The 72,089-nt window shown below is 35.2% G+C and overlaps 2 protein-coding genes across 2 annotated transcripts; both read left to right on the top strand.

Moving 5' to 3' along the window:
- Nucleotides 1-2,078: 2,078 nt before the first annotated feature.
- LOC131037257 (probable phospholipase A2 homolog 2) lies at nt 2,079-2,408 on the top strand. Its single transcript, XM_057969326.1, has one exon. It carries the CDS (start codon nt 2,079-2,081, stop codon nt 2,406-2,408), a length of 330 nt encoding a protein of 109 aa, XP_057825309.1.
- Nucleotides 2,409-33,572: 31,164 nt separating this feature from the next.
- LOC131037275 (probable phospholipase A2 homolog 2) lies at nt 33,573-34,755 on the top strand. Its single transcript, XM_057969347.2, has 3 exons — nt 33,573-33,660; nt 33,753-33,810; nt 34,189-34,755. Exons 1-3 carry the CDS (start codon nt 33,577-33,579, stop codon nt 34,542-34,544), a joined length of 498 nt encoding a protein of 165 aa, XP_057825330.2. The 5' UTR covers nt 33,573-33,576; the 3' UTR covers nt 34,545-34,755.
- Nucleotides 34,756-72,089: the final 37,334 nt, after the last annotated feature.

Raw genomic sequence — 72,089 nt, 5'->3', positions numbered from 1 at the left:
ATGTATATGAGTATATTTATGACTAAGTATATGTATATTAGTATATATATGACTATGTATATTAGTATATATATGACTAAGTATATATATATATATATGACTACATATATATATGACTATATATGAGTATATATGAGTGTCAATTGGAAATATACATCAGGTTGACCTCAAGAATATTTCTTGAAAGTAACATTTCAATGGTCAAGATATAAGCTGCAACCACTGGATTAATGTATCAACTTCTAATGTCGGCCAAGCCCAAAATAAACAAGTCCTCAAAGTGCCAAAGCAACTTGCTAACAGAATGCCACAATCACTGGAGCACAAAGTAGAACATCCAGAGAGAAAAAAACCAAGATAGACCATAGTTAAGAACTGGAGGCACTAATCATGATCCAAGTCGATATTGCAAGATTCAAGACGTGATTGATTGACTAACAGATCATCAAACGAGTATCACTAGAAATCAAAAGAATTGAAGGGAGCCGGAGCACAAGAATTTGCTCATCATTGCATACTCAAACAAATATTTGGAGTAGAACATCTAGAGGATGACATCCAGAGCAAAGGGTCAAATGCTACGACCAAGACAACAACTCACACATCCTGATACACATATTCTCATACTGTCAACACATAATTCCAATGCAATAAAAGATTGCAACATCAATAGAAATAGGAGTTTGTCATCTATGACATACCTATCTTCCGCTATCTGCAACAAAACATACATATCTATCTTTTACATTCTGCAACACAACATAGATACCTATCTTCCACATCAATACATCATGCATACTATTCTTCACCATATTTGGAGCAATTCGGACCACTAGATTTGACATCAATGACAACTTAGATAAGCAATTCCAACATAAACAATACCGTCAAACACCTCATGGGTATTTCACTCTAATTTCTATTTTATTGGCATTGACAACAAGCGCATTCTTGAAACAAATCAATGTTTCACGAAGGTCAAATTTCATTGAAAGTTTTGATTTCAAAATTTTCACGATATAATCAAATGTCTATTAGAATGTTGAATAGACAATGCCTTTAACTACGTCTTAAATATTTCACTCTAATTGCTATTTTGTCAATATTGGTCGCTTTCTTAAAATAAATCAATGTTTTATTGAAAGTTTTTAGATTTCAAAGTTCCATCTAGAATGTTGAATAGACAATACCGTCAAACATATAGTGGGTATTTCACTCTAATTTCTATTTTTTTTGTTGACGTTGATGACAGTAGTGTTCTAGAAACAAATCAATGTTTCACGAAGGTCGAACACCATTGGAAGTTTTGATATCAAAGTTTTCACGATACGATCAAATACACCATCTAGAATGTTGAATAGACAATACCGTCAAATTCGTCGTGGCTATTTCACTCTAATTTCTATTTTGTCGGCGTTGATGACAGTCGTATTCTTGAAACAAATGAATATTTCACTAAGGTCGAACATCATTGGATGTTTTGATTTCAAAGTTTTCACGATAATCGCGACTTTTATTTTTCTATCCAATTTCATGGTCATGCCCAGAACGTAAAAGCTACGATTCCAACTTTGACATATAATTTGCTGTTACGATTATAAAAACAAACAACAAAATAATATAATCTGGTAGCTCAAGAAATTGATATTAATGGCGGCAGCACTCAGAGCACAGTTTTGGCCCATGCTATTGTTAATTGTGCTTGTGTCTCCATGTTGCGATGCCTTCACATGGGTTCTCTCTTCTTTCTCGCCCATTTATCATATTCTTTAATAAATATTAAAACTGGCGTGTTTCGATATAACCTGACACAGATGTGCTTGTTTGATTGGTGTGGATGTAGGGGAAATGCAGTACCACATGCAAATCCAAGTTCTGCAGAGGTGTTGATTCATATGTTTATTTGGTGTCACATTTTTGTGCAATCTTTTCTTTTTTATTTTTTTTAGTCATTTTGAATTCTTTAATATCTTCATGATGAATCATAAAATGTGATCCGAAACATTGATGCAAAAACACTTATACAATTAAAAACACGATTACATAAAACTCTCACTGATTTACTGCTTTTGTTTGTAATGACAGTAGCACCACTCTTGAGATATGGGAAATACTGTGGAATATTTTACACTGGATGTCCAGGGGAAGATCCATGTGATGGGCTTGACAAGTGCTGTATGACTCACGATCACTGTATCAGCAACTCAAACTACGTCAACGTGACATGCAATCAGGCTCTGCTGGACTGTGTTGAAGCTTACAAAAATTCTGGAGATGGGCAGTTCCCAGGCAATAGATGCGACATAGGAGATGTGGAGAAGACCATTCATATTGCCATTAAAGCTGGTGTTTGGATTGGAGATGGTATTGGAGATGGGCCTGCTGTTTCTCCCTCTGATCTTCCCTAGTCCTCCACTTCCACACCAAGTTATAAACCCTAATATAAAAGCTTTCCAACAGTAGTGGAACCACTAATTTATGATAAAGTTATTGAAGATTGTAGTAATGATAATGATTCTCAAAAGGTTGAAAGTAGAGGGTAAGTGCTTATTTACTATAGCTAGGTGGACATTAATTTCGATTCGAGATTGAATGACCCTTCTTGTTTTCTTTCTTCATGTGCCTAGAAAAGAAGCTTAAATCTAGTTAACTTGTGCACTATGAAGCAAAATCTTTTGGAGGAATGGGCTTTAAACCACCTAGTGACTTTGGGTGGGTTGTTTGAAAGATTTTTTGGCTTTTGCAAATCTTTTTCTTTTTTTCTCGTAGTTGTCCCTTTTATTTATGCAATTCTTATTGCTTATTCTCTCATTTTGTACAAGAGTCTAGGCCCTTTCAAAATCTTTTCTTACCTTATCAAAAACATATTCAATAGTTTGATATATACTATGTATGGATTTGTTTTCCAGACCTTCATCTATCTAATACACTTATCTTTTCACTTATAAAATGTTTATCCATTATGTTCATAACTATAAGTTTGTTGGACTAACATGGAACTACTTGTTGGCTTATTATAATATATTGTCTTTGTCATATGTGGACCTTAATGCATGATGAACACTTATCTTTCTTCCACCAAAGCATAATGGCTATTTAAATGGGGTGAACTTTTATATTAAAATTGAAATCAAATTTATATCACTGAGTGACTAAAAGCAACCAATGGGATTTAAAGGACTCATGGTATAAAAGGTACACCTAGTAATATATTGCCTAAAGCATCTCTATAAGATAAATAAGACCACAAAGCATTCTAGAGATAAAACAAATTGATAAATGTTGTGACAATATTGAAAAAACACCTTATATTATAGTGCACAATGTGGTATATTGCAATTATATAGATGATATTATTTGTTATTGAATTGCAAGAATATTTGTTCGTAGTACAAAATCAAATTCAAATTACTATCATCATTTTTGTCTGCAAATGTTCAAACAGAGAACTCAATGTACAATTTAGAAACTATTAACTTTGTTAGTCAATGTTTCATGGAGGAGAAGGATTATATGATGATTTTTTTTCGGAATATATCTTATTTAACTTTGTATTAATATTTAAAGAAAATTGTATAATATTTAAAAGAAAATGGAGGGTGGTAAAAACACACACCTATCTATGTCCTTAATCTTCATCTATGAAAATCATTACATTCAAACTTAGAAAATCCCTTATTTTTTTTAACTTGAATCTTCTTATCAAATCTAAGCTGAATGGTATAGGATAATTGAAAGGAAGGATTATATCATTTGAAGATTTACAACTAATAAAAATAAAAATCCTTTCTTTTTTCTACTCTTTTATTCACGAGGAATGCAAAACCTTAAAATGGGATTATTCTTTTATCAAGATGTTCATCCATTTCTTCTACCTCTATGAGATTCAATGAATAGATTTGTTCATGTGGGATAACTGATCAAGAAATTCTGGTCTTATATAAAATTTGCACTCTTCCTAATTGGATGAATAGAATTACAGAGGGTTCATACCGCAAAAAATATTTTCAAACCTTTCTTTGATTTCACAAAAGTATTCATCCTATGACTAGAAATAATTATTCTAGATTTATTTCATCCATTCCTTGGATTTTCTTTTCTTTTATTCTTTCTTATATTCTAACCTATATGTAGCCAAATTGAGTATATAGATTTTTACCATCTTATATTCATGTCTTAGATACATGTGTATTTTCCTTAAAATATATGACTCATATCTAATCAAGAATATAAAATGAAGAAATAAATTACTATCCATATCATAATATTCTATAGATTTAATATTATTTTTTCCATTAATATTTATGTGGAGATACTATGCATTTCTTCCCATTTTGAGTTGTTCTCCTATGATATTATATTGACCTCTTAGGAGCTGTAATCTTGCTTTCTAATATTTTTATATGATTTCCTTTGTTTGGTAAAATATTTGGGTGACATTTAATTAAAAAATGCATCAAATTCTAGTGGCTAATAATCTAGAAAATAAGTCTTATTCTATATATTCGCTATTATTAAAAAGATATATGGGTAAATCTTATTTTCCCTTCTTGTTCGGTCTCAAAAGAAGTATCATTTGTTGATGTCATCTTGTCTATTTTGAACAAAATATCATTAATCTCCCCCACTAAACAATTCCATGTTCATATTTGCTTCTAATGATCTTTGACAGTTCTCTTCACATTGGTTATATCTTCCATGATCTGATCTAAGTTTTTTAATTTTGTAATAATTTCGTCACATGTTTTTTCATCACCAAAATTTTCAATATACTTCTATTTGATTGCTTTTGAAGGATAAAAAATAAATGGTTGCATAATTATTGCAAATAAAACAAAGAGATACATTGATTTATTCAATTAGGATAGAAGTCACATTACAACCTATTGGCTTTTTAAAGCCTTTATTTTCAAGAAACCAATTTTGGTACCCCTAACTTTGTTAAAGATTGAAACAAGAAAATTTTGTTCTCTAACAAAGTCCTTAGTTTAAGTAAGGATTGACAAGACGACAATACCTTCGCTCAGTAGGCCATCTCTTTGTGCCTTTGGTGGTTGGTTGTTTTTTGTTGGATTTACTATGGTTTGTGTTGCTAGCTATGTCTTTGGTTTAGTTAGTTAGTGGTTTTTTGTTGGTTTTGGTTGGTTGGGTCTATATTTTTTAGCTAGGTGCACCTCTCTCATGTGCCCTAGGTGACACTTTTATGCAGTTATGTAAAACTTTGTAATGGTATGGGCCTATACTACTTTTTTTTTATTAATCGAAACTAATATATTAAATAGCTTCCCAAAATATAGTTGTTAAAATAATATAAGAGCTGAACACAACCCTTATGAAAACTTTGATGAAGCACCTTCACCAATCATCCTCTTACTTAGGAAACACAAGACTAACTCCATTAGTGGGTTTCCTAAATATAGAACTTGGAAAAAATTGCCAAAGTATTTCCAACCTCATTACACAATGAGAGACTTTTCTTTTAAAAATCCACATCCCCTTCGAGTGTGTCAAAGTCACTCTTCAGTGGTCCACATGAGAGAACAAATATCTTTTTAGAGTCCACATCTTCTTTGATTTTTTTAAATCCATCCTTAATTGTACAAATGAACACCAACCAAATGCCGCTCTGCTACACAAAAGATCATCAACCAAATGTAGATATATCAAGTGCACCCACAAGAAAATCAAAGTCCTCCCTTTTTTAAAGGACATAAATATTAAAGGTGCTTCTCATGCAATAAATCACTCTTGTGTGACAATATAGTTCAAGATTATAGATGTCCTCATACTTCCTTTCCTCCAACCTCCAAATGATAGCAATATACTGTATTTCTAGTGTATTATGAATAATTTTATCCTGTATACAGGAGATCAGCACTATTATGAACAAAACACTAGAAAGGAGAGAAAAAATTGAATAGTAGTTTCAAAAGAGATTTTATTTTTTTGTTGTTGATAAAAGTGGGTAAACCACTTATATATATATATATATATATATATATATATACATTACAAGGTGTCTAGTTCAAGGAGGATTGAAGGGAAAGAACCAGTAAGAAAACCTTTTAGTATTGCTCAAAGCACATAGGCCTACCTACGCATTACAAAGGCCCCTTGGGCACATTCCACCAAAACCCTCCCAAATTACATTAAAAAATCATTAGATATAAAGGAAGCTGCCATAAGAGGTATACAAGAGTAAATTGTCATTGTGAAACATCAGGAAGAAACAACATCCATCCAAAAAATAGAAGGATCAGCCAAAAATTCGACCACGAGCCACCCCTGCCTATAAAGCACATTTCTCCAATCCACTGATTAATATGAGGCCAAGAACAAGAAGAGAAATCACTACAAGAGAACTTGCCAAGACAAACATCATGAGAAAACACAAAATAATCCAAATAAGAAGCAGGAGGGGATGTTGTAGACCTAGAGGAACCAAAATGAGGCCAAACCAAAGAGTATCCCATAGAAGAAGCCAAGATAATAGCAGGAAGATGAGAAACCATCGTATATACCAAACCATCTGCAAGTTCCAAGACCTTGAAGATAACCACCAACTTCCAAGCCTTAACAAAGCCTTTCGAATGAAATAGAACATCTTATTTTATGAGAAGAGCTGCTAGAATATAGAGAGAAAAACATGAGAAGAGAACAAGCAGACCCCGTATATAAGCCAAACCAAATGAGATATCATCATGAATGCATCGAAGGCCACACACGATACCACACAGAACGTGCAGGAACCAACATACCAAAACATGATAAAACAAAACCACTTGCCAGAGGAGTGATCCAAGCACAACTGAATATCATTACACAATCATGAAAGTAGACGACAAGCTGGAATAATGAAAGCTACCAAACTATAATTAACTGAAACCATCCTACAGAAGCTCACCACCGAATGATTATCAAATCGAAACAATCGATCTACAGATCAAATGAGAAAAATATGTCAACTCATAGCAGTCATCATTGCACAATCATGCAAGTAGGCAACAAACTAGGATACTACCAAACAATGATTAACTGAAACCATCCTACACAATCTCACCACAGCATGATTACCAAATCAAAACAACCAATCTGCAGATCAAATGATAAAAATATGCCAACTCATAACAGAGAACGAGCAAGGAAACAAATATTGGCCAAATAGAGCCCGAGTATCCACACTATGATTAGCCAAAAAAGTTCAATCTTCCAGACAGAAATCATCACACAGATAAATTTCAGACACCCAGCACAATGATAAAGCAAATTACCAACCACCAAAATGTAGTGAGGATAAGGAAGCTTCACCCCAAGAAAACCAACTCAAAGACTCAACCTGTCGAGCAAGGGTTAACTGATAACAGGAGCTAATCCAACCCGACAGACAGGGTACAAACCAAACGGATGTAACACCAAAACCCTCTTGCTCAATGAGGAAATACTTACCGAGTATGCCACCAACAAAAATGTTGCCATAAGGCTAGACAACACTTTCCCTGATTTAATACACAAAAGAAACTCCACAACCAACAAGGAAAGCCATAGACCGCAATCAATCAATAAAGGATACAAATGCAAGAAGCAGGAATATCTTGAGGGGAGACTTCCAGATACTCAGCACATTCAACAGCAGCCCGGTTAGCCAGATAGTCTGCAATAATATTTATTTCCCTATAACAGTGAGATATAGTAAAGGTAGAAAAACACTTCAATTGTGCTGCAATTCGATCTAATAGGTACTGTAAGTTCTAGGAAACACATTTATTAGCAGAGACCGATTGAAAGACCAACATTGAATCCCCTTCAATAATAATATCCTTAATGCCCAAAGAGATGGCAAGATCAAGACCAAAAGATAATGCATGAAATTCAGCAGAATTGTTAGAGTTGACACCAATAAATTTACCCACAACTTTAACAATCATATAATTATGATCAAAGAGGATAGCCCCAATCCCCAACTTCCCCAGATTACCCTTAGCAGCCCCATCAAAATTTAATTTAAATAAGAATTGGGGTGGAGGACTCCATTTAGCTAGCCTACGTTTGGGAAGAGAGGATAAGCTGGATGCTATAGCCCCATGAGATGGAATGACTCGAAGTGACATCCATTTCCATGTTACCCAATTATCCCAATGAGAAAAGGAACACAAATGATCCAAGTATTTGTAAATGTAAGAAAGCACCACCTCAGAAATGGAGGATTGGATCCTGTCAAGCACATCCCCTAATGAAGCTGATTTATGCTTAAAAATCCTAGAATTCTTCTCTAACTAGATGTTACAAATGAAAATAGAAGGAGCCAAAACCGAGGGAGAGGAATAAAATGAAGATGAGTACAACAAAGGCCAAGACAAGAAGTGAGACAATAAATTAGAACCAATGACAGAATACCAGTAATCCTTAGCAAACGGGTAATGCAAAAACACATGATCCATGGATTCCATACAGTAGCCACAAAACACACAAGGAAAAACTGCAGTAATCCCAAGCCTATCTAATCTCATCCCAGTGAGAACTCTATTTTGCACCGCAAGCCAAGCAAAAGAACTAGCTTTAGGAAGACAAGCTGAGTGGAAAAAGAGTTGAGAAGGCCAAGGGGAGGAGGAAGAGGAATGAGACAAGGTCTTGTATCCCTCCTTTACCGAATAAGAACCTAAAGCACTCTTAGTCCAAACCAAAACATCATCTCGATCTCGAAACACAAGAAATCTTTTCTCAAGCTCTATTTCAAAAGCAACTCTGAGGTCTTTACTAATGGGCAGAAAATTAAAAGAATTCCATCGAGACACGGGGTAAGGACCCGAGGTATCAATGTCAACATAGTCAACAACAAACACTCCCCATAGACCAGAAAGGATATCAGACAAAGGAGACCAATCCTGAATGGAAAATAAGGCAACATGACCATTCCAAACTTCATCCTAAAACCGAGCCTTCTTCCCATTGTGGACTACCCAAGAGAGATGCGAGAGGATAACTGATCTACAACTAACAATAAAATTCCAAAAAGATGATCCTTTCGGGAGAAACATTTCTATATACCTTTTTGCCTCTTGTCCCACTTTCATTTCATCTTCATGTGAATCAAAATCACGTGCTTATAGACTACATGTTATCTGGAACGCCGACATCTCGAAAGCATGTCCTTGACCGCGGGGGAAGTAGCGAGTATGACGAGATACATACATAAAATAGGTGGAGACTCCCATTGTACAGACCGCAAGGGCTAAGGGCAAACACTTGGGCGCCTCCGTAATAAACACACCAGTGATGAATGATGAGGCTGTGAATATCCTTTCTCTAGGAGCCCCCCTCAAATACTTAGCAGACATAATGGAATCCTATTTACTAGAAGGATCCTTATATAGTTTCCAAACGAGTTTAGCCCCCAAGGCTTTATTATAGGAAACTAAATCTCTAATACCCCAACCGCCCAACTCTTTAGGAAGACAAATCTTAAACCAAGCTAAGAGAGGAAGCTTCTTTTTACTCCCCATGTTATCATTCCAAAGAAAGCATCTTAAAGATACCTTGAGATCCTGAACAACCTTGGGGGGAGTTTTCAAAATAGACATCAAATATGTAGGAATGGCATTAAGTACTGACCTAATCAAAAGAATCTTAACAACTAAAGTGAGCCATTTATGATTCCAGGAAGAGATTCTGGAAGGTATCGCATGGACCAATTTATCCCAAAATATAGCCTTATCCAAACCAACATAAAAAGGAATGCCTAAGTACTTACAAGGGAGGGAACCCACTTGAAAACCCCAAAATTGAGTCAGCCTTTTTCTTAACCAGAGGGGAAATATTTAGAAAGAACACCTTTGATCTCAGACTATTAACTTTCTGCCTAGAAAAGGAAGAGTAGTCATAAGTGATCTTTTTGATAACTCTAGCCTCTGCCAAAGAGGCTGAACCAAAAAGAAGAGTATCATCCACAAAAAGACAATTGGATTATGAAGAAGGATATCCATCAATTTTAATACCATTCCACAAACTTGAAGATCTAGCATCAGAAATGGCCCTTCTTAAAGCCTCAACTAGAAATATAAACAAAAAAGGGAAAAGAGGATCCCCTTGCCTAACCCCACGAGAGGAAGAAAAAAAACCAATAGGATAACCATTTATCAAAACTGAAAAATGAGCAAAAGAAATGCATGAAAAGACCCATTTAATGCAACTATGAGAAAAACCAAAGCGATTCAGAACAAAGACTAAAGAATGCCAATCAACCCAATCATATGCTTTAAGCATGTCAAGTTTAAGAATCATAGCCGAAATCTTCTGATGTGAAATGGAATGCAAAATCTCATGAGCTAAAATTGCACCCTCCAAAGTTTCCCTACCAGGAACAAAGCCACCATGATCAATAGATACAATCCTAGGAAGGAGCTTAGCCAACCTAACTGAAATAGCCTTAGTAATGATTTTATATAAAGTATTGCAAAGAGCAATAGGACGAAAATTAGAAAAGGGGCTAGGATTGTCCACCTTAGGAATAAGGGAAATAAGAGTAGTGTTTAGTTCTTTCAAAATAGTTCTATTCCACCTAAACTCTTCCAGGGCTAATAGAACATCAATCCCCACAAAGTCCCAACATTTCTGAAAAAAGAAAGTTGTAAACCCATCCAGACCTGGAGCCTTTTCCGGATGCATGGAAGAGACCACTTCTCTTAATTCATCAATAGTAAAAGGAGCCATAAGCATCATATTATCATCCTTATTAACAAGTGGAGGGACCAAATTAACAAAGTTATTGTCTAAAGAGATAGACTCAGTCGATAGTAGAGACTTAAAAAATTTCACAGCTTCAGAAGTAATTTCATCCTCATCTGACAGACACCTCCCATTAGAATCATGAATACAAGATATTCTATTGCGCTGCCTCCCAAGTTTAGTTGAAGAGTGGAAAAATTTGGTATTCCTATCACCCTCTGATAACCAAAGATCCCTCGATTTATGCCTACAATAAGATTCTTCCCGAGCCAAACCTTCCTCCAATTAGGCTTTCAAGAATTTAAGCCTATCAAAGAACAAGGGAGTCATACCCGAAACAAAAGTAACCTCGTTAATCTATTCAATTTCCTCCTGAATCCTAGCCTTTTCCCCAAAGATATTCTTAAAATGTAAAGAATTCCAGACTCTAATCTTACCTTTAAGAAAATCTAGTTTCTTAACTATCTGAAACATCCTCGATCCATTAACATATGGCGAAGACAACCACCACTGTTTCAACAGAGGCAAAATGGATTGGTCCCTAAACTACATCAGCTCGAATTTGAAAGGAATCTTCCTAGGAGCCCTATCCTCAAGAATAGAAAATAAGATAGGGAAATGATCTGAACTAGTAAAAGACAAGACTGAAGAAAAAAAATCTCGACCAGAATTATACCAATTTTCAGACACCAAAAACCGATCCAACCTTTCAGCAATTTGACAAAAATCCTTTCTTATATTAGTCCAAGTGAAAGAGCCATTTTGAGTTTTACAATCAACTAAATTCAAATTTATGATAAAGTGACAAAAATCATCAATGATATGCTTATTTGGAATGATCCCCCCAACTTTCTCTTCAAGACAAGAAATTGCATTAAAGTCACCCCTAGAATAAAAAAAGAACCCAACAAAAGAGAAGTAATCAAAGCTAAATTCTCCCAAAGTTTCCTTTTTTCCACCACGCTAATAGAACCATAAATATTAAAAAGCCAGAATTTAGTATTAGAAAGCCTACTATTTACTAGCCCAAGCATCCAATTGGGTGAAAAGGCAACCAAAGAGAGATCCACACTAGAATCCTTCCAAAGAAAAGCAAGCCCTCCCGAAGCCCCAAAGAGGAAGAAATGCAAAATTTCCAGGGCTTCCAAGAGGAAAACAACAACTCTGTAGAAGACAAATTTAACTTGGTTTCTTGCACCATCACAATATCACACTTTATTAAGTCCAATTGGGACTTAATCAAGAATCTTTTGTTAGGTGCATTCAAGTCCCTAACATTCCAAGATAAGATCTTCATTGGCCCAGAGGGGAGGCAACGACTTCCCTCTTTTCACAATAAGAAGTCTGAGAGACCTTTCCCTCAGAAAACTCCTTTTGAAGACTCCTTTTAGAAGCCAAGGCTCTTGTAACCGGCGGACTAAAAGGCTTCTTTGTCCTCTTCTTTTTGGAAGAATCCAAAGAAGAAAGGAGAGTTGATTGGATACCTACATCAATTTCCTGCTGACTCTTAACATGTTTAGGCTTACGACCCCTCTTTGTAGGAGTATTAAAAGGAGATACAGGAGAGAGTGGGAACTAAATCAAAGGTAATCCACCATTAGAACCTAGAAGTGTAGTTCCATCAGGGGCCTTATCCTTACCTTGATCCAAAACCTCAACCCCAATAGAAATCACAGGAACCTCAAGAACAAAAGGAATCATAGCCCTCTCCGGATTGAGAAATTCAAAGGGATTATTAGTAGGAAAAGCAAATAAATCATTATCCAACTTACCTAAATCAACTGAAATCGAGGCTATTACTTTGTCTTCCAGCTCAAAATTAAGAGCAATGTTATTACTGTTAACAATATTTTGCACCTGTGCAATGAGATGTTCATTAGGGACAATAAGAGGACTGTCAACATCCTGAAAAGACTCAAAATTGCTATTCTTATTAACCAGATTAGCAGGACTAATAACTGCAGAAGACAAAGAAGTACCCTTATCAACATGTTTACCTTTGTGAAGACCCACAGATTTCGAAGACATATAGGCAACGAATTAACATTATCTACACCAAAGCCCTTATTAAGACCCAAGGACATTCTAGGAACAAAACAATTGGTTAAATCTAGAATGGAATTAACCCCAACCGAGACATTCTTATCCAAAGGAGGAATAAAAGATGGGATATTAGTATCCTTCAATACAGATTGCATTTTAGCCCAAGAAAAAGATTCAAGATCTCTCTCAACAGATGACTCAAGTGTTCTAGAGGCAAATTTAAGCTTTTTCATATCAAAGAACAAAGCTGAATCCATATCTACTAAGGAACAAGCAAAATCCGCAAAATCCCTAACAAGGTTTTGACGCCAAATACTAGCGGAGGACCTAATGTTGCAGGTTCGAGGAGGGGAAATATTCGAAGAAACTAACACACAAATTTTAACCAAAAAAAAACCATCCTCAAATACAGAGTGAGAAAGTAAGAACTTGCCAAAAGAATCCCCAATTTTCCTTAAGATATCAGAATCAACAAATTCAGAAGGCAACTGAGGAAGTTTAGACTAGGAAGGAACCTGTTTGGAGGAGACCCAAGAAGGCTCAAAGAAAGGTTTCCAAATCTCAACAAAACTTAAATTTTTTCCCAATCATAAAAATAGAACCTCTAAAGCCTTATCCCTAGTTTCAGATGAATCAAACACAACAATGAAAGAACTCGCAGATAAAACTTGAAAAAACAAGGTGCCATACCAGTGCGAATGAATCTTGCATTGTAACTTTGAAAGAGGAATGGCATCACCCCAAACTTGAATTATAATTGCAAGTGCCTAGAGATCACGGGCCTTCCTACCCAAAGAGTTATCAGAAACATCAATCGAGGGTGCCGGAAGCCACACAGACTACGACTTTGAAGTATCCTCCTCAAGATTAGCCAGAGGACGACCATTACCAACAGCACCAACCGAGATTTCCCTCGGTGAAGAATAATTAGGGCATACCCATGACTGTAACTCAACCGGAGCTTGCTTCGTAGAGGAAATCCTATGTAGTGCCCCTACCCTAGTCAACTTTGTAAAACCGGTTTGACCTTGGTTGACTTTTTATGTGGCATTCTTGAATGGTTGGTTTACCATGATGTAATATTGTAGTCAGATATTATGATTATTATGCCTACCTGTTAATGTGCTTTCACATCGATTCTTGTGCAAGTTTAATTGTTTCCCTGATGCTTGTTATTGATCTCGAGCTAACACCTTCATTAAATATATATATATATATATATATATATATATATATATATATATGCTTGTGTGACTCTTGGTTGCAGGAGATTGTAGGTACAGTACCGTTGTGGTGCGAGGCTCATCTTCACCTCGATTCGCAGGGTTGAGTATACCTCTTTCGCCCTTAGAATTTGGGTTAGGTGGTCGTAAAACCATCATTTTACCCTAGTCATGCTCAAGTGAGCGTCACCTGTGGTCCGTCAGTTTCCCTTTTCATTTGGGTTTGTGGGTCGTGTATTTGGTTGGCTTTCTTGGGTTGCGTGCCTTGTGTGTGGTAAAAATTGAGTATTCTATCCTAAGTATTTAATTTGTTTTAATGTGTTCATTTATTCATTAGTAATTGAGAAATTAAAATAAATAGGTTTCTTTTATGTGATTAATCATTAATTAAAAAGATTGCTCTATTTATGTTTGTAGCAAGTTTAATTGAATGGTTAATTTAAATCGTGAATTTATTTAGTTTTTGCATTTTGAAAAGGGAAGACTTAAAGTTATTCAAAATAGAAATAATTTAATCCCTTTTTTTCTTTTTGAAATAGAAAGGTTAAATTTAATTATTTAAGAAAATCATTTTTTTTATTAGAAAAGCAAGTTTAATATATATATATATTTGATATAGTGTCAAAGATTGATTTTGGGAATTTAATTTAATTAAAATATTTTACCCTCATCAATATTGCAAAATATAAATGTTAGCTTTGTTAATATTGAGAGAATTAAAATTAAATGAGAAAGAAGCATTTTAATTTTAATTAGAAAAGCAAGTTAAATTAATTGAATAGTTGAAAAGAATGATTTCTTTCATTTTTTATTTAAAAAGTGTTTAAATTCTAAATTAGGGGATTAGGTCAAATTTTTATTCCATTTAACTTAGGTTGGAAAATATTTTTAGGGTTGTTCATTTTTTTGGGAAAAAATATTTTTGGATGGAGAAAATGGGGGAGTTTTGGAAAGGAAGAATTTTTCTACAACTGCAGGTTGGGCCTCTTCTTCAAAATCTTGCCAGGAGTGCTAAAAGAGGTAGGATTCTTGTTTACCTTTTTTATTTCGTTGATAAATCAAAAATTATGTTTGGTTGTTCTTCATGAAATGCTGGTTTAAAAAAAAATCCATGAATGTTCTCAGATTTGAGTTTAAAAATTGGTTTGCATTGTTTTGTATTGTGGGAAGATTGTTAAATTAGTTGGAGTTCTTGCTTGTAGATTAAGTAGATTTACTATTCTACCCTGAGAGGGGGTTATGCTGGCGAAATTTCGCCAGAATGGGTTGCCTAGGAACAAAAATGTTGTTTAAGAATGGCTGAAACCATTCTCTGTTTGTCTCAGAAAATTTCTAAGTCTTTTTTTTTGTGGGGGTTTTAGTTATTATTATTTTTATTTTTATTTTTTTTTGGGGGGGGGGTTATTGATTTGGTTTAAAATCAACGAAGAAGAAGAAGAAAGAAAAAGAGAATGAAAGATGTTTGGGCTAGGGTTTGGCGGGTGGAGGAGCCGAGGCTTGGCTCGTGCCGCCTCTTCTTCCCTCCTGCAGAGGCCACACGGTTTTCCTGCACCTGCGACTACCGCAAGGTTTCCGCGTGCCCGCAGTGGCCGTAGGGGTCTCTGCCTCCACTGTGGTGGCCACAGGGGGGAGCTGCAGTGGCTTCCACCACTCTCGTGATGGGAGGTGAGCCCCACAGTGGCCTCCCTAGTTTTGTTTTAAAAGTTTGTTTTTATTTTAAAAAAATAATATAATACAAAACTTGTTCTACGTAAATTCTATTTTAATAGATCTTTTTCATCTATTTATTATTAAATATTATTAATATATATTTTATTAATGAGGACTAATAAATATATATTAATTAATATTTAATTTGGAAGCGGTGCACTATTAAATTATTATATATATATATATATATATTCAATGGAGAATTATATATATATATATATATATATATTCAATGGAGAATTATATATATATATATATATATATAATTTGAAATTAGGTATTGTTATTAAAGTATTAATGGTTATATTTTATTTCCTGGGGTTAATAAATATATAATAGTTAATACTTAAATTGGGTATCCGTCTTAATGAGGAAGTATCGTTTTGGAAAAAGACCAAATATTATTTTAATTGGAAAATTTCTTGAAATAAAATATATCTTGGTAATTTCTATATAATATGTTATTCAAGGATGTATTTTTATTGGATTTGAATGTTATAGGCGATCTAGGAATTTTAGAAATGAAATACTTATCATTGGATATTTTGAAGACTTAAATGATATGCTATTAGAATTATTGGAACTTTAATAATGTGTCGATTTGAGAATTGGTAAGTTATTGATATTATCATTTAGTGAAATAAATGGTTTAGTTATACTTTTCCTCTGTAATGAGAATTAGACAAATGATAATATTGCAATTGTGGCATTGTATTCACCTTGTAATTATGATTTTTCTGTTAATGTATTTTTGAAAAGCTTAGATCATTTAGAAAACTTGAATGACTTTATTGTTCAAACCAATAGGAAAGAAGATTGTTTGTTCCCGATTATTGCCTATGCAAGTTTAATTTTTGTATTCGCTTTTGTTTAAAGTAGTGGCAAGGCCTTGATATGTTTGTTGGACCCTGTCGTCTGGTTGATTTGGGGTACCTGTTATGTCTTCGGTCTCTAGTTGGACGATTGCCTTGTGATTGTGTTATAACTGGTCTGGTCTTTTATGCAGGAGTAGTGTGATGATTTGTGGTTGGCCATAGTTGGTCAGGTCCCTAGTTAGACTACCGTCAAGCAATGGACCTTTGTATTTTCTTTTAATATGATTAATTGGATCCTTTTTTATGTAGGGATCATTTATGTATTTATTGACCGATGTGGTCGTTTGTATATTGGTTATGTTCGCCTTGATGGCACGATTGTAAATAATGTGAACCTTATGTATCCTTAACTTATTTAAATAATCAGAGGGGTCTTGTGGTTGAGCAAACTCGGACATGTAGCTCTTTAGGGGTGAACTCCAATATCAATTTGGTGTTATGTAATGCTTTTGTTCTTATGTTTCATGTTTAGTGTTAGCATGAACGGATGGCATTTTGATAGAATGTATAAGTGGATTAGATGAAATTAATCGTAAATGCATGTATGCAGTTGTCTTAATTAAATGCAGGAATGCGGATCATGAAAGGATGTAAATTTGAATAATAGAATGTACTCAATTTTAGTTATTGATAATACAATTAAGTATGCATGGAAGGAACTCACTAGGTTATGATGAAATTAAAGCATGTAATGAAATTAGATGCATGGTATATAGTTAAGGAAAAGTTTGAACGAAATGATTGGATAACCATTGTTGGATGAACTCGTCACGTTACCTAAATCATAATTCAAATGGATGAACTCTTTTAGTGATTTACATTTTAACTTTGATAAATGAACTCCATATAATAGCTATATTATAACTAAAATGGATGAACTTATTTAGTTATTTACATTTTAATCTTAATAAATAAACTTCATCGTATTAGCTTTATTTTAATTATAATGAATGTACTCATCAAGTTATCTATATTTTAACCCTAGTGGACGGACTTCATTATCTTATTCACATTATAACCTTAATATGTGAACTTCGTCTTATTAGCTATATTTTAACTATAATGGATGAACTCATCATGATATCTAATTTTAACTCTAATGGATAAACTTCATTAAGTTACCTATATTTTAACTCTATTGGATGAACCTCCACATGTTATCTATGTTTTATCTTTAATGGGTAAATTTCATCATGTTAGCCTCATCCTCAACCTTAATGGATGAACGCATCCTATTATCTATAATTTTAATTTACTGAATAAATTATATCCATGTTTTAAGTAATAACATGTAATTAAGATAACCTGCTTAATTGGATCAAGTGTCGCGAGTTGAGTTAGGTGTTAAGTTACGTAGTCACGTTGGGAAACTCCTTAGGTTGTATAGTCTTCTGTTGTGTCATTGAAGCCTTAGATAACTCAATGTATCTTAATGTTGTGTCTTATTAAAAAATAAAAAATAAAAAAATATTGCACTCCTTGAGTGTGTTTTCACTTTACCCCTTCAGGGTTTCCTGGCAAGGCATTACATTTGGTATCAGAGCCCAGGTTGCAACACTGGGATCTCTAGTTTTGCTTGTGACCTTAGTTGGTGTGAGGTGTATCGACCTTATGTTGTATTCATGTCCTCCTTGTTGTATGAGTGTGATTGAGCAGACCTTAACTTCTGGGTAACATATGTGTTCACACCTTGTTTTCACCTTCTTGATGTGGGTGCTTTGGAACGATTATATGTGCTTGTTTATGGTTATGATCTAGCTTAGTGTTGTTCGCTTGAAGGACTAGTGTGGTAGATATTGAATGCTTATTATGTAGTAAATTGAATGATTATGACCCTTCCTCTCTCTCTCTAGAAATTAAAATGATTTTGATATGTGTAATTATCTCTTATTTGAGTTTTCTTATTGCAAGAAAAAGGTTGCGATTTCTTGAGCCCTTGTGTGAGCCTTATAACACTTATGTGTTTTTAGATTATAAAAGGGCTTTGGTTTGAAAGTTAATATCGGTTATTGAGAAAAATTGTATGTTTACATTAAAGAATTCTCCATGTGTCTCGTAGGAGTAACATAATTAAATTCTATCTTAAGTAATGTGCATTAATATGTGAATTGGTGTTATGCGAAATTACCTTGTTTGTAAAAGAAGTATCAAAAGGGAACATGTTATAGCAGCTTCGAGAGTGTATTGATGTGTTCCACGAAAGATTGTTTTATGTGTTTCTTTAAACCAGTTTGATTGAGGACCTATTTTAGCAATGCTCCATTGAACTTGCTTTTGGATATATGTAATTACCTTATTATGATTAGAAAGTGCAAATGAAAGGCTTGTTTGATGTGCATGCATGATATGTATTATTTGGTTGATAGCTCCTCATTTACCTTCTTGTCGTATTTTGATTCTCAATGATAGGTTGCAGATTATGATATGTTTTTGTATTGAATTAAGAATAGTGAGTGTTCTCAAGGGGTCTTGTATTATCGAAAGATTGTCTGTCTTGATTTCTTGTTCGGAAAACTAGAACATTTTCTTGCAACCATAATGATTGGAAATGTCATGTTAGGTTGTTTGGCATCCTCCTAAAATGGTAGCGAAATGAAAACCGTGCAATTAAAATGATAGACTTATAGTGAGAAATTTTAGCTTGTAGTGTGATCTTGTTGACCTTGTGTCTTTGTAGGAAATAGTTTGATTATCAAACTCTCCTTCCCTTCGCTTTGCCTAAATCATAAGATTTTTAGAAATGCTACTAAGAATGGATTGATTTAAAAAAGAATTTTTATAACGTGTATGTAATTGTATGTTTGCTTTTGGGTTGCTTATGGAAAGATGAAAGTCTTAAGCTTCAGAAAGAAATTTGCATAGTTAGTAATGTGAATTTGAATGCTTAGTGGAAATTGAGAAAGATATAGGAATGATGTTATTTCCTTATGTAATTTTGAATTGTTATGAATTTCAGTACTTATATCTAGAATAAACTTGATTCAGTTATTCATGTGGAAAGCATAGTTAAAACCTTCCTTGAGTATATGATAGCGTACTGAAAATTACCCCCTGTAAATGTAACTAAACCAGTAATGGTGCTATTCCTTGTGTAATTGTAAGAAACTCGTGCTTGCTATGTGTACCCATGGGATGGTGAAGTAATCAACCATGGAGGATATGTTTACTTATGAGTATGGGAAACCATAATGTTTATGTGATGTTGCTTATTTGTTTCCTTACTGAGTGCCAACCCACGAGTTGTTGATAAGTCAGTATGTGAAGGGGTAGTATTAGAAGTCACCATTCCTTGAATAGTATGGAATGACATACGAGTAATGTCGACGCAAAGCGACTTTAGCTTCTCTATTTCGAGGAAAAAAAATATAGTTATATAATGAAACTGTATTATAGGTGTACTCAATACTTTCCCTTATGATGAACCGATTCATAAGGTTCATGTGTGCTAGCCTATTCCTATCCTTTATTTAAGCATATTGATGTCAGTTCTTGAACAGAATGATGGGTTTTATTGGAGGATCTTTTGCCTTTTCTTCATGAAAGGTATGTTATTTTTCACATGAGTTGCCAATTGAGTAGCGTTGGTAGACTTGTGGGTAGACCTTAGCCATGTATACCTCTGGCTTACAATGACTATCCTGAGAGGTGCGTCGCTATGCAGGGTGTGACCTGCGCGTGCCCTTTTCTGCAAGGTACACTGCCATGCGGGATACGTCCATTGTGTCCCCTTTCCACTTGGAGTATTGCCATGTCGTGCTGAGACACGATGCAAGATGTAGTAGACATTGCCATGTGGCCTACCGACAGGTTTAGGGTAGAGCCATGCCACGTGACAACGTGATGCGGGGTGATGTCAAGGTGCACACTGCCATGCCATGCATATGTGTGACTAGGCCACACCACATGATGAGCTACTGCGATAGCTAGACGATTGTTTCTTACTTCCTCATTGGTGGCTAGATGCTAGTCACATAGTGATGTTATGTGCACTTATGATATTTTTTTAATTTATTTTTTAATTTATTTATTTCCTTGTGGGCTAGCAGTTTATTTTATTTTGACCTTGAAGGTTTAGCCACAATCTTGCGATCTTTTGCTTACTTGATTTGATGTTGCAATTCCGGGATTATTTTCTTGCCTTACTATTGGAATTGATGGTTATTATCTTTATTCTTCTGTACTTTGGTGGCTAAACTGGTTTACCCTTGTTGTTTCCGTATGCTGGTCTTGTGTTGAAATGTGAATTCCTCTCCAAGAACGTAGAAGACAGTCTTGGTTGAGTGTATACGAGGAAGTAGACGTAGGGAACCTTGAGGATGGGGTTATGTGAGGCTGTGAGACAGCTAGGATCCACTACCTACCTATGAGTGGTGACTATCTCTTGGAGGCTAAACACCTTATGCAACAAGGGATGTTCATGAGGGTCTTGCATGGAAGGTAGCACCGCTATGGTGTGCCCTAGCACCATCAAGCCCTTGAGTGAGATGTTGGATATTTATGATCCTGTTGTAAAGCGGAAAATCGCGATCGAACCCTGGTTGTTCTCCCCTCTTCCAACTCCGAGGAGAGAGAAGGGAGGTTCGCTAGGATTCGATGGTTTTCACTTAGGGGAGAGACTTTACATTCAAAAGAGGGGTTGAAACTCATAAGATCCAATCCCACACAATGCAAGATTGGATGCTAAATGTGTTTCAAGGGTTAAGACAGCAAGGCTACCCTCTTTTGTAAAGAATGTGCATAGAAGAATTAAGCTAGGAATGCATAGAAAGTGATAAAGATTCGCTTATAAACTGAGATAGGAATACAGTATGAAGCCGCGGACCTGGAATTAGCAGTAAAATGTCGATACGGCGCTGTCCTGCAAATTTGAGCAAAAATTGTCGGGACGATGGCGCCCGGCGCCACGGTCCTCCGAAAAATCCGTGAAACAAAGGGGGATCTGTTCGTCTCTGCACAAGGATTCCAGATCTTCAATTTCAGCCGCGTACTTGCAACCTACACACAGAAAAGCGAAGACGATTGGGGGGTTAGGGATTAGGGGTTTGCCTTTAGGTCAAACCCCGGTTTTGGAATTAACCAAGAAATGAGCAAGAGCTGTAAATGTAAATGTATGTAAAACAAGTACTAATACCTTGTTCTAAGGATGTTTGTATCCTTATGTGCGAAGGTTTAGATGTTGTATGTTGTATGTTGTATGTAGCATGTAGTATGTGATCTCCTCTTCAATGGTTGAATCCTTGACTTGAATGCAACACTTAGCCTTGAATGGAGACTTGAAATGATCAATTGCTTGAAGGAATGCTTGAATGCTTGAATGCTTGAGTATAGTTTCCACGCCTTTTTCCATCATATCGAATGAAAGAGGAAAATGTAGTTTATATACTTGTCATTTAGGGCTGATAGACTGATTTTCCCGACCTTAGGCCGACCAGGAAAGTTAATTTCCAAATTGCAAACAAAAAGACCCGAGACCCCTTAGGAGACTGGGCCCAAAATAGGACCCAGGGACCAGGGCGCTGGGCGCCCTGGTCCTCTGGTCCTGAAGGACCACGGCGCTGGGCGCTCTGGTCCCACCTCCCGGGACAACAGGGTGCAAGGAGGTTCAGGCCAGGGTGCTTGAAAAATGCAGTTTTCAGTGTCGTGAGCAAGTTTCAGGGTCTCCATTCAGGTTGCGTGTTGCGTCGCCATCGTGAAGACCGAAATGCAGTCGAAATTGCAAGTGTCACAATTTTAGGACGTTACATTTAGCCCCCACTTTAGCGGGAGTATGTATGCTCATACTTCCGGTAAAGTACAAGGAAACAACATTGAAAGACTTTCACCACGTCAAGGAGGCAAGATACACCAAGCCCCCAGTGGACTAAGGATCTTACGACTTCGATTGACAAAGTAAGAGGGAAGATCAAGAGGAAGAACCATGACTGTCAGTAGTAAGGTTCCCTCACTATGAGTCATGCAATAAAGATATCAAAAAATTTCAAGGCAAGGTTAAATTTACCAAGAAATTTTCAAGTATCTTGAAAAGATATGAACGGGATGTATGCCCCCCTACGTTAAAGCGATCGCACACGCCTCACCGGGGGTGATTGTTTTAACGTAGTGATACACATAAGAAATGAGAAAGGAAAGGAGCACGTTATCGCAAGGATTTAGCCCCCAAGTGTGAGATAAACCCAAGGATAATAGACACAAAACATAAAGCACAAGGTGACTTCACTTTCCTCGGGGTCAGTATGCTGTATGATAATTCATGTATATATATCATATGTATGTATGCATAATTGTTCTTCATTCCCCAATCAAGGAAGGTCACCTAGAAGAAGGGAACACATGTGTCTTTTGAGTCAACATGAGAGAGATCGAGAGATCTCAATGATTTGCATCGTCCTCAAGTAGACAACACTAAAGACAACAAATAGAAGAATGAGAATAACATATAGAAGAAGTAACACAAGAGAGGAGGAGAAAATCTGCTATGCTAATGTAACTAGTCTAGCACGTCATCTACCCCCCAATCTTGCTGATCAATGTTTCGGGAAGGCAGGGAACACGCTAGAGGAGGAACATCCAACACAGCAGATGGAGCTATCACAAGATCCAAACACGGGCTATGTCCATGTTCCGAGCCACGTTGTTCTTGTCTAGGAGCTAGGATAAGTGCTTTAGAAAATTCATTAGATAAATGGTTATCAACATCAACAAGTTCATATTCACTATCAGAAGCAAGAGGAGTAACATTTTCATCATGAATAACATTTTCATCCATATCATCATCAAGATTTATAAAAATAGGGTCTTTAACTCGTACCGGATCAAGGCCATCATGCATCTTATGTTTAGGAGATTTAGGCTCAATGCCCGGCTGAGGAGAAAATGGAATAATGCTTGTTGAAGGTGTTTTTGGAGATTGCAAAGTTTGAGCTCTAAGACGACGCTTTCGCCGGCGTTCACGTGCAGAACGATTTCGTCTAGTCTTAGTACGAAGTGGAGAAGATTGAGGAGGAGGAATGTTCTCCTCCTTAGCACTTGAGTGTTTAGGTTGTGGTCTCTTAGGCTGGATAATAGGAGAAGAAGAAGGTCTCTTCTCTCTATAAAAAGAAGGAGGAGGAACTGCTCCATATAAGGGAAGAATATTTGGTTTAGGGAGAAGACCAAGTCCATCATGACGAGGAGGTATAGGTCTACTCTTAGGAAGTTTATTAGGCATAGACATAGTCACATCCATAGGGATGGGTTGGGAATCTTCTTGAGGAAAGACATTAGTTTTATCTTTCAAAGGAAGAACTTCCTTCTCAAGAATGATAGGAATGTCAAGTTTAGGTGTTCTAGGTTCACTTAGAGATAGGATCATATCTGTTTTCCACTTTTGATAAGATTTGAAAAGATGATCACTTCGCGGAGGAAGAGATTGGAATTGTTTAGGCCAAAAGTAATCAATAGGAATGCTAGAAGTTCTTTCAGCTGGTTTAAAGAGACTATGATTGACAGTAACAACTTCACCATTATGGGGAAATTTCAAACACTTGTGAATAGGAGAAGCAATAGCTTTCATGGAAGATAGCCAAGGATAGCCAAGCTTCACACGAAATTGTTCGGAAGATGGAATAATAGCAAAGTTCACATCAAGAGATTTGTTATGGACCTCAATAGGCAATGTAATAGAACCAATTGCAGGAGAAGAAAATGCATCAAATAGTTTCACAATCACATCTGTTTTGTCATAGATCACTTGATTCAATTGCAAAGTAAAAAGAAATTCTTCAGTAATAACATTAATCATGCACGAAGGATCAATAAGCACTCCACGGCAAGGTGTGTTCTTGACTTTTGCAACTATGTATAAAGGACCATCAGGTGCCCTAATGGTTTCACTGGAATCAAATGTGATGGAAGGTTCTTTAGGTATTTCTTGCTGCTCTACAAAGTTAATCACATTCGGAGTCATAGACACAAGACCATCAGATGAAAGAGAGGAATCATTAGCCTCAATTGCATTAGAGGTATGAGAAGGCAATGGATCAGTGAAAATCTGAAGATTTTGATTAGGAGGAGCTACAGATGTGTTGCCTTTATCATTCACTCCAGAAACAGAGATAGTGTTGTTATCAATCAAATCTTGAATTTTACCCTTTAAAGAAAAACATTTTTCAGTATCATGCCCAGGCTGACGGTGAAATTGACAAAAAGATTTGTTATCAAAATAAGGTGAAGTAATCTTTGCAGGATCAATTTGTCTTATAGGAGGAAGAGTAAGCACATTTTGTTCCAATAACTTATTCATAATACTATGCAATGATTCATTCAAAGGAGTATACTTTCTTTCTTTCTTGAAAAATTTAGAAATAGGAGGCACACCTGATGCTGCATTCACATTGTTGTTGATGATGTTTTCATTGAATTTGATGGAATCTCTGTTCGGTTTAAACTTTCCAAATGGTTGTTGACTGCTATCACCCTTATCACTCGGAGCCATAGGATGTGATTATTCCATTTGACTCATAGTCAGTTGATAATTGTGAAGAGTTGCACACAACTGTTGGAAAGAAGTAAACTCAGAAAACAGAAGTTTGTCTCGAATATCTTTTTGTAAATTAGAAATAAAGATTCTTTGAATATCATTATCAGGCACTGGAAAAGAAATTTGAGCATACAAATGCTTATATCTACCAATGAAATCAGTCACTTTTTCTTTAACACCTTGTTTACAATGTATTAAATCAATCAAAGTAACCTTAGGACTTATATTGTTTTGAAATTGTTGAATGAAAGCATTTGCAAGTTGTTCGAAAGAAGTAATAGAATAGGAAGGCAATGAGCAATACCATTGTAGGGCTTTGTCTCTTAATGTTCTAGTAAACAGTTTTGCAAGCAACCTTTGGTCATAAGCAAAATCAGTACATATTGTTTGAAAAGTCTTAACATGTGTTAGAGGATCTCCTTTACCATTATAAAGCTCCAAATGCGGGATTTCAACATGTTTAGGAGGGATAGCTCGAACAATGTCAAGAGAAAGTGGGCTCGCAACGTCAAATGTGGGCACACTAAACTTAGATTGATTCATAGAGGCAATTTGTTGCTGTAAAGAAGAGACAGTTTGTGCTAGATTGTTAATGGTCGCTTCAATCGAAGAATTCATATTGGATGTGTTAGATTGAGATGGAGGTGTTATGTTATTGAAAGAAGGTAAAGAGTAAGGTGGTGGGACTCTATGATAATTAGTCATAGGAGATGATTGGACAGGAGGAACACTACAAGGAGGGATGGAATGGTTAAACGAATTGCCCCCTTGCGTCATGTTCATTTGTGGAGATGTAATAGGAACACTCATTGAAGGAATGAATGAAGAAGTCAGATTAAATGAAGGAAGAGGGTTAATTGAAGAAGAAGGGTTGCCCCCATGACTGGTGATCATAGGAGGAATGTCTTGTGTTGAAGTAGTCATTATGTTTGATGTAAAAGTAGGTATACTAGCAATAGGAGTCATCAAAGGAATAGAATGATTGTCTTGAGTAGGAGGTTGTGTATAACCTAAGGTTTCGGCACAACTCTTCATAGGCATCACATTTGAATCCACAATGTGTGCAATACCACGCAAAATATCAATTCCATTCTTATCACTTTGAAGCATACGTTTTAGACCCTCAATTAAAGGAAGAGCTTGACTATCAGGGTATTCTTGAGACATCCATTGTCGAAAATCGTCAAATTGGTTATCCAATTTCGAAAGTTGTTCTACGGAAACCTCATGGAGAGCTTCTTCATCATTAGGAGGATTAGAGGAATTACCCATGTCCTCGTTAAAAAGGCTATTCAAATTAGGTTCCATTTCCTTAGTAATTAAACCTCGGAAAGACTTAATTCTACGGCTTCATCTAACAGGAATAGTGTAAGTAGGGCTTATTGTTGTAAAACTCATGCACTAGAAAGAGAGAGAAGATTTTGAATTTAGAGGTAGCAATTTTCAGTAAAATCAGCCAATCTTCTGGATTTAAGCTGTTAAATGCAATCACAACAGTCTCCCGAAATTTTGGAAAAAATGTCCGAAATTTGCAGGGATGAAAGGTATGATGATTTTAGAGCTAATCTGAAAAAATTGAGTGATTTTACGATCTGTAGATAGGCCAAATTAAAGTTGCGATCTCGAAATTGAACCCTACCAAGATTGTCGAAAAATGCAAAATTTGAATTTTGAAAAAGAGAGGGAAACTGAAATTTTGAATTTTATGATTTTAGAGGGAATGTCAAGAGCAATGCAAATTTTGAAATTTGAAAATTGACTCAATTTCACGCAAAATTCAATTTTGAAAGCGGAAATCGAAGTTGTTGTAATTAAGCACTTAATTTCAAAAGTCACAAATTGCAAGAATTTGAATAAAGCACTGAAATTTTTAATGAATGATAACACACTTTTCAGATTTAGGACAGTAAGAACACAATTTTGACACAAAATTTCAATTTCAATGATTTTTAAATGTTTAGAAGCCTTAATCCATGCAATCACAAGACCAACTTTGACTGTAATTTTGAAGGTGTTAAAATTGATAAAATCAGCCAAAATTCTGAATTTTAGCAGAAAAACACAGTAAGATCTCGCTCCCGAAATTTCGGAAAAAATGTCGGGGACGATGGCGCTCGACGCCACAGTCCTCGCAACTTTTTTCCAAATTTTCAGGGATGAAAGATATTGTGATTTTATTGCGGAATCCAAAGTTACAGCTGATTTGGAGATGTTTTGATCAGTGAAATTGTCGGACAAAGGTTGAATCAAGAGGGTTTCAAAAATTAGGGTTTTGACACTTAACCACTTAATTTTCAAAATCAAAGCACAAATATGAATTGACAATTTGTAATAGAAGGGCAGATCTGAAACAAGCATTTAACAATTAGACATTTCACAAGCTTAATTACTAAAAAGAAAATTTAGGGTTTTTATGCAATTAACCTCTAAAATTTTGCAAAAGATCAAACATAGAAATGTAATCAATTTTTTCAGATCTAAGCATGAAAAATCAGAAAGGATGTTCACGTCGGGTTCACCAAAATGTAAAGCGGAAAATCGCGATCGAACCCTGGTTGTTCTCCCCTCTTCCAACTCCGAGGAGAGAGAAGGGAGGTTCGCTAGGATTCGATGGTTTTCACTTAGGGAAGAGACTTTACATTCAAAAGAGGGGTTGAAACTCATAAGATCCAATCCCACACAATGCAAGATTGGATGCTAAATGTGTTTCAAGGGTTAAGACAGCAAGGCTACCCTCTTTTGTAAAGAATGTGCATAGAAGAATTAAGCTAGGAATGCATAGAAAGTGATAAAGATTCGCTTATAAACTGAGATAGGAATACAGTATGAAGCTGCGGACCTGGAATTAGCAGTAAAATGTCGATACGGCGCTGTCCTGCAAATTTGAGCAAAAGTTGTTGGGACGATGGCGCCCGGCGCCACGGTCCTTCGAAAAATCCGCGAAACGAAGGGGGATCTGTTCGTCTCTGCACAAGGATTCCAGATCTTCAATTTCAGCCGCGTACTTGCAACCTACACACAGAAAAGCGAAGACGATTGGGGGGTTAGGGATTAGGGGTTTGCCTTTAGGTCAAACCCCGGTTTTGGAATTAACCAAGAAATGAGCAAGAGCTGTAAATGTAAATGTATGTAAAACAAGTACTAATACCTTGTTCTAAGGATGTTTGTATCCTTATGTGCGAAGGTTTAGATGTTGTATGTTGTATGTTGTATGTAGCATGTAGTATGTGATCTCCTCTTCAATGGTTGAATCCTTGACTTGAATGCAACACTTAGCCTTGAATGGAGACTTGAAATGATCAATTGCTTGAAGGAATGCTTGAATGCTTGAATGCTTGAGTATAGTTTCCACGCCTTTTTCCATCATATCGAATGAAAGAGGAAAATGTAGTTTATATACTTGTCATTTAGGGCTGATAGACTGATTTTCCCGACCTTAGGCCGACCAGGAAAGTTAATTTCCAAATTGCAAACAAAAAGACCCGAGACCCCTTAGGAGACCGGGCCCAAAATAGGACCCAGGGACCAGGGCGCTGGGCGCCCTGGTCCTGAAGGACCAGGGCGCTGGGCGCTCTGGTCCCACCTCCCGGGACAGCAGGGTGCAAGGAGGTTCAGGCCAGGGTGCTTGAAAAATGCAGTTTTCAGTGTCGTGAGCAAGTTTCAGGGTCTCCATTCAGGGTGCGTGTTGCGTCGCCATCGTGAAGACCGAAATGCAGTCGAAATTGCAAGTGTCGCAATTTTAGGACGCTACCCCTGTTATTTGTTCGGAGATCAGGCATAGAGATGTTGATCGTGCATGTTATCTTTGACCAAGCATTAGACATGCTCACATGTGGCCTTTTGTGTTGTGCATTCCAGTTATGTGGATGGTTATTATGTGTAATCATGGATTAAATGGTGTTAACTTGTCACTATGTTATGGGACATAGTCATTGGAAAGGTTCTTTTATGCCTCAAAAGTGTAAACAATTGAGTTATTTACGTTGCTTTTATTTATTGAAAGTTAACTTGGTTGTAGAAATTGATATTTGAAGCAAGTTCTATGCGATAAAGTTTTATAAAAAGATGAATTGGTAAAAGAAAATTGATCATGATGGCATGTTTTCTTGTCATGTTTGATAGATGAGTATGGTAATTGTTGCATATCTCTTTCAATGCTTTAATTTGGTGTAATGAAAGGAAGAAATTTTTTGTACCTCTGGTATGATTATTGATAAATCCCCAGAATGTTATAAGAAATGTAGGGATTCAAATGTATCTTGTCAATGGATAATGACATTCATAGAGGATTCAACAATAATATTTCAATTGTTTGTGAAAAGATTCATATGTGCAAATTGCTAATTACTAATTGAGTTTCAGGGCTAACACATGTTGCATGAGTTCCACTTAGCTTTACGACTTCCGAGAGTAAGTTGGAGCCTAGGGGGGGAGAATGTAGTGCCCCTACCCTAGTCAGCTTTCTAAAACCGGTTTGACCTTGGTTGACTTTTTATGTGGCATTCTTGAATGGTTGGTTTACCGTGATGTAATGTTGTAGTCAGACATTATGATTATTATGCGTACCTGTTAATGTTCTTTCACATCAATTCTTGTGCAAGTTTAATTGTTTCCCTGATGCTTGTTATTGATCTCGAGCTAACACCTTCATTAAATATATATATATATATATATATATATATATATATATAAATATAAATATATATATATATATATATATATATATATATATATATATATATATATATATATATATATATGCTTGCGTGACTCTTGGTTGTAGGAGATTGCAGGTACAGTACCGTCGTGGTGCATGGTTCGTCTTCACCTAGATTCGCAGGGTTGAGTATACCTCTTTCACCTTTAGAATTTGGGTTAGGTGGTCGTAAAACCCTCATTTTACCCTAGTCATGCTCAAGTGAGCGTCACCTATGGTCCGTCAATTTCCCTTTTCGTTTGGGTTTGTGGGTTGTGTATTTGGTTGTCTTTCTTGGGTTGTGTGCCTTGCGTGTGGTAAAAATTGAGTATTCTATCCTAAGTATTTGATTTGATTTAATGTGTTCATTTATGCATTAGTAATTGAGAAATTAAAATAAATAGGTTTCTTTTATGTGATTAATCATTAATTAAAAAAATCGCTCTATTTATGTTTGTAGCAAGTTTAATTTAATGGTTAATTTAAAATCATGAATTTATTTAGTTTTTGCATTTTGATAAGGGAAGACTTAAAGTTATTCGAAATAGAAATAATTTAATTTCTTTTCTGCTTTTTGAAATAGAAAGGTTAAATTTAATTATTTAAGAAAATCAATTTTTTTATTAGAAAAGCAAGTTTAATTTATATATATATTTGATATAGTGTGAAAGATTGATTTTGGGAATTTAATTTAATTAAAATATTTTACCCTCATCAATATTGCGAAATATAAATGTTAGCTTTGTTAATATTGAGAGAATTAAAATTAAATGAGAAAGAAGCATTTTAATTTTAATTAGAAAAGCAAGTTAAATTAATTGAATAATTGAAAAGAATGATTTCTTTCATTTTTTATTTAAAAAGTGTTTAAATTCGAAATTAGGAGATTAGGTCAAATTTTTATTCCATTTAATCTAGGTTGGAAAATATTTTTAGGGTTGTTGATTTTTTTGGGGGAAAATATTTTTGGATGGAGAAAATGGGGGATTTTTGGAAAGGAAGAATTTTTCTACAGCTGCAGGTTGGGCCTCTTCTTCAAAATCTTGCTAGGAGTGCTAAAAGAGGTAGGATTCTTGTTTACCTTTTTATTTCGTTGATAAATCAAAAATTGTGTTTGGTTGTTCTTCATGAAATGTTGGTTTAAAAAAAAATCCATGAATGTTCTCAGATTTGAGTTTAAAAATTGGTTTGCATTGTTTTGTATTGTGGGAAGATTGTTAAATTAGTTGGAGATCTTGCTTGTAGATTAAGTAGATTCACTAATTCTACCCTGAGAGGGGGTTATGCTGGCGAAATTTCGCCAGAATGGGTTGCTTGGGAACAAAAATGTTATTTAAGAATGGTTGAAACCATTCTCTGTTTGTCTCAGAAAATTTCTGAGTCTTTTTTTTGTGGGGGTTTTAGTTATTATAATTTTTTATTTTTTGGGGGGGGTTATTGATTTGATTTAAATTCAATGAAGAAGAAGAAAAAAAAAAAGATAATGAAAATTGTTTGGGCTACGGTTTGGCGGGCGGAGAAGCCGAGGCTCAGCTCGCACCGCCTCCCCTTCCCTCCTCCCCATGGAATTTCCGTAGGGTCCTGCGCCCGCGGAGACCGCAAGGACCTACGCCCACGACAGCCGCAGGGTTTTCCTGCACCCGTGGTGGCCGCAGGGACCTGCGCCCGCGGCGGCCACAAGGTTTCCCCGCGCCCACGGTGGTCGTAGGGGCCTCCGCACCCACTATGGTGGCCGCAGGGGAGGAGCTGCAGTGGCTTCCACCACTCCCGTGATGGGAGGTGGGCCCTGCAGTGACCTCCCCAGTTTTGTTTTAAAAGTTTTTTTTTATTTTAAAAAAAAATATAATATAAAACTTGTTTTACGTAAATTCTATTTTAATAGATCTTTTTCATCTATTTATTATTAAATATTATTAATATATATTTTATTAATGAGGACTAATAAATATATATTAATTAATATTTAATTTGGAAGCGGTGCATTTTTAAATTATTATTAATTAATTAATATTTAATTTGAAACTGGGTATTATTATTAAAGTATTAATGGTTATATTTTATTTGCTGGGGTTAATAAATATATATAAAAGTTAATACTTAAATTGGGTATCCATTTTAATGAGGAAGTATCTTTTTGGAAAAAGATCAAATATTATTTTAATTGGAAAATTTCTTGAAATAAAATATATCTTGGTAATTTCTATATAATAAGTTATTCAAGGATGTACTATTATTGGATTTGAATGTTATAGGTGATCTAGGAATTTTAGAAATGAAATACTTATCATTGGATATTCAATGATATTTTGAAGACTTAAATAATATCCGAGATGCTGCCCGTGCAAAATAGTTCATGCAACAACATGTTGAAAGAACAAATTTCAAATGACAAATACAATCTGATTTCAAACAATTTTCAAAAGATAAAAACAATGAAAAAATCATAGTCAACAGCTAACACATTAAGAATTATATGACCGTTGTTAAACATTAGCACCTTCGAAATCTTAAACAACAAAAAATAGCTGATGTGTAAGTCATCCATGTCCAAGGATATGACAGCACTTAAAAGACTCAACGAGGAGCACTTATTCATTGAGTTTACCACTTAGAAGTTCTGCCCCAAAAAATTACAGTTTAAATCTGTGCACCCAGAATGCTTGCTGTTTTAGGCAGAACTTTACTTAACTTGACCCACCAAAATGTGTACCATTTCTGATTTCACTTTGCCTTTTAAATGTTGGGTTTGCATCATTATACCTTTATTCCAACTTTTACGGATAAAACAAGTGGCATATGCCACGGGCCATGGAAAAGTACACCACATTTCAGTTAATCATTTGAGTAGAGTTCAGTAAAGCATTTGCCAAGTTTTAGGACTGGTGATGGAGTTCTGTAATGGCTTAACCATGGCGAAAGTGTGCTTAGGCTTTTGGGTGGGAATTCTCCTCACTTGTGCCATTTAAAAAAATTAGGTGAAAAAATGAATGGTTAAGCCACACAAAAATTGTGTTTAGAGGAGATTTTCATGATTTGAGTCAAAGAGGACTTTTGGGAGGAGTTAACCAATCAATTAATGTGAAAGTGGAACTTTCTGATTGTTTGGCCATAGAAAAAGTGTGAAGTTTTGCCATCTAAAGCATGTGTTGACAGTGACTTTGCCAATAGAAAAATACTTCTTTTGCTTGTTCTCACTAATTTTTTTTGGATTGGCGAGTATCGTCCATAGATTGGATAAGTGACTAGGCATTGGAGACTTGTGATATAACGGGACAGTCTAAAAATGTTCCAGCTGTATAAATATTTTTGAACCAGCTGAACTTATGTTAAGATTCATGAATTGATATACTATAGATATTCCATTATTTATAGGACATTCTATGTGAGTGCACCAGATAAATCCTTACAAAAAAAATCTTGTCATTAAGACAAATACCCTTCAATATCAATGTAGCCATGCACCTCCTTTTCATACGAATAGGAATGTATCGTAATTCATATGATGTACAGACTAGTATTTGACTCTAATATTTGCGTTGGCCATGTTAACGAAGACGTGTTCCAGATAAATTGATTCATATTGAGAAACGCTCTTCAAACAAATCCATTTTCCACAAAGGTCAAACTTTACCGGAAGTTTTTATTCCAAAGTTTTCCCGAGAATCGCGACTTTTAGGGTTTTTGACTCAAATTTCTATTTTGTCGGTGTTGACTACAGACAATTTCTAATTAAATAGATTATAACAAGAACAAGAAAATATAACTTGGTAGCTCAAGAAATCGATATTAATGGCAGAAGCACTCAGAGCGCAGTTTTGGCCCATGCTATTCTTCATTGTGCTTCTGTCTCCGTCTTGTCATTCCTTCACATGGGTATTCTATCCTTTTTCACCCATTTATCATATCTTCAATAAAAATTAAAACTTACTTGTTTTGATATGATATTTTGGTATGTTTGGATGTAGGAGGGATGCAGCACTGCATGTGAATCCAAATTCTGCTCAGGTGTTGATTCATATATTGGTATGTTTGGATGTATTGGTATTGATATATTGGCATGTTTGGTACGTTTTGATATGATATATTGCTGATGTTCTGCAACACTTCCATAATTGCTTGAAACTCTCACCGATTCATATGTTTACTAAGTGTCATTCCTGCTCAATCTTTTCTTTGAGTTTTTTTCTTTGTCAATTTGGGTCTGTAATCTATTTACAGTTCTTTGAATTTTCTAATATCTTGATGATAGATCATTGAATGTGATCTGAAACGTTGATTAAAAATACATACACAATCAAATTTAAAGATAATGCCAAAAACACTTATATTTATCATTGGTAAACACGCTTACATGACTGCTTGAAAGTCTCACTGATTTACTTCTTTTGTTTGTAATGACAGTTGCACCACTCTTGAGATATGGGAAATACTGTGGGATATTTTACAGTGGATGCCCAGGGGAAGATCCATGTGATGGGCTTGACAGGTGCTGTATGACTCACGACCACTGCATCAGCAACTCAAACTACCTCAACGTGACATGCAATCAGGATTTGCTCGACTGTGTTCAAGCTTACCAGAATTCTGGAGATGGGCAGTTCTCAGGCAACACTTGTGACATAGGGGATGTGGAGAACATCATTAATGTGGCTATTGAAGCAGGTGTTTGGATTGGAGATGGTATTGGAGATGGGCCTGCTCCTCCTCCCTCTGATCTTCCCTTCTCCTCCAATTCTAACCCTAATTATAGTCCTTGATATCAAAGCTCCTCCACTTCTAACCCTAATTATAGTCCCTGATATCAAAGCTTTCCAAGTGTAGCTGAACAATTAATTTAAGTCTATCAAATGCCTTCCATTCTCATCCTCTTTCTGCTTCTATACGATTTATATGATGTGATTCCAGCTACATTATTCATAAACTTATTGAACGGTTTGTGTAGATTAATTCTCAAAATTAATTTGAAGGTTGAAGGGTAATCTTGATGGTCCTATTTTGAAGAAGTCTAGAAAGAGGACCTTAAGGATGACTTTTTCCTTTCTTTTCTTGAAGATTAGGGAATTTTGCCTCCCACGAAAGACATGATGTAATTTGAGTTGTTTTCTATTATTTGTTAGTTATTTACTTCTTTTTTCTTTTTTTTTATATTTTCTTTTTGCTTAGTTATTTTTTGGCTTTTCTTTTCATAATATTTGAATTTTTTATGTAATAGAGTTTGGATTCTGGTTTTTCATTTTATAATATAAAAAATGATAGAAAGCATAACATATGGAATAATATACAACCAAAATTAATATATGAGACATGAGATTTGATGTGATAGAAACTTATGTGAAGAAAAATTACCATCAATATTTTTTTCTAATTATATTATTCATAATGAAAATTGTCAATATACTAAGACTAGAGTCTAAATCTATAATCTTATAGTGCAACCTTCTTATATAGTCATACATGTGTTTCATCTAGGAAAATAACATATACCATTACATACACTCCCTAAATAATGTTGATCCGTTTGTATAACTAATAAGGTATCTAATGGAACGCCAACCATCTTATGGAATATCAACCATCACACAAGTATGTCATGATTGCATGATGATGTCAGTATGTTACACATACTATCAAACATGATGTTTCTATATGAATAATCGCTGTATGATAAGTTGTTCTTGCACACTAGTGATCACATGGTTGTTAACCAAATACTTTCTACATGCACATGCATTTGCATAGAAGAAAGTTATAGATTTTGATGGAATATTTTCTCCTATTGTTGAGATTACTTCAATAAAAACTATTCTAAATATTGTGGCTATAAAAGACTTGCATCTTGAACAATTAGATGCAAAATAATTTTTCTCCAAAGAAATTTTGAGGAAGAAATATACATATAGAAACCACAAGAATATGAGCTCAAAGGTAAGGAGAACTTAATTTGTAGGTTAAAGAAGAGTTTGTATGGTTTGGAGAAAGCAATCTAGACAATGGTATTTGAAATTTGATAATTTTATGGTTGAAAAAGGTTACAATAGATATCGTTTTGATATGTGTTTATTTTAAGAGATTTGATAATTGTAGCTATATTATTATATTATTATATGCTAGTGAAATGCTTGTTTCTAGATGCAATGTCTAACATATAAATGAGCTTAATAAAAAATTGAAAAATTTATTTGTTATGAAGGATTTGGGTGCAACAAAAAATCTTTGGTATCAAGAAATAATGCAGACAAGAAAAAAATACACATTACCATTGTCTCAAATTCAATACAAGGAGAAGGTGTTTCAAAGATTTTAAATGCAAGATGTGAAACTATCTTCTACATATTTTCTTAGTCATTTCAAATTGTTTAAGAAGATGTATCCCAAGAAATAAGAGATGAACTACATGTTCAAAATTATACAATCTTAAGCACTTCGTACCTTGATGTATGTCATGGTGTGTACAATGTTGGGATAAGGTGTTCTACATCTTGTATAATATTTATAATTTTTATTGAATTATTATGTGTGTGCACTAGTACATTCGGAGCTGATTTTCGATAGTTGTTTGTCAGATTTGCGACTAATTTTTGTTGAAGTGCCGACAAAATCAACCTTCAAAAACTCAGCATCGGATTGGTCGATGATGCCATGCCCGTCGGAAATACGACAATCCAATGGACTCTGTCGACGGTCAAAGAAGTCGTCAGAATCAGTAGATTTCGTTGAAAAGCCTACGGCGATTTGGAACTTCACACTGACGGTGATGCTGTTTATCTGATGCTTGTGTCGTCAGTCCATTCAGAGACATTGATGACCACCCGAGTATGAAGTGTCGTTGCACATACATTATCCTCGTCGGATGTTTGTGTGGTTTGAGTCAGAAGTGCAACAACTCCAGAACATTTCACCGACAAGAATGTTGTATGTCCACCGATTACATCGTCGATCAAAAGCTTGGTATTCATCGTAATTTCGACGATGATAATTTTTATCAAAAAATAATTATTATTATCCAGTCCTTGATATGTACAGGGAATGATATTCTATCCCCACCACCTACCAGTAGAGGCATAGGTTTGAAGCTAATATGAGGCACATGGTTTCAAGCTAATATTATCAAGCGCACCATGGTTGAGATGGTCCAACTCCCTAGTCTCACTCTACAACTAATCTCATGCCATATCTAGATCAAAGACATCTCAAATACATCATCGGTGGAAAGCTGCAAAATGCCATTTTCATACTTAAGCAAGACATACACAATTGGGCACAATCACCAAGAGAATGGTAAAAAGTGTGTTTGAGATCATTGTCCTAATTGTGGTGTGGTCACAAAGAGATCACCGTAAATTTGTCAAACTCTTCGTGACCACACCACAATTAGGACAATGATCTCAAACACACTTTGTTCTCTTGGTGATTGTGCCCAATTGTGTATGTCTTGCTTATGTATGAAAATGGCATTTTGTAGCTTTCCACCAATGATGTATTTGAGATATCTTTGATTTAGATATGGAATGAGCTTAGTCATAGAGTGAGACTAGGGAGTTGGACCATCTCAACCATGGTGTGCCTGCATATGTATATAGTTTTGTGTATTCATTAAAGATTTTCATTTAATTTTGAGCATTTTGGTTAGCAAATCAGGGGTGCACTTTACATTCTTGTTGTTATCCAATTCACTTACTTTAGCTCTGTTTCTTTCTTCAGATTTGGGGTCTAGAGCTCCTCCCTAAGCAGGGATTGTTGGTTTTGTCTCCCCTGCTTTGGTTGGAGAGTTTCTTGCTATCTCTGGTAGTTAGACCATAGAGTTCAGCTTTTCTTAGATTCATTAAGCTTTTTATTTGTTGTGTAGTGTATTTATTGATATGCTTGATTAGGATAGTGTTTAATCTTTGATTTGCTAACCCTAATGACTAACATTTGTTTCTTGTGCTTCTCTTTGTGTGTGTAGCAATCAAATAGGTTTTTCTAACTACCCTTCTTTTTGAAGAGCATCATATACATATACATATTATGTATATATCTATATATCTACATATACATATATGACCAAGTCCTATATATCATTTGGTTTGATTTTATTATTGGTTGTTTTCACATATGATATTATTAGAATACCTAATGTTATATCCTATTTATTTTTGTTATCCAATTTTCATTTATATGTCAATTGCATTTAATAGGGGTATTTTTGTTAGTATCTTCATGCATTGAGTCTAAATTTTAATATCCTAAAGCTTATTCCAGTCTTTTCTAAGGTCCTAGGTCCTTGTTGTTTTGAAAATCTCATTAAAAGGCTCCAAAAGGTTTCAAATGTACCTTATAAATGAAAAGAAGGGCTATATTCTTATGATTATATTGTAAAAACTTTAGAAAAGAAGCACATTCATGTGACTTCATGAAAGCAAAAGTTTTTTCCAAAAGAAAATACTTTGGAGGGAAGGTCATTCAAGTCTTCAAATGCATGTTCTACATGTGACCAATGATTAACTGGAGTCTGAAGGAGTCAAACTCGGGTTTGACATAGTTGGACTTGGGTTTTCATGCAAATACCCTATTAGGGAGAGGAACTAGTAGTTGTGAGGGGTAACTTTGTCAACATGTAGCCATCACGTAGAATATCATAAGACCTCCAATTTTTTTAGAAATGTAAAATGGACATTTAACTATCTAAAAATTAAGGTTTGAAGGCGTGACTTTGTTACCAATTTTTTGACTTCAAGAGATAAAAAATAGAATTATTATATACCTCATGTCTTATCATGAATTTAGGAAAGTTTAGAGAAAGGATTTATTAAATACCTTGGAGGTGTCTATAAGGTTGAGCTTATTTAAAAGGATGAGATTTCACAATGCAAGGTTTGGAGAGAAAATAATTCACTTGAAAAGGCATTTTAATTCAAAAGATGTAAAGACAAATAAAATTCTTTATTTATTTATAAATTTTTTCTAAAGGCTTCCTTCCACGTGATTATCAAGAAAAACAATTTCATGCATAGCTTGGAGGGAAATAGAAAGCTAAAAGTATACGCTTTCATGTGATTTTAGGGTTTGCATTCTGTTTCAAATGAAAAGAGCCATTTATAGCCAGTTTTTAGAAGTTATGCTAGGGTTTGGCTGGGTCTCAAATCAACAAATTGGATAGGTTCTAAGGAAATGACAACTCCTATGATCAAACCCTCCAATTGACTTGGCCAACTTATAGAGTGAACCTATTTGGTTACTAACTCTCTCACTTTAGGCTCTGCAAGACCTAGGCGGGTATACCTACTCACTAGTTGTTCCTTCAACTAATGCTTTTTATAGCAGATTTAGTGTCTTGATCTGACTTCCCCCTATCTCATAATGGCATCAGTTCCTAGAATGGAGATATAGCAGATGAGTTCAATATTTTTATTGTAGTGTGTTGCAAGACATCTCAGTGATTGACCTCCCTACTTATTTTTCTATTTGTTTGTCTAGATATTTCACTACCAAGATAGGTGTCTACTTATCTTCTGACTGGTAACATATGTTGTTTAGGACAAGATATGGTACCAAAGTAACTATTAGGGCTGAACTTGCTACCAATGATCATATAGAACCCTATACCTCGAGTCGCATCGACATGAATTATACTCTCCATGAAGAGAAATAATAAATTTTAGTAAGAGAGAATGCAAATTAGTTGGATGAGGTTCCTAATTGCCTACTTGATGAGTGGGCAAATGCATTTCAATTTGATCTCATTGACGAGGTCAATAATACCGGCCTGGGCACATATTGTATACATGAGCAAGACACCCCCATTCCCAATATTTCAAAGGAAGGCAATGATATATAGGGGATATGGGACATGTTATTTGATGGTTGAAGGAACAAGAATGGTGCAGGGTCTGGTGTATTGCTGACCTCCCCCAAGGGTGAGAAATATTACTTTTCTTTCAGACTTCAGTTCAGTTGCACTAACAATGTAGCTGAGTATGAAGCCCTGATTTTGGGTCTCCAAATGACACAAAAGAGAGGGATCAAATCCTTAAAGGTGCATGGAGACAATGAGTTGGTTTTAAATCATATTAGAGCTTAGAGAACCAATAAGAACAACCTTATTAAGTCTTACAAGCATAGAGCATGCGACCTAATTGAGGGATTTGAAGCCTTCAATATTTCTAGTGTCCCTAGAAATCAGAATAAACATGTTGACCGATTAGAAGGAATTGGTGCCCAACATGACATTCCATATCATGTTGCAACTAAGAAAGAACAACAGATCAAACTAGTGGCAAGACCTGCAGTGCCTGATAACCAAGTAAATTGGCAGGTCTTTGATTCTAATTCGCAATTTGTGGACTTCCTGCAAGATGAAGCAGAGTTCTCCCATAGGAAGCAGACCATTTCTTAGGATCCTACCTTAGTAAATCCTAACTATGAGAAGGATTTCATCCTTTATACTTTGGGAGGAGATGAACGTATACCTACTATCCTAACACAGTTATTTCATCCTTTCTTCCTTCATCGAAATGTTGTATTCGGTCACTCTGGCTATCTCCTCACCGATACCTATCTGATATCCATCGGGTTTTTATGTCAAAGAAACCTTGGGCTTTGGTGACCTCCTTTATTTTTCCATGAAAATACCTCTTCCATCGATATCACTATGCCCCATTGATGAATGGATCTATTGTCTCACCGAAGCCTTTCTTTATCCTCTCTTGTCCTCTTCCACCAATAAAGTTATATCGGCGAAACAATGCATATCAGAGACATGCCTTTTAGCCTCCTCGAAAACTATTTCCTCATCAATATATATCTGATGTCCACCGGGTTTCATGTCGAAGAAACCTTGGGCTTTGGTAACTTCCTTTATCCTTCCATTGAAACACTTTTTCTATCGACATCACTACACTCCTTCGATGAATGGGTCTATTGTTTCATTGAGGCCATCTTTCATCGATGAGCTCATTAGTAATCTTCCTCGATAAAGTTACATCAGTAAAACCACACATATCGGTAACATGCCTTTTAGCCTCCTCGAAACTCATATCCTTATCGATATAGCTTCCTTTTGTTTGATCGATATCATTCTTTCGATAAGAACACTTCTTCAAGTAAGTTTCCTTCATGTTGCGCCGATGGTATTATTTCCTCAGAAGCCCTTTCCCGTCGATGAAAACCATCTCTTCTTTCTTTGATATCCTCTTTCGGTGGAATCATTTCTTTCGATGAGTCCCTTTTAGAGTTCATCGGTGTTACCTTTCCTTCGATACTCTTTTTATATCGATGAGACAGCGCTGGGTCTTATCGATACTATTTCAATTTTGGATATTTCAATAGAATGCTATTAGACTTGTTCGATAACTTATGGGTTATTACGGTATCAATGAAAATGATGATTTCTTCCAAAGATAGATGGCTTCTATGATTTAATCTCTCAAATCAAGACATTTTACTTAATTTAGATCTGATGCTCAACAGGTTCCACAAGCTACAACTTCAGTTTATGTCCTAGCATGTCACCGCAAGGAGGAAGGTTTATAAGAAAAGGATTTCATGCAACAGTCAAAGGGTTACTTCAAAGTTTAAATGAGAGGTTTCCCTCTTCGATGAAGGAGTTTCATTAAAATATGAAGAGAATCCATAAGGACATTTACAAAGCACCTCATGCCAACACCATGCAAACCACATGCAGAGTTTAGGCGTGATAGAAGTTAGCATCAAAGCTTTTGGAGAGAAATTGTCATAGTCATAACAGTAGATATCCACATTTGGAGGTAGGGTTTTCAAAACCCTATTTTAGAATTTTTAGTATCTTATTGTTTAAATCATGCATTGGATATGCCTACAGTAATGATTCAAGCAAAAGTCGGGTTAAAGGAGAAATCTGATTATCTATAAAAAATAATATAGTTTCAGCTTTGTGTTATGACAACATCTATAAGTTTGTCAATGCTTTCTTGCTAACCATAAGGGTTCCACATATTATTTAAAAGGGTTGATTGTCTTGCTAGATTTTCTTTTTCCTTGAAGTGAGCAAATCCCTAGGTCTCTTTTGTTCCCTAGGATAGCTTAGAAAGTACAATCATGCAAAAGTCATTTAGTGAAATCATCAAGAGTTTTTAATCCCAAAACAAATCTCAATCATAAATAGAAAAGGTGCAATAGTAGGATTGACACAAACTAGATAAAGATCAAGTACGGGAAGCAGTGAGAAAGGTCTTTTACATACAGGGTAATAAAAGTAATGAATAGTGGCCCAAAATTATTCAAAAGGTCAAGAAATAGAGAAAGCTCAAGAGTCAAATTCAAAAGACAAAGACATCATATGATCATTGAGCATTGATCTGAAATGCAAATTATAGCAAGGTATTGTGACTATAAGATAGAAACCATCCTAGGAGCCTCCAATATATCAAAAATTGAGAAAGTAGCAAGCTTACTATACAAAGACAGTGATCACTATAAAGTTGCAGTCAAGTTCAAAGCATTGATTTGTGGGAGCAAAGGGTTTCATATGGGGATAGAGTAGCCTCATCAAATATCATGACAGTCATAATCATAATCTAAAGAGTAGTCAAATCTTCAAGATAGATTGGTGATAGTGCAGTCATTCATTAATTGTTTTGGACATTTCAAGGTATGTTTTCCTAATAGATGGTCTAGTATAGAACAACAACACTCAAAAAATATAGTCTAGAGATATTGAATTCTACAGTAAAGCCAGTAGGCAATCATACCTAGTAACAAATAAAATGACAGTAATCAAGTCTACTGAGTGAAAAAGAGCAGGGTATAAGTTTCTAAAAGGTATTTTCAAACCTTAACAACAAATAACATGTTATTGTTGCAGCATTGTCAAAACTTGACAAGAACAACACCTTATAGCCTCAAGAGGCATAGTAGTCATAGGGCAACTCATGTCAAATGTGCAACTCAATACAATAAATAATCTTAGTTTGTAGCCCTATAGCATCATAATGCAGTCCTTGACCAAGTATGCATACAAGAAACATCTATTTCTATTAAGGCACAAGCATCAAAGTCAGAGGTTATGACAACTAGTCAAAAACATCAAGTACAAAAAGGTTAGTCTCAGTCACTAGAACATAATTTACAACATGCATTAGGAGTTTTCCTCCTTACAAATAGTGCAACATTAAAAAGGTATTATCAAAGCTACAACAACAATTCAAAGAGGAAGCTTACAAAGATAGGACAAAGCTAGGTACAGTCATAAGTCAAGGCAAATACATAGTTGAAACTCAGTCCAAAATAGTGTAGAAGTACAACAAATGACATGAGAAGTCTAAAGAAGTATTATAGCAATCATGAGTCAAGGATTAATGAATAGATTTTTTGCATCCATGATACAATCTCAAACACACTTTTTACCGTTCTCTTGGTGACTGTGCCCAATTGTGTATGTCTTGCTTATGTATGAAAATGGCATTTTGCAGCTTTCCACTGATGATGTATTCAAGATGTCTTTGATTTAGATATGGCATGTGCTTAGTCATAGAGTGAGACTAGGGAGTTGGACCATCTCAACCATGGTGCGCCTGCATATGTATATAGTTTTGTGTATTCATTAAAGATTTTTATTTAATTTAAACAACTAAAGAGCAATATTCATGACTTACAAGTAATAAAAAAACTTACAAGGATGAGGCATATTCATTACTTACAAGGAATAAAAAAACTTACAAGGATGAGGCATATTCATAACTTTTGCTATCCTACCTTAGATATCAACACTAGAAGCAACTCATATTGTTTGTGTACAGACAAGATAATATGGGAGTTCATTATACCCAACAACTTGTGGTGTTGTTGTTCGTGTTGGCTCTGTTGGACCCTGCAACTAAGATTCAATATACATTATTCAATAAGATTAATTGTGCAACATAATAAAATATTGAAAAATGAGTTATCTTGTTGAGCTTCGCTTGGTTTTGAGAATAGTTTAATATTCTCTACTTAACAGGGCCAACCACGTGAAGGTGGAAGCTCATTTGGCCCCTCCCCCCCACTAACATCACTCTAAATTCCCCGTTAACATCTTATAACATTCATTCATTCATTCATTCTTTCTACCATTAATAAAATATAACAGTCATTCATTATTATCACATAACATTCATTAACACATAACACTGATTAACATTAATTAACACACAACATTCATCAATATTAATTAACACATATCATCTATAACCATTAATTAGCACATTTTTACATTCACTAACACATAAAAATCAGTCATTATCAAATAAGTTAGATTACAATCATTTCTTTCTTTGTTTTTTCTTTGAAGCTATGAAAAGACTAAGTGGAACATCAGTTTCTTCATCATTTCCCCCCTCTGCAGATGTTCTGCCAACTGCTCGTGATGTCGTTGTATGCCTAGTCCTATACTGAGGACGAGGACACTGAAGCGAAGGGGGGTCCTCTATGTTGGAGTTGAGAAAATACAACACCACTGGAGCCCAAATGATCTCTCCAAGCTGAAAAACCTGTTACAAGGAGAAGCAAGGAAGCAAATCACAGAAGAAAGAAATACACATAAAATATGCTCAAAAAGAGAGAGCTCAATATTCAAAAAATGGGTAATGTAAAAAACCTTCTTCTTTTTCTCACAAAGAAAAGAAAGAACTTAACCTTTAATAGGTCAAGAAACCCTAAAAGGGAAAACCTAGGTTTGCACATAATAATTAATAAAAGAATTAATTATTATGCACCTAAAGTTAGCTTAAGTGTAAAATAGATAAAGGGAACTTAAATAATTAAACAAATATTATTTAATTAATTAAGTAAATACCCGAATACTCTAACACCCCCTCTTAAGCTAGACTTAGGGAGAAGCTAAAACCTAGAACAACTACTGAAAGCAGGAAAGATGGGTCCCGACAACAAGGCCTGATCAGGTACCCAAATACAATGAAATCTCTATGAACTGGAGAAATAGAGCAAACCACATGGGAAAAAACTCTACTCCAAAAAGAGATGGAAAAGAACACCACTGAAGCATGAAGAACTTGCCAACTCTGTTGAAGAATAACTGCTGAGCTGAAGAACCTCCACTGAAATAGAACATGACCACACCACAGGAGCCCAAATGATCTCTGCAAGATGAAAAACCTGTTACAAGGAGAAGCAAGGAAACAAATCACAGAAGAAAGAAATACACAAAAAATATGCTCAAAAAGAGAGAGCTCACAAAATGTGTAATGTAAAAAACCTTCTTCTTGTTCTTACAAAGAAAAGAAAGAACTTAACCTTTAATAGGTCAAGAAACCCTAAAAGCGAAAACCTAGGTTTGCGCATAATAATTAATAAAAGAATTAATTATTATGCACCTAAAGTTAGCTTAAGTGTAAAAGAGATAAAGGGAACTTAAATAATTAAATAAATATTGTTTAATTAATTAAGTAAATACCCGAATACTCTAACACTCTGCAATAACAAAGAAATGGGTTAAATTAAAAAAAAAAAAATTTATTATTACAAGTATTTCATTAATTTAGAGAACATAATTGTTGTGCTCTTTACCTGATGGGGCCACATCATTTTGTGTAGCCTCAACCTCAACATGCTGAACACCCTCTAGATCATCTAGAGTTGAAATACTAAAGGTTACATTAATGCTGAACACCAATTGCAATTATATTTGTTTAAAGCAATAACAGTGGTCCTCTTTACCTAAGTGGGGAATATCGCGTTCTTGATGTTGTGCACCCAGATCATGCTCCACTTGCTCACCACTGACTACATGTTAGAGTATTCGAGTATTTACTTGATTAATTAAACAATATTTGTTTAATTATTTAAGCTCCCTTTATCTCTTTTACACTTAAGCTAACTTTAGGTGCATATAATTAATTATTATTTGCAAACCTAGGTTTTCCCTTTTAGGGTTTCTTGACCTATTAAAGGTTGAGTTCATTCTTTTCATTGTAAGAATCACATTACATATTTTTTTGAATATTGAGCTCTCTCTTTTTGAGCATATTCTCTGTGTATTTGTTTTTCTATATTTGCTTCCTTGCTTCTCCTTGTAACAGGTTTTTCAGCTTGCAGAGATTATTTGGGCTCCTGTGGTGTTGTATTTTCTCAACTCCTATACTACATTCTCTAAAATATTAACAAAAAAGGTTACATTAAGTACTACTCTAATTACAAATTAAGATGTTTAATTGTATTAATAGCTAAATAAATAAATTTGAATAGAAAATGAATACCTCCACTACTAGGATGCACATCTGGACCTTCATGTGCAGGTGGTGTTTCACAATTAGCAGGTTGCATTCCAATGACATGCACATTGTTATCATTGCTTGCTTATTTAAAACAAATATAGTCACTTTATGTTGGAAATCAACATCAATTAGATTATTGGTAAAGTATTGAATTTGAAACAACTTCCATTTAGCATATTTACCTATGTGACAGATGCACTCGAATGTTGTGTATGCCCACTCAATTCTCGTAGCCGATCAGCCATGGCTGAATAGCCTTGCTGGTAGGCAATTCTCTTGTCATCTTCTGTGGGCTCTCTATTGAATTCAGAGCCCTGCATTTTTGCTTGGTATCGTGAATTTTGCTTGCATTGTTTGATAAAAAAGAAACATTTGCAATTTATTAATATTTTGATGCAATATTTCGTTTACATAAGATACTTACAATTTGTGCTGCAAGTTTCATGTAACCACCAGAGCCGATTTTGTGTTGCCCATTCTTTTCTTGCCTTGCCTTGGTTGCCTTTGACGTGTCACTCAGTCTATAAAAAGTTTGAAATATGTTAGATTATATAAATATAAAGAGTAATTAATTAGTACATAATTACATTCTTAATAGTATCTCGTACCTTCTTCTGGCTTCTAGTGGTGTATTTCCTTTTTTCCTTTCAATTTTCTCCTTGGCATCCAAAATCAGGTCCTTCCACTCCCTCTCTGGAATCATGGGAGGACACTCGTACTTTAGGTTCCTCTCCAAATGGGTCCTGTATTGGTCCCTCACATACTTTAGATATGTGCTATCTTTTTCAAGGAGCTTGGTTTTCCAAACCACTCAACCATTTGGTTTGTCAATTCATCTTTTAACCTTTTTTCTTGGTCATTCCACCCTTTAAAGCAAAAACAAACTTGTTAGATTCAGAAATGAACTGAAGCTACATTTATTACACTTCAAGAAATGGATCAAAGGAAAACTATTCTAGCAATGATATGAAATCAAAAGTGGATTAGGGTTAGTTCACATATGATGTACCACCTTTTACATATGGTGGGCCCAAATATCTGCAATGCAATGTCACTTAGATGTTTATAGAAAATATCATTGCTTGTAAAAAATTCATGGGATCGTTAGTCCAAAATGAGTGATCATAAAGTAAATTATAATTAGAGTATATATAATAATAATTTTAAAGTACTTGGAACCTTTTGTATCTTTAAGGGAATCATTTCTTCGTCGCTCACCACCAATGTGGCCTACAACGTTCCCGTACTAGCAATACGAGAAGATACAGGAAATGATGGTATGTTATCAGCAGTAGTCGCCTCTGGCACATCCTCATGTGCATCTCCTCCCGCAAAAAATGAATCCACTATGAAATGGCATTAGAATTCAAGAAAGACCACTTGAAGGGAAATTAACACATGACAGAAGATAGAGCAAAAGAGGGATCTACCAACAGTGGGCGGGCCAATATGACGTGCACTAGAGGATGTCTACATGCTACATGTTGCCGACATTGTAGTCGGCAATACAGGTGAGGGTAACCTCTGATGAGGTGGCGATGACATTTGCACAGTAACATTGACAACACCTAAAGAATAATACATTAAATATATCAAACATTAAATATATGAAAACTGCAAGAATTGTAAACAAGGATGAACCTTTATTTTGAAAATTGATAGTATCAAGTATGATGTGTTTTTGGTACTCAGAGTGATAAGCCAAACAAGTGATAATACAAGAAAATCGTCACCACCTGAAGATTCTGCAACACCCTGATTGTGGGAACGACTTTGATGAGGGCGGATAAATTGCTGTAAAAATAATGCATACATATTTTAGTTAATGACATAAAAAAGAATAAAATATAAACCATTATTGAACTTTTGTTATAATTAAAGCTTTCATTACTACTTACTTGCAAGTTTTCTGTTGTCCGAAGCAATAATTCCACCCTCTCTCGTATCTCACTAGTGATAGGATGCACGATTGCCAAAGCAATAATCTCTTTTCTAATTTTTATAAGAGGCATTTTAAAGAATTTCATAAGGTCTATGGGATCTTCAGGGTCATCATCGCTTAACTCTAATGATTCCACATCCCTAGAAAGGTGCTCAGGTACTGCAACTCCCTTTCCCTTTCCCCGAACATCCGTCTATGTCAAGAATATCATTAACAATTACAAAATTAGTATAAATCTCTAAAAAAAAGAACATAATAATGTAACAGCTTGCTTCTATCTAATTTGTACAATTACAATGAAGTTTACCTACTCAGTAGAAGTGTCACAAGCTACATCTCTGTCTGCGATATGTGATGGATCCATGTCGGCCTGTGACAAAGAAAAAATATAAAAAAAGTTAGCAAAATTAAACCAATAGACTTAACAAGAAAACTTCATAATAAAATGGTATATTGGATTCATTAATTGGAGGTTGGTTAATTTAAATGGTATATAGTATGTACCACCCCCATGATATTAACTTTTTTTGTGTCTATACGATTCAAACTGTAATCGATTAGAAGCTCTTCGCCTGCACTTATTGATTTTATCGCACATACAAATACATGATTTCCCTCGCGCGCCTCAAATATGCAATTGGGTTGTTTATTAGTTGACCCAGGTTGCGTACTATTTACAAAACTTGCAATATTCCCTATTGCTTTTGGCCAACCATCAATGTATACAACCACTCATTTGCTTTGATCATTATCTTTCTGTTGTATATAATTTGCTGACAGTGCATACCTATGCATATTTTTTTTTATATTTAACAATCTGCATCCAATATTTGTAATTGTAACAAGGTCCAACAAACTCCATCAATTCTGCAACTCTATTGTAACAAACCTTTATGTCGTCCATGGAAAATAAGCCTAAACCATGTAATGACGAAGGTGCTATGTGATATATCCTATCATTAACACAAAAATCGGTGCTTACTGGAGGAAGTTCCTTGGGCACCCATTTTTGTAGATGTATGTACCTCAGTGGCACCTCAATGTCGCCTTTGGTCTCATCATCATAATAAGATGACCCCCCTTGAGCAAGGAAAAATTTCATGCGTTTATTGAATTTTTTTCTAATCTTTTGACCTCTTGTTGATCTCCCTATTGTAGACCTACTACATGTGTCACTTTCATTTTCTATTACTGCATTTTCCTCACTTGACGAAGACAAATCTGACAAATACCTATTTGGGGGTACTTGCACTCCATGAAATGAGAGAGTTAATTGGTAATGAGAGAGAAATTTTGCAAATGAGGGTAATGTTGATGAAGAAGTCAGCCCTAAAGTTGATTTTGGGATGAAAAATAAGTCCAACCGGGGCCTCAAGTGTTGATAACTATATTATATTTTCTACTAATGTCGAGGTTTGAAAAAGTGAGGAAGTTTGTTTTCCAAGTAATTTAAAAAAAAAAAAATTGTTTCTATAGGGTGTATTGACTAGTTATACCTACCCATCCATGAGACTGTGCAGGATCCTTGTCAAAGGGGTTCAAGGTCCTGTACAATGTAATTCAATTATCTTATGTTAGCTAAAAATTACATAGTACACAACATGAACAACATTAACTTTGTAGACAAAAAGAGTATTAAATAATAAAAAGATGTTGTCATCAAAATCATTGTAAATTTTTTAATTCCTTACCTTTACTTTATGTAGACTATGCAGGATCCTCAACTAAATGGTTAATGATGTCTGTAGTCAATGACCTGTTCCCAGCAAGGGTGATAGCATCACATAAGGATAATACCTGAAATCAACACCATCAATTGAGCATCATAAGCATTACTACATTTGTAATTTGATAAACAATAAATACATATGTAGCATAAGCATCAGAAGCATCACATGATGTGTCATCATATATGTAATTGAGCATCAAAATTAGCATCACATATCATGTGTCATCATAAACATGTAATCCATCACATATGTATAAAAAATCACCATCCATCACATAGGTAATAAACAATCCACGTTCTATAAATAAACACAAAGTTCAAAAAATGTCACATGCATCATCATAAATATGTGATCCATCACATAGCTAATAAACAATCCAATTTCCATAAATAAACACAGTTTAAAAATTGTCACATAAATAGTCACTCTCCCTATCTCCATCTCCATATTAAAAGGTGCATCATGAATTAATTATATAATGGTATTAGAATTCAAAACATAATGAATTAATTATGTAAAAAAAATTATATCAAGAAGTCAATATTAAATAGATAATATACTAATCACATACCTCATACATTTCATTCTTCATCATCATGAACATCAAGGTCATCATCGCCAACATCATCATCATCATCATCATCATCATCATCATCATCATCATCATCATCATCATCATCATCATCATCATCATCATCATCATCATCATCATCATCATCATCATCATCAACGTCTTCACCATCATCATCACCATCACCATCACGATCACCATCACCATCACCATCGCCATCACCATCACCATCATCATCTTCTTCTTCTTCTTCTTGTCCTTTTTCATCATCATTGAGAAATTGTCGATCTTGATCATCATCCACTTCATCTTCTACTTCTTCAGTATCTTCTTCTTCCATCACATTATAGTTGATCGGCCTTCCTCTTGGATCATGTCTAACAACAAATGACCAACCCGGTTTATGTGGAACCTCTGAGTAAAATACTTGCTCACATTGGCTTCGAAGAACATAGGGCTCATCCCCAACTGGTTCAAATGACCTTGTATTTAGCATTATAAAACCATTATCATGTTCAATAATAGTTCTATCAGGATCATTTTTATTCAATCGTAGCTTGTACCATTTGACAACGAACAAAACTAATTTGAAGGAATTAAAGTCACACTCAAGTATATCATCCAAAATGCCATAGTATCAATTTTGAGACTGTTGAGGATGAATGTCATTTCTCGATGAAATATTTGTCACCTCAAAGACTGCAGTGATGCCAGAATCACAAGTTTTCTTCGTGTCATCCAACTTTTTTATGCGAAATTTATGACCATTGCAGCACATAGCATTGTGGTGTTTGACCTACGATATGTCAAACATGTAAAATTTATTGCATTGTGAGTTGATAACAAAAACAGGCCACATAGAGTAAACATATCTCATCTCTCCAAATGGATTGACACCATCCGCTGCCAATGAAAGCCTGAGATTATGAGGTTCTTCTTTAAAGTGTGGCCACTTTTCCTCTATGTCCATAAATGTTGAACCATCCGTAGGCATTCAAATAATGTCATCTCGACTTCTATTGCGTGCATGGTAATCCATAAATTGTGCCAAGCTAGTGCACTTGAATAATCGTTGCATACGTGGAATAAAGGGAATATAGCAAAGAACCTTGCGAGGAACCCTTTTTGTTATTTGATCTATTCGATATCTACTAATATGACATTTAGGACATTCAATTCAAAATTCATGTTGTTTGTGATATATAATATGATCATTGGGACACACATCTATTGCTTGATACTCCATTCCAATATCTTTCATAATGACAGATAATTCTCGGTATGAGCAAGGTAGAATAGTTGATGGTGGTAACAAAAACTCACCTATCAATCTACAACAAAAAAATATAATTTGTTATAATAAAGAATATTAATGGTATAGCATGATTCACAGTTTATTATGACATATATGACATACATTAACATACGTGACATTGTTATGTTGGATAAACCATTCATAACCTTCAAGTTCACCAGCAACAATACAATGGAGAGAAGAGTTTCTTGTGAGCCTTCGTAAAGGGCCTCAGATGCCTTCTCAAGTAGAGGGACATCATGAACAACATCAAGGTCATCTTCATCATCATGATCAGTTGTGCGAGTACTCAATGAGTCATGGATCAATGTATTTGTACCATCATCTTCAATTGCGTTTTCTAGCTCATGATCATCATCTTCCATGGGATCATTATCTTCAGCTTCGATATTCACACCTCCATGTTTGTCCAGTTCGAGAACCATATTCTCAGGGTTGTGTTGATCCATACCATGTGCTCTGGGTTGCTCAACCTATATAAAATTGATAAACATAAATAAACCGTGATCATGATCTCATCATCACATGATTTATTATGTATATAAACTGTCAAAACGATATAATAAAAACCTTACCAATGGATGATAATCATGTCCACCTTCAATGTGACCATGTAGCCTACAATGTTTCTTCATTGTTTTGATTAGAAGTCTTCTAGTCTTTAACCCCTTACAAATTTTGCATGGACAATAACATTTTCCATCACCTTTTCATTTCAAGTTAGACCACAATCTAGCAATTGTCTCCTTATTTTGTTGTTCGTTGATATTGTCTGACATGGTCTTTCTTCACAAGCAAGAAAATAGAAATTATCATCATAGAACAAAGCATCTTATTGAATTTAGATTTCTAGTTTTCTTATGGTACATAACACAACATGGAAAACAAGAAATGCTCAATAAATAACAGGATTCATTGATCTAGTATTATCACAATCTGTACTTGGCCTTCAATATTTTCTCCTCCTAACACTATTTATCCATTACCTGTCAAGTACAGAACTCTAAAACCCGTGGCTATTAAAATACATAAGACAACATTGTAGCATCTTATAATCATCTATTATAAAACCAAAGCACTTGGGAGGATTCTTTTGTTTGTCATAGTCCAGGAAAACAGTGTCTACTGGAGCCTTGAATAACTGACTAGAAAGATTTTTAATTCCTTTTCTTTTTCCTTCTGATTTTTTCACTGTCACTTTCATCCTCCAAGTTAGATGCCCTCGCCCTTTTCTTTCTTCTTGTTTTTTCATACTCATTGTCATGCTTTGAATTATTTTTCTTTCTTGGTGACTCCTTACTACTCTCATTGTCAGTTTCACTCTCAGAATCCGAGTCTGATGTATCAGAATATGACGAACTTGATGAACTAGAAGAATCGTCATTAGAGGTAGATTCATCTGACTCGGGAATAGACTTTTGCTGCTGCATTACAAGCCTTGGCATATTCTTCAAATACTCATGTAAACTCTCAGTGATACCACCAAGACCAATAGAAGTAAAGAAATTGATAGCAAACTGTGAATTTTTGGGATTGTCCTTTGGAGAAATTGAATCAAAAGACTCCTACATTGTTGGATAGTTCAACCTTTCATTAAGCAACAATATACCAATCTTCTGTACTAGCTCCTGCAAGAGAATTTTTATAAAAATACAAGAAGAGGAAGTATTATCTTCTTCTGTCAGACATATATAAGCAAGACAATGCCATGGAAGAGCATTTGTGCCAAGTAAGTGGGCAAAAAACTTTGCAACATTATGCAGTTTATTTGTTTCCATTCTGTGTATCATAGAATACTATTGTACAAAACACTTATCAAAAACTTCCTCATAAATTTTATTGATCATACAAAATCTTTGCCCAAGAACACCATAATAACGAAGGTATGTTCTCTCTTGACTAGGTTCAAGCTTGATCTTTAGTAGCTTATGACCAACTTCCTCAAAATCAACACTTGACATGATTGTCAAATAAATTGTACATCTTAAATTGACCAAGTTTGTCTCTATCTCATCCTGTATTCTCAGTGCTTCCTCACCTTCCTCTTCATCATCATCATCATCATCATCATATGATTCATCACCTGAATCATCACCTGAATCATTCTCCCGTTCTGCTTCATCTGAAGAAGCATCTCCAAGGATGTCTTTCTTCAGTTTTTCATTGGTTGCCTCATGCTCTAAGAAATCAAGATCTGGCTTGAAAACATCCAAACCAGCTTCTTGATCAAGTTCATCTTCTAGGAAAACTTCATGTGTTAACTGATCTGGATGCACAGCTGGATGACCCTCGAACTTAGCTTTGCGAATTGAAAAAAGGCCTTCAATTAAAAACTATACTCGTTTGTCAATTTCCCCCTCATGGAGAATACCTCTAAATCTTTCAAAAATCCCATAGAGACCTTTGGGTGAAAGGTCTTGCAACAAAGAACCACATTCTTTCACGAACCCGACAACAACCTCTACACTATCATCTATGGGGTTCTCTTGTAAAAGGGTGAGAAGTTCCAAGGCAATGATCTCATGTGCAACTTGTTGATTCACTAAATGAGCTATGAATTTGGCTGCTGCTATCAACATGTGCTTGTCATTGCATTTGTATGCCCTCTTAAGCTGCAAAATAATTCTTCGCAAAATCAGATTGCCAACTTCAGGAAATTTTGTATTTACCACAGCAACCAACAGAACAAAAACATCAGTAAATCTAGGGGATGCCAATTGGGATTTCATACAAGACGTACAAAATAGACCCCTCCCACGGATGAGATTCTCTGCAAACAACTCTGGAATGATGTTCTCGATGTTAGATGCATTTACCTTGTTTACTAACACATTGATACTCTTCCGAAGGGCATCCCATGTCATGCACTGGTATTCCACATTGCTCTTGTCTTCCACATCTTTCATCATTTGGGCTAGCTTAAATGGGGGAATGTAAACACCCCCACTTCTTCCAACACCCTTCTCAGCTCCTCTTACAACACCTTTGTCATTCCCATTCTAAGATGGACCAGACACAACACCAAAAGTTTTCACTTCCACTGCCTCTCTGTCCCTCTTGTTTCCAGAAGCCCCTTTACCCCTTAATTCGTGCTTATTTTTATACATAAACCCATCAGGAAGCATGAGTTTTTGCATATAAGCTCGCCCAAATATTTTATAGTTATTTTTCATCAAGATTCCCTCAGGAGTTGGCAGATCTTGCTTCCATACTTTTATTTTATTTTCTCAAAGGACAATCCTAAAAATCCATGCATTGCAAACAACTTTTTACACCTTTGTTGGTTGTGGTGGCATCACAGAGAGTTTACATCAATAAATGAAGAACATGTCAATGCTTTTAATGCGGCAGTAGAAGTCTATCTTTTATTCAATATCTCTAGTGAAACCCCCATTATCTTTTGTTGGAGTAGAATTTGTTATATTCTAGAAAGGGTCTTGTCCTTTGTTGATGGGATATTCATCTACCTCAAGAAACAATTGTTCTTTTCTCCAACAAGAAGTGGAACTAAATGAAGATCTAGCACCATGAAATGAATCCTCAAAAGGATTACTATAGTTAGTTTTGGTAGATAATGATCTGGGTAAAATACTAATCTTGCTTTAGGAAACATTATGTACTAGCTTAGCATACTCTAACAACTTTGGTGTGACATGCTACATCCAATTAAGTCTCCATCGATATCTCTATTGTTTTTATGGATTGGGATTCAATGTACTCTTTATACACAGATTTTACTTTCAATTGAGGAGGTTTGTATGTACTTACTTGTCTTTCGATTGTATCCCTATTTCAAGAATTTCCTCTATCAACAAATCATTTGTTGTAAGTTGTACAAGTGGAAGCTTGAACATGCCTTCCATGCTAGCCTTGTTGATACGTTCAACACCATCTTGTGCAACAAATCTTTAGAACTCCACTATTTCATTGAAGAGTGAGTAGTAGGGACAATCTAGGACACTTATAGAGGTTTTGCAAGAGAGATAAATAGACCTAAATATTATGGCTTAATAATGATCAATAGGTAAACATATAAGAAACTCTCAATATCAAAATGACTTTCTCGATTGTCTTTACTAGAAATGGATAGATCTGCTAATAATGGCTTTATGACTGTATGTCAACTTTAGACTCAATCCAAGAAGAGCTAGAACTAATATGCGATATCTAGATTTATGACCTCTATAATATAACAATCCCATAATTATGCTTCCACGCATCTATACCACAACACAAACATCATGCTAGTGTTTAGCCATAGCAATTGATATCCTAATTATAGAATGTGAAATATGCACATAACTATGAATAAAGATTAAGAAAAACTAAGAAAGATGCTTATTGCAAACATAAATGTCTAATGGACAAGAATTGAATTCATTGTAGATAGTTTTGAATATCAAATTCACTTATTTGTGTGCATTTAGTAACTCATGTACTTGTGGCCAACCATTTATCTCTTTCATTAATTAAACACTTAATAATAACATTAAATGGTTGAGTAATTATGTTTTAGTTGAAATTGAAAATAAAATATTTTATTTCAGAACATCTCACACTATTCCCTATCATATTTTAGAGTCTCGATTTTGTTAGTAGTGGTTTGATGTCTTTGGAGCTGATCATTGCATTTCTTTAGTTACGTTTGCCAGCGTACTCCCAGCCTGTGCCAAAATGGGAGCTTTGGAATAGGGTATGGACATCCATCAAAGGATAAAAGATAGAGGAATTTTGTCAAATGTAGTTGCAACTGCTTTGTTAGCATGTATGCAAAATGTGGAAGCATAGACAAGGCATGGGAACTGTTTGATGGATTGCCTCAAAGAAATGTGGTTTGCTGGACTACAATGATTGCTGGAAATGCAAAAAATGGATTTGTTGAGAAGGCTTTAGAAACTTTCAAGCAAATGCAATCGGTAGGTGTAAAGCCAAATTCCACGACCATTGCTACTATCCTCCCTGCCTGTGCCAAAATGGGAGATTTGGAACAGGGTATGGACATTCATCGAAGCATAAAGGATAGAGGAATTTTGTCAGATGTTGTAGTTGCAAATGCCCTGGTAGACATGCATGCAAAATGTGGAAGCATAGACAAGGCACGTGAACTGTTTGATAGAATGCCTGAAAGAAATGTTGTCTCGCGGACTGCAACGATTGTTGGATATGCGCAAATGGATTTGTTGAAAAGGCTTTAGACACTTTCAACCAAATGAAATTGGAAGGCATAAAGCCAAATTCCACAACCTTTGCCAGCATCCTCCTTGCCTGTGCAAAAATGGGAGCTTTGGAATGGGGTATGGACATCCGTCAAAGCATAACAGATAGAGGAATTTTGTTAGGTGTTGTACTTGCAAATGCCCTGCTTGACATGAATGCAAAATGTGGAAACATGGACAAGGCTTGTGAATTGTTTGATACAATGCCGCAAAGAGATGTGATCTCATGTGAACAATCAACATGCGCGTAAACGGGAGGAAGGGATTGCTGCTACAAAATTGAACGCTCACTCCTCAATCATAGTTCTATTGTTTTACGAGATTAAACTAGGGAAATTAACCACCACATATATATTTTTTGCAACATGAAATTAAAAACTAGGGCAATTTGAATCTACCTCCTATGCGGGATTGCAAGCAATGCCGCAAATGCCTTCGATGCAGGTTTGATGTTATTGGGGATTGAAGTTACCACAGATGCCTACACGAGATTGCAATGCACAAATGAATTCCCCTCTTTTTTTTTTTAAGTAATGGTCGTTGTCGTCGGAATTACGACGAACTCGATCATTGTTTTGAAAAAAAGAAAATTCTCATTGCTAATGCCTTCTTCGTCGAAACCAAATGGGAAATTGCCGTCAGAATTATGATGAATGCTGCCATTTTTTCAAAAAAAAATCAAATTTGGCCACAATATACCTTCTCCGTCGGAAACCTTAGTCGAAAATCTAGTCCAAATGTATTAGTGATGGTACACCTAGGAGAACCTTAAAGTACATGCATCACTATGAGTTAACATTCTTGGGGCTACTTTATGCATTGTATATAAGATATATATTTGAATGTAAGTTGTAAAATTGTATCAATTAAATATTTAGGAATGTTAATTAATAAAGTACCCAATATAAATGTGTGGTCAATAGTTTGGTGAACTCATGATTTTGAGTCACATGGTTTTGCTTTACTAATTTTTTTTTTTTTTTGTGATCTTATGTCTATATGAAAAAACATATAATTAGTGGATAAAGTTGGCTAGGTGAGTAAATTGTCAATATTGAGGTTTTTTTAGGAGTGCATATGTGAAGCATAGAAAGGGGTGTGTGTATTCATGCTCAAGAACATGGAGATGCATGAGAGAGGCTTGATGTCTATGAAATGTTTATTCTAGCTCTGTAAGTGCAAGTATTATTCATTTTATGAGTAATAAGATGGAATATAGATTTTTTTGGAGGTTGGGTTTTTCCCTTTGGAGACTTTTCCTAGGCTATATCTTCAGTTATATTGTTATTTTCCATTTTATATTTGAATAATTCTTATTTCATAGGATTATATGCATGCTTTTATCTCATGGGTTATTTAAGTGTAGTGTCATAAAATTGTGACCCTTGCAATTTGCAACCACATTAGGGTCTTCGTGTTGGCATTTCAAATCCCTAAGCCTGTGATGGAAAATCAGTCAATTAACTGTAATTGACGAGTATATAAGTTGCATTTATCCTCTCATTTGCATAAAATAAAATAAAAAGTTAGATGAGTGGGAAGTTTACATGGGATCAAGACCATTCTCATTCAAGCATTCCTTTCCAGCATTGAGCATTCTCAAGTCTCCCTTCAAGGCTAGGTGTTGCATTCAAGTAAAGGATTCAACCATTGAAGAGGAGATCCCTTTCAACATCCAATTCAATACAAGAAAATCTATGTACATTCTATGTACAATCTCCCTTAAGGTGACTTACATTTTAGTCTTTCATTTACATTTACTTGCAAGTACTTTCTTTCATCATTTGATTAGTTCCAAAACTGGGGTTTGACCTAAAGGCAAACCCCCAATCCCAACCCCTTTTCCTCTCCTTTTTGTGTGTAGGTTGCAGGTGCACAATTGTGTTTGCATATTCAGACTCCATTTGTAGAGGTAGAAAAACCCTTTTTGATTCGTGGATTTTTCGAAGGACCATTTACACTTTCTACACGGTCTCGACAACTTTTTGTCAAATTCACAGGGTAGCTTCGTCTCGACATATTATAGCCAGATCCAGGTGCACAACTTCATCTCACGCTTCTATCGCGAATGATAATCAGTTCTTTGCTACTTTTGCACTTAACATAATTCAATCATTTTCCATTCTAAAAGAGGGGTTAGCTTATCATTTCTATCCCATTATCAATTCATTTAGTATTCAATCTCTTCCCTAAGAGATTGGATCTAGTTAATTCCCCCTCTTTTAAATGTAATGTGAATAAGATGTTCGAAGGGAAATCCGCAGTGAAACTTTCATCTCTCTTCGGGGGGAAGAAAAGCTTTCCTCTCGATCTCTCCATCATTCACCCTTTTTCACCATTACATTTTGGTGAACCCAACATCTTACATGCTTTATTATGAAAATCATTGCATATTTTTCATTTACAAGTTTAGTTTTTCTGCAAAGTTAGTGGTTAATTCATTCATAACTCTAGTTCTTAAAATTGAAATTGAACTTGTGTGTTGTAAAAATTGCATGTCATTGTCTTAGATCTCAAAAATTGCTTTATTTGTCAAATTCAATTTCTTCATTGTCTTCTTCAATTCGCAAATCAAATTTACAAAATTAAGAGGTTAATTGTCAAAATCCTAATTTTTAAAATTCATCTTGAAATTATGCAAAAATTGAATTTCCATTTCATTTTCAGATTTGTGATTGTTTTTAGACTTATCTTCTGTCCTACAATTCAAAATTTCAAAAATTAAGTGGTTAGGTCCTCAAACCCTAATTTTCAAATTTAATTGGATTTTGTGCAAATTTCAATCAATTTCAATTAATTTCAATTTTCTAAACATTTTTCAAGGTGTCCCTATCCATTAGGTAAATGACCCTTTTCAAATTTTCACTTCAATTCCTCTTTTTTTTTTAAAACCCTAATAGGGTCCTATTTTCCCATTCAAAGCTTCATTTTGTCTATCTAGAGATCATAAAATTCGCCAATTTTTTGGGGCTTTCTTTAAAATCATCATAACTTTCATTCCTGAAAATTTTGAAAAAGTTGGTCAGACCGTGTGCACTTTCAACATGGTCCCTGGCTTTTTTCCCGAAATTTTGGGAGACTATTATGACCGTATTTAATAGCTTAAATCCAGAAAATTGGTTGATTTTGTTGATTTTTTATCCCTCTAAAATAAAAAATACCTTCCAATTTCAACCTTTCAAATTTCAAGAATTTTTTTAAAATTAAGTGGTTAATTATACTCGCCTTGATTTAAAAAATTCTGATTTTATCAATTTTAAAATTAAGTGGTATCCCATCAAGGCCTAATTTTAAATTCTAATTTCCTTTCATTTATCATCAAAATTATTGTTGGAAATTGTGTCATTTTCTTCTTCCAACAAAGTCAAATTGTTTAATCATTATTTTCTCAAATTTTGCATTATTCAATTTTGGGCACTTTGTTCCTATTATTCAAAATTCAAATTCAAAATCTCCAATTTTCCTCTAGAGCATGAGTTTCACCACTATTAGTCCTACCTACACTATCCTCGTTAGATGAAGCATTATAATTAAGGTTTCCCAAGGTTTAATTACCGAGGAGATGGACCATAATTTGGGTGACTTCTTTAATGAGGATAATGCTAATTCTTCCCATCCTAATCATACCGTTATCTATCCAATTGATGAATCCCATGATGAATAAGAAAAATATTTGAATAGTGTTTCCATAGATCAACTTTCAAAATTGGACAATCAATTTGATGACTTTCAACAATGGATGTCCCAAGAATACCCTAATAGTGAAGCTCTTCCTTTAATTGAAGGCCTTAAACGCATTATTCAAAGTGATAAGAATGGAATTGATATATTGTTTGCCATTTCTCATATTGTTGATTCTAATTTCATGCCTGTAAAGAGTTGTGCTGAGAACTTAGGTTATTCACAACCTTTAAATCAAATCAATCATTATGTTCCTTTGTCTATTCCAACGACTAGTATTCCTACCTTCACTTCAAACATCATGGCTACATCACCTCAAACTATCATTCCTACAACCATTGGTCATGGGGGCAATCCCTATTCTTCATTTAATCCTCCATATTTACCTGTCTTCAATAAGTATTCCTAATATCCCTCAACCAATCAGCGTGACACAAGGGGGCAATTAATTCAACAATTTTATTCCTCCTTTAAGTGTCCCATTTCCTCACCTATGCCTACTTATCATAATGTCAACCACCTTATTCTCAATACATGCCTTCCTTCAATAAAACCACACCACCTTCTCAATCAACCATGTCTAACATCAATTCTTCTACTAAAGCAACCATTAACAATATTGCTCAAACCGTGTCTTCCTTATAGCAACAAATTGCTTCCATGAGTCAATCCAAGTTTAGTGTGCCCACATTTGATGTTGTGTGCCCACTTTCTCTTGATATTGTTAAATCCATCCAACCTAAGCATGTTGAGGTCCATCAATTGGAACTCTATAATGGAAATGGTGATCCTCTCACACATGTTAAAACATTTCAAACCTTGTGTACTAATTTTTCTTATGATCAAAGATTGCTTGTAAAATTATTTGTACAAGAACACTAAGAGATAAGGCTTTACAATGGTATTTCTCTTTGCCTTCTTATTCTATCACTTCTTTTCAACAATTAGCAATTGCTTTCATTCAACAATTTCAAAACAACATTGGTCCTACAATCATTTTGACTGATTTAATGCATTGTAAACAAGGTGTTAAAGAAAAAGTGACTGATTTCATTGTTAGATATAGGCATTTATGTGCTCAAATTTATTTTCATGTACCTGATAATGATATTCAAATAATTTTCATTTCTAATTTACAAAAAGATATCAAGAAAAAGCTTCTTTTGTCCTAGTTTACTTCCTTTCCGTAGTTGTGCGCAACACTCCACAATTATCAACTGGTTGTGAGTTAAATGGAGCAATGTACTCATATGGCTCTGAGTGATAAGGGGGAGAGTGTTAAACAACCGTTTGTGAAGTTCAAACCAACAAAAAGCTTCATGAAGTTCAACGATACAATTAACGACAACAATGTGAATGCTACAACATGTATGCCTCCTATTTCTAAATTCTTTAAAAGAGAAAGACAATTTAATCCTTTGAATGAATCTTTACATAGTATTATGTCTCAGTTGTTACAAAGAAATATTATCAAACTTCCTCCTATCAAACCAGTTGACCCATCTAAGCTTGCATCCCCTTATTTTGATAGCAATTCCTTTTGTCAATTTCATTGTCAGCCTAGTCATGATACTGGGAAATGTTTTGCATTAAAAAGTAAGATTCAAGATTTGGTTGATAATAATACTATATCTGTGGAAGGTGTGAATGATAAGGGAAACAAATTAGTAGCTCCTCCTAATCAAAATCTTAAGATTTTCACTGATCCTTTGCCTTCTCATACCTCTAACGTGATTGAGACTAAACATACCTCTTTCTCTCCTTCTAATCTTACTACCACAACTTTGAATTTGGTGAACATGGTAGAGAAACAAAAGACACATAAGGATCCTTGTATTACATTTGACCCTAGTGACACCATTAGGGCACCTGATGAGCCTTTATACATAGTTGTGAAGGTTAAAAACATACCTTGTCGTGGTACTCTTGTTGATCCCTCTTCAATGGTTAATGTTATCACTAAGGAATATCTGTTCACTTTATGATTGCATAAACCGATCTATGATGACTCTAATGTGGTTGTGAAGTTATTTGATGGATTCTCTTGTCCTACCATTGGTTCTATCACCCTTCCCATTGAAGTTCACACTAAATCTTTGGATGTCAACTTTTCTATAATTCCTTCTTCTAAGCAATTCTGTGTGAAGTTGGGCTACCCTTTGCTATCTTCCATGAAGGCTATTGCTTCTCCAATTTATAAGTGTTTTAAATTCCCCTATGATGGAGAAATCATAACCATGAACCATAGCTTATTTCACCCATCCAAAAGATTCCCTAGTGTTCCTATTGATCTCTTTTGGCCTTGGCAATTTCAATCTCTTCCACAACTAAGCGATTCTCTTTTTAAATCTTATAAAAAATGGAAGAACGATATGATCTTATCCTTGAGTCAACCTTTATCCCCAACACTTGACATTCCCATCCTTCTTGAAGATGAAATCCTTCCCCTAATGGATAGGACTAATCTTCCTCCTAAGGAAAATCCTCAACATATTCCTATGGATGTGACTACGTCTTCTCCTAAGAAGAACAACAATATTCCTCCTAAGGTTAGACCTGTACCACCTCCCCATGATGGACCCGGTCTCCTTCCTACACCTCATATTCCTCCTTTATATGGTGCAGTTCCACCTCCTTGCTCTTATAGAGAGAAGAGGCTTGCCTCTCCTCTTTTCCAACCTAAAAGACCTCAACCTAAACCTTCAACTATCAAAGAGGAGATTGTTCCTCCTTTCATAAATATTATTTCTCCTTCTCAGTCTTCTGCTAAGACTCAACAAAATCATTGTACGAGAGACCACCAATGAAGGCATCATGCTTGAGATCGTGAAGTTGTTCCTCAACCAATTCCATCTCCCAAGACTCCAATAGTTGATATGATTTCATTTTCTCCCAAGCAAGATGATGAGCCTACATCTCCAAATCCTAAGTTTTACAAAACATGTGATGGTTTTACTCCTATTTGTGAACTTGTATTCCTCTTTCTATAAATTTTGTTGAAGAAATGAGTGAAAATATTATTTATATTGATGGAAAAATTACTCCTAATGCTTCTGATAGTGACTATGAATATGTTGATGTGGACAACATTTATCAATTGAATTTTCACAAACCCTAATTCTAGCTCCTAGAATCGAACAAAGTGACTTACCACATGAGAATAGTCCTTGTTTGGATCCTGCGATAGCTCCATCTGTTGTGCTCGATGTCGCTCCTCTGACATGTTTCTCACCTTTGCAAAATAGTGATAAAAAAGAATGGGAGGCGGATGTTGTGCTAGATTAAGAAATATTAGCACTGTAGATCTTCTCTCTCTCTGCGTTCTTGTTCTTTTGTGACTATTCTTCTATGTGTATCCTTGTTCTTCTATTCTTCCCTCAATGTCTACTTGAGGACGATGCAAAGAATTGAGATCTCTTCTGGTCTCTTTCATGTTGACTCAAAAGACATCCTCTCTTCCCTTTCTTCTAAGGTAGTGTCCTTTCTTTGGGGAATGATGATTATTATATGCACATATACATATATGATATACATGAGTTATCATACAACATACTAACCCAGAGGAAAAAAAACTACCTCATGTTTTGTGTTTTGTATTCATTATCCTTGGGTTTATTCCTCGACTGGGGGCTAAATCCTTGTGATAACGTGCTCCCTCTCTCTTCTCTCTCTCTTGGGTGTATCCTATCTTAAAGCAATCACTCCCGATAAGGCACGTGCGATCTCTTTAACATGGGGGGATACACTCTGCTAATATTTTCCTTCTTGATACTTCAAATTATTTAGTAAACTTGGCTTTGCTTCATAATTTTGGTATCTTCTTTTTTGTGACTCATAGTGAGGGGAACCTTGCTACTTGCAGGCATGGTTTTCCCTTCTTGATGTTCCCTTTTACTTTGTCAATTGATGTCGTAAGATCCTTATTCCATTGGTGGCTTGCTGCATCTTGCCTCCTTGACATGGTAGAAGGCTTTCAATCTTATTTCCTTCTACTTTATTGGTAGTATTGGCATATGCTTATACTCCTGCTAAAGTGGGGCCTAAATGTAGTGTCATAAAATTTCAACCCTTACAATTTGCAACCTCATTAGGGTCTTCACGTTGGCATTTCAAATCCCTAAGCCTAATCAGAGACCCGAGACTTGCTCAACCCCAGGAAACTTCCTTCTTCTACCCTTCACACTACCTGAACCTACTTCCTGTCCTTAGACAAAGATAGGATGGGGGCATGGCGCCCTTGTCCTCCTAGGAAAGGGGTGTGGTGCCCTTTTCCTTGCCCTATTTTTGGCCCCCCTATATTGTATCTCTGCATTGGACTTTGCATTGAGTGGGAAAAACCTTCCTTGTGTTAGCCTGTGACGGAAAATGAATCAATTTACCCTAATTGACAAGTATATAAGTTTCCTTTATCCTCTCATTTGCATAAAAATAAATAAAAAAAGTTGGATGAGTGGGAATTTTACCTTAGATCAAACATTCAAGCATTTAAGCATTCCTTTCCAACATTGAGCATTCTCAAGTCTCCCTTTAAGGCTAGGTGTTGCATTCAAGTCAACGATTCAACCATTAAAGAGGAGATCTCTTTCAACATTAAATTCAATACAAGAAAATCTATCTACATTCTATCTACAACTTCCCTTGAGGTGACTTACATTTCAGTCTTTCATTTACATTTACTTGCAAGTACTTTCTTTCATCATTTGGTTAATTCCAAAACTGGGGTTTGACTTGAAGGAAAACCCCCAATCCCAACCCCTTTTCCTCTCTTTTTTGTGTGTAGGTTGTAGGTACGCAATTGTGTTTGCTGATTCAGACTCCATTTGTAGAGGCAGAAAAACCCTTTTCATTTCACGGATTTTTTCGGAGGACCGTGGACACTTTCAGCACGGTTCCGACAAATTTTCCTCAAATTCGCAGGACACCTTCATCTTGACACATTATAGCCAGATCTAAGTGCACAAATTCATCTCAGGCTTCTATCTTGAGTTATAATCAATTCTTTTCTACTTTTACACTTAACATAATTCAATCATTTTCCATTCTAAAAGAGGAGTTAGGTTATCATTTCTATGACATTATCAATTCATTTAGTATTCAATCTCTGCCCTAAGAGATTGGATCTAGTGAATTCCCCCTCTTTTAAATGTAATGTGAATAAGGTGTTTGAAGGGAAATCCGTAGTGAAACTTTCATCTCTCCTCGGAGGGAAGAAAAGATTTCCTCTCGATCTCTCCATCATTCACCCTTTTTCACCATTACAATAAAAAATTGATTAAATGGGTTTGGTATTAATAATTTTTTTCATAACATACAATGCTAGATATTGCACATGTAGTGAGAGTTGTGAGTAGTTATATAAAAAATCCTAAGAAATAGTATTAGAATGTGGTAAAGTGGATTCTCAAGTATTTAAGAGATACCAGTACCTAGGCAATATGTTTTGTAGGTTCCAACTCTTCTATAGGGATATTTTTTAATTAGGTTTGGTAGGTGATATAAATAGTAGTTGAAGTACTATAGATTAAGCGTTTACTTTAGGTGGAAAATTAGTTAGATGGGTCTCAAACTTGCAAAAGGTAAATTGTTGCACTTTCAACAATAGAAGTAGAATATGTTGCTACTATAGAGGGTGGTAAAGAGATGGCTTGGTTAAAAAAATTTATGGATGAATAAGGAAAGTAGCAAGGGAATAATAGGTTGTAAAATGATAGTCAAAGTTCCATTCATCTTGAAGAGAACTCAACCATTAAGGCCAAACATATATAGCTAAATTACCATTTCATATGATCTACTTTAAAAAGTGGACAATTAAAGCTATAAAATATATACACTAGCCAAAATCCTATAGATATGATAATGAAGGGAATAAGATAAGAGAAACCAATTTTCCATTTAGTTTTTGTTGGCCTTAAATCTTGATAATGTAAATGAGAAGCAAGCCAAGTCTAGGAGCATCAATCCAATGGGAACTACAAGTATTATGATGTTGCTCCAAGATTAGTCTTCAAGCAAGACACTATTTGATATGAAGCCTAAACGATTTCCAATAGGTAGATTGCTTGCATGTGGTGACTAATCATGTTATTGAGCTTAAATTTTGGTAACTTTGATAGTTGTGTTTTCCTCCAAATCAATTAATGGTGGAGTACAATGGGTAAGATCCCCTCTTTCCCCCATTGGTGGTTATTTAATGAATGATTCAATTATTATTTTGGTATGTAAACCAATTTTTGCAAACTATGAAAAAAGATTAGCTTTGGATGGTATATTTATTGGTTTTTTAATGTATCATTTTATTTTATTGAACCACATTCATTACAAACATGTGGTTTCTGTTTCTTTTTATCTATGATCTTTTCTTGAAACTATTATTAGGGATAAAATTAAAAATTCTACACTGACAGTCCTACATGAGGGTTTAATTATATTAATCATAGAGTATTGAAAATCACTATATATCCCACTTGATCGCAAACGTGACACTAAAACCCTCAAGGCTTATAAGAATTTCCCTGTCCATTATTCAAACATGAGTACAAATACAGAGGACAAATCTTTTGAGGAATAAGAGTAGGTTTCTAAGGTAGGTGATGTGGATTCCGTTTAGGTTTCTTCAAACCTTCCCTTTGAGAATGTTTGTGATTATAATCAAGCTTCTAAAAAATGTGCTAAAACCCAAATTTCCTAGTAAATGGGTTCTTATAAGTGGTGAAGATGATGAGAAAAATTAGGTTTATACCTCTAATGAGAAAAAGAGAAAGCCTATTCCAGATAAGGGGAAGGGTAAGGATATCACCTCGGTGATGAAACATGTGGAAGAAAAAGGAAAATATAAAATGGCAAGGAAAACACATCTTGAGAGCAATCAAAATATTTTTTTACTATTGAGGGAAAGGACCATGACAAGACCAAAGGTAAAAAGAGGGAAGCTTGATATTGATCAGAACATTCACTAGCATGAGTACCTAGAGGATTCTACTTGTTTCCATAATAACAAGTTTAAATGTTATGATGTTCTTGGTTTGGCCAAACAAGGTGTGATAGGTCAATTCAATCTTTTAAAATGGTTTTCCTCTAAAATCAACCGGGTTAGTGCAAGATCATGGGGGACCAAAAAGTGGCAATGTGAAAAAAATAGCCTTTTCCACTCGCCTAAAAATGCTAAAATTTGTGTTGACTTTTTACTTGGCCTAGGTGTCAGTACACCTTGGCATGGTAAACACTTAAGCAAATTGGATATCAGATATCAGATATTTTAGGTAATTTAAATTAAAAAATAAATTATATAATATGTAATGTAATATAATAATATATTATACATATTATATAATATATAATATATTATTATATATTATATAATACATAATATATAATATAATATTATATTATATAATATAATAATATATTATATATTATAATATTATATTATATAATATAATAATATATAATAATATATTATATATTATATAAATATAATATATTAGTATATTTTATAATATAATGTTATTTTAAAATAACTAACTATAAAAATCTGATATCTGATTTTATCGGATATCTAATTTTCTGAGACAATATAAGTGGACTGTGACAGCTCGTGAGTTATTTTTCACACACGGGCTGTGCGATTTTTAAAAATCTGATTTCCGGTTGGACCCGATATCCAATTTTTTGACCCAAATTTGCAAAAAATTCATTAAAAGGTAGGATTTTTATTGTTTGTCATCATTTTCATTCAATTTTTTGTATTTTTTTTAATGTTTATTTGTTTTTCATTCAAAATATGTTTTTTCATGAAAACTAGGTTTTTTAAATCAAATACAAAATGTTCAAATTTGTTAACTAAATTCAATTAGGTTAAAAATGGGGGATAATAGTGTAAACTTTGATCAACCACAACCACAACAACCAAACCCTCTTGCACAAAACCCTCATTTGCCACATTCCCCCTCAATTTAGGATTTAATTGCACAAAAATTGAACCAATTGAGGGGGATTGCAGATGTCTATCATAGGATCCCTCGCTTGAACCCAATGTTTGATCCCCTCACGTCGATCATAAAGAGTATAGAAACCATCACTGAGGAGCACAATGACGCTCTTTTGTGGTGAGATTCTATGAGGGAACAATATGGGGATGGCTTGTCCTATAAGAAGATCAAGTATCTCGAGATATCCAAAGTTGCTATCACCGCATTGTTTGTGAATCCATGCACTAGTCAACCTGTAGACCCCCAAAAAATAAAACTTTCTATCAAATGGTGCACAAATGATGGTATTGTGAAAAACTTTTGGGATTTTTGGTGGATGGTTTTCGATAAACTAGCCAACAACAATCTTGATGTCCCCTTCTACTTCATCAAAAAATTGTATGCTGAGTTTGTTTTAGGAAAACATGTGAACTACTTTGACATCCAACCTTTCCAGGGTGTGGGTTTAGGTATGCCCCAAAATAGACTTGGGGCATTTAGAGTATTCTAGGGCCCATATGTCCCCCCTCCTCTTGTTGATCCCCCACCTCCAATGCAACATCCAGATATCATCTATGAGGTGACATCACAAACCATATCGACTATTCACTCTTTGAGTAGCCTTTTGGTTTCTCAGGTTGGGGTGGTAGCTTAGCCTACTTTTGATGGTAGTGGTGCATTCGGTGGTGCTGACACGTCCTCCTTGGCTCCACACATTTGTGTGCCTCATAGTTGTGTCATGTGTGGGCACGTATGCTTGGGTCCAGTTGGACAACCTCTTGATCCTCCTGCACACACTGCAGATTATGAGATGCATGAGATGCACGATGCACCAGATGTTATGACACAGATTGGAGGATACCCTGGAGAGTGCTCGCATGCTAGAGGCGAGGAGGCACCTTCATCATACATTGATGATGTAGTGGTAAGATTTGTATTTTCACAGTTCATTCTATATTTTAAATGAATATTTATAATCTAGATAACATTAAGTACTAATTTTTATTTACATGGTCTATTTAACAGTTGATCATAGAGGAGGAGTTGACACAGATCCAGGAGGGCACCTTGACGGCCATTTCATTTGGCCTTGATAGCTTTACAATACATATATTATTGCACCTAGTCGTTTGTATTTTCTTGTACATACATGCTCATCTGTAGTAACTTGCATGTATATCTTATTTTACTCTTGTAGGGCACAAGTAGCATGAGTGCGGGGCTATGTGATTCAAGATCTAGTAGTGCAATTGGAGACAAGAAAAAGGTAATTGAATGCAAATATGATTGAATTAATAGTTTAAATAGCTTATAATGATTATACACGTCTAGACATAGATTGATAGTTTCATATACTTGTTGTGTATATGTACAGAGAATTCTTGGATTCACATCCTTGTTGACTACACCCACTATACCTGAAGACGAAGAAAATGAAAAAAGAGATGCCTCGAGTACATGTGTGTTTATTTTATTTTGTGTTTAGTAGATATAATTTGTTATTATTAGTGACAATTATATGCTAATTTGCATCAATGTCATGTTTGTGAACATATGTAGGTTGTGTATGAAAATATTGAAAACATACATCCTCTACCAAAGATATACATCAAGAGTCCTCCAAAGATGAAGAAAAAATGTGGAGATGAGGTAAACAAGAATAGTTCAATTATAGCTCATTTTTATGTTAACTTTTCGAATGTGAGTTATATAATATAACTAATCTTAATCGTGGTTTGTTTTTTCTTGTGCAAGATCATTCAAAGCCGAGTAGTGTGGCGAAGAGGATCGATTTTGATGATCCATCAGTAGCTTAGGATGTTATAGATAATTTGGGATGCTTACATGTCTATTTGGTATGTATATTTTGTATATAGACATGCATTCACGTATATAGACACACATTTTGTTTGAGTTGGCGTTTATGCCATATTTGTGTATGGACATACACTTATAATCATTTGACATTTTCATATATATAGAAGTTGATATTTGATCATATAAATTGTTGCTCATGTGTGCATGGTGTTATCATGGAAAAATGTAATCTTCAATCCAATAATTAACAATGGTTAATAATGGTTATTTAATGAACAATACAATTCATTTCATTTCATCATAAGTGTTGTTTGTATAATGAACAATACAATACAATTCAATTAATGAACAATACAATACAATTCAGTTAATGAACAATACAATTCATGAACAATATAATTAATTTAATGAACAATACAATTCATTATTACCCTATGCATGCTCTTATTTTTCCACCCCCACTCGGTTGAACGCTCGGGATCATACCCATTCGGCATCGTCCCTTGAGCACCCTAAGTGCTAAAAATAGTCAAAATTTGAGGGGCCCTAACTCGGAATCCGTGGCACCTCCAAATGATCCATTTGAACCTACGGGGCCATGAGAGGGGTACCTACAAAATCCTATCTCGGTTTTTCAATTTTCCCTACGGTTTTATTAGGGTAGTATTTTTTCAGTTGGCGAAAAAATCGTCAGTCTCATTTAATCCAATGTTGTCGCGTGGCCAATTTCTCGTTCTGCTCGCTGCGATAATGAACCATCAGTTATGACATGTCTAGTTAGGCATTATTACCCTATGCATTCTCCTATTCCCCCCCCCCCCCCCCACTTGGTCGAATGCTCGGGGTCATACCCTACTAGCATCGTCCCTTGAGCACCCTAAGTGCTAAAAATTGTCAAACTTTGATGGGCCCTAACTCGGAATCTGTGGCACCTGGGAATGATCCATTTGAAAATACAGGCCCACAAGAGGGGTCCCTACAAAATTCTATCTCGGTTTTTTAATTTTCCCTACAGTTTTATTAGGGCAACATTTTTTCAGTTAGCAAAAAAATCGTCAACCTCATTCAATATAATGTTGTCGCGTGGCCAATTTCTCGTTCTGCTTGTCATGATAATGAACCATTGGTTCTGACATGTCCAGTTAGGCATTATTACCCTATGCATGCTCCTATTTTTCCACCCGCACTCGGTCGAATGCTCTGGGTCATACCCTACCAACATCGTCCCTTGAGCACCCTAAGTGCTAAAAATTGTCAAACTTTGACGGGCCCTAACTCGGAATCTGTGGCACCTACAAATGATATGTTTGAACCTACAAGGCTAGGAGAGGGGTTCCTACAAAATATGATCTCAATTTTTCAAGTTTCCCTATGGTTTTATTAGGGCAACATTTTTTCAGTTGGCAAAAAAATTGTCAGTCTTATTTAATCGAATGTTGTCGCATGGCCAATTTCTCATTCTGCTCGTCTTGATAATGAACCATCAGTTCTGACATGTGAAGTTAGAAATTATTACCCTATGCATGCTCCTATTCCCCCCCCCCCACTCTTTTGAACGCTCGGGGTCATACCCTACTGGCGTTGTCCCTTGAGCACCCTAAGTGCTAAAAATTGTCAAACTTTGACGGGCCCTAACTCAAAATTTGTGGTGCTTGCGAATAGTCCATTTGAACCTATGAGGCCACAAGAGGGGTCCCTACAAAAGCCTATCTTGGTTTTACAATTTTCCCTATGGTTTTATTAGGGCAGCATTTTTTCAGTTGGTGAAAAAATCGTCAGCCTCATTCAATCGGATGTTGTCGCGTGGCCAATTTCTCACTCTGCTCATCATGATAA

The sequence above is a fragment of the Cryptomeria japonica genome, chromosome 5, assembly GCF_030272615.1.
Source record: "Cryptomeria japonica chromosome 5, Sugi_1.0, whole genome shotgun sequence".
Taxonomy (NCBI): Eukaryota; Viridiplantae; Streptophyta; class Pinopsida; order Cupressales; family Cupressaceae; genus Cryptomeria; species Cryptomeria japonica.
The sequence above is the reverse complement of the archived record's forward strand: the minus strand, read 5'-3'. Positions and strand labels throughout refer to the sequence as shown.

Coding starts and splice junctions, on each gene's coding strand:
- LOC131037275 (XM_057969347.2), top strand. CDS start 33,577: ATGGCAGAAGCACTCAGAGCGCAGTTTTGGCCCATGCTATTCTTCATT. Junction 33,661..33,752: donor CTTGTCATTCCTTCACATGG/GTATTCTATCCT, acceptor GTTTGGATGTAG/GAGGGATGCAGCACTGCATG. Junction 33,811..34,188: donor AGGTGTTGATTCATATATTG/GTATGTTTGGAT, acceptor TTGTAATGACAG/TTGCACCACTCTTGAGATAT.
- LOC131037257 (XM_057969326.1), top strand. CDS start 2,079: ATGACAGTAGCACCACTCTTGAGATATGGGAAATACTGTGGAATATTT.